We start from the raw sequence: 71,644 nt of genomic DNA, 5'->3' as shown, positions 1-71,644 counted from the left end.
AGCCTGAACTCCAGCAGGGAGAAAGATGGGAGGATCTGCACCAGCCTCTCGAAGAAACTGCAGGACAGTACCCATCCTATTCTCGTGGTGCAAACTGCCTTAGGAACTATTCCATAGCTGGAGTTGGAAGCTCCATTTCCCAAAACAGATGAAGAAGATACAGTTGACCACTGACTTCAGCTACACATTAGTAAACTCAACTGGCTGAAGTAGAATCCTAATAACAGATAAAGTTTGAACCAAGTCATAAAGAGTCCAGTAGGTGCCATTTTAACTCCATCCCCAGCATGAGGGATAGCTAGGTTAACCAAAAATTACAGGGAAGTAAGGACTGGCTTCATTCCACAAAGACTAGATTGCAGCCCAAGCCCAGGCTCCAGCCCCACCTCTGGCATGGAAGAAGCTGAAGGACATGCACCAGCCTCTCTGGGTAACTGCAGATACTTTTGGTCAGCACAGACTGACACTAGGACACCTGCGGCCCCATCTGCTCACCCCAATTGGATAGGAGAGGAGCTGGGTTTCCTCAGCCTCTCAGGGTAACTGCAGGCACTTTTGGCCTCCAAAAATTCAACTGTTGGGCATCTGTGGTTCCACCTGTACCCCAATACAACAAGAAAGGGACTGTGTTTCCCCAGCTTCTCTGGGTAATTGCAGGTGCTTTTGACTCACACAGACTGAATAATCAGAAACTTGTAGCTCTACCACCCCCAAGTAGGATAGGAGGGAAGATGTGTTTTCTCAGCATTTCTGGGGAATAGGAACCACTTTCAGCTTGCATGGACTGAAATATTGGGTGCCTATGGATCCATCCCCACCCCTCAATAAGTTAGGAGGGGGCTGGTGCTTCCTACAACCCTCTGGGCAATGGCCTCCAGATGACATAAAGGAGTTGAGACAACTAATCATAGATGTTTAAGCAAATCTCTTTAATAAATTCAATAAGATAGCTAAAGAGATTACAGATATTAAGAAGACATTGGGACAGCACAAACCAGAATTTGAAAGCATATATAGAAAACAGCATATCTTGTAGCAATGGAAGGCACAATAAAGAAATTAAAAATATATTGGTGGCATGTAATAAAAGATTTGAGGAGGCAGAAGAAAGGATAGTGAGCTTGAAGACATAGCCTCCAAAAGCAAACATACAAAAGAACAGATGAAGAAAAGAATGGAGATGGCAGACTTGACCCAGTGGTTAGGGTGTCCGTCTACCACATGGGAGGTCCATGGTTCAAACCCCAGACCTCCTTGGCCCTTGTGGAGCTGGCCCATGCGCAGTGCTGAAGGGCACAAGGAGTGCCCTGCAACGCAGGGGTGTCCCCCACATAGGGGAGCCCCACGCACAAGGAGTGTGCCCCATAAGGAGAGCCACCCAGCATGAAAGAAAGTGCAGCCTGCCTAAGAATGGCGCCACCCACACGGAGAGCTGACACAGCAAGATGACACAACAAGAAAAGAGACACAGATTCCCACGCCACTGACAACAACAGAAGCGGACAAAGAAAGAAAACACAGCAAACAGACACAGAGAACAGACAAACCGGGGTAGGGGGGGAGGGGAAATAAATAAATCTTTAAAAAAGAAAAAAATAAAAGAATGGAAACAATTGAACAGGGTTTCAGGGAATTAAATGATAGCAAGAGATGTGCAAACATATATGTCATGGGAGTCCCAAAAGGAAAAGAAAAGGGAAAGGGGACAGAAGGAATATTTGAAGAAATAATGGTAGAGATTTTCCCAACCCTATTAAAGGACATAGACATCAGTGTCCAAGAAGCACAACATTCTCCCATCCGAATAAATCTGAATAGACCAGCTTGGAGGCACATACAAATCAGAATGTCAAATGCCAAAGACAGAGATAATTCTGAGAACAACAAGAGACAATAAATGCATAACATATAAGGGATACCCAATAAGATTAAGTGCTGATTTCACATAAGAAACCATGGAGGCAAGAAGGCAGTAGTATGATATATTTAAGATACTGCAAGAGAAAAACTTCCAGTCAAGAAACGTGTATCTGGCAAGTTTGAGTTTCAAAAATAAGGGCAAATTTTGGGAAGCAGCTCTGGCTCAACTGATAGAGCATCCACTTACCATATGGAGGGTCCAGAGTTTGATACCCAGGGCCTCCTGACCCATGTAGCAAGCTGGCCCACTCACAGTGCTGCCATGCACAAGGAGTGCCATGCCACACAGGGGTGTTCCCTGCATAGGGGTGCCCCACACACAAGGATTGTCCCCCACAAGGAGAACTGCCCCATGCTAAAAAAGTGCAGCCCACCCAGGATTGGCACCACACACACAGAGAGCTGATGCAGCAAGATGACACACACAAAAAAGGGACATAGTTTCCCAGGACCACTGACAAGAATGCAAGCAGACACAGAATAACACACAGCAAATGGACACAGAGAGCAGACAATCGGGGGGATGGGAGAGAAATAAATAAAAGAAATCTTTTTTTAAAAATGAGGGCAAGTTTAGAATACTCAGAGAAAAACAGAAACTGAGAGTTTGTAACCAAGAGACCAGCTTTGTGGGACTTACTAAAGGGAGTGCTACATCCTGAAAAGAAAAGACTGGAGAGGCTTGGAAGTCTAGAATTGAAGATTATATCAATAAAAGTAACTAAAAGTGTAAAAGAGTGGTGAAAATAAAATATGACAGATAAAACCCAAAGGTCAAAATAGGTGAAATAAGAACTGCCTTTATAGTAATAATATTGAATGTTAATGGATTAAACTCCCCAATCAAAAGATGAAGACTGGTGGGATGGATAAGAAAATATGAGCCATCTGTATGCTTTCTACAAGAAACTCACTCTAGACCAAGGATACCAATAGATTGAAAGCGAAAGTTTGAAGAAAGATATTCCACTCATGCAGGAACCAAAAATCACTGAAGTTGGTATACTTAGATCAGATGAAATAGACTTTACAAGCAAAACTGTTATTGGAGACAAGGAAGGACAGCATATACGAATAAAAGGGGCAATTCCCCAGGAAGAAATAACAATCATAAATGTATATGAACCTAACCAGGATGACCCAAGCTACATGAGGCAAACACTGGATAAATGAAGGGAGAAATAGATATCTATAATAATATTTATTGATTTCAATACACCACTGTCACCACTGGATAGAACAACTGGCCAGAAGATCAATAAAGAAACAGAGAGCTTGAATAATATGATAAATGGACTAAACCTAAAAGACATATACAGAACACTGCACCCAAAAAAAAAAAAAAAAAAAAAAAGCAGGATATACATTCTTTTCAAGTGCTCATGGGTCTTTCTCCAGGATAGATCATGTGTTGGGTCACAAAGTAGATCTCAAACTCAACAAGATCAAAATTATACAATACATATTCTCTGATCATAATGGAATAAAGTTGGAAATCAGCAAGACGCAGAAAAAAGGAAAATTCACAAACATATGGAGATTAAAGAATGCACTCTTAATCAGTGGGTCAAAGAAGAAATTCCAAGAGAAATAAAAAATATCTCAAAAAGAGTGAAAATGAGAGCACAACATATTAAAATCTACATGATAAAGAGAAGGCAGTGTTGAGAGGGAAGTGTATAGCCCTCAATGCTTACATTAAAAGAGAAGAGGGAAACGGACTTTGGCCCAGTGGTTAGGGCGTCCGTCTACCACATGGGAGGTCCGCGGTTCAAGCCCCGGGCCTCCTTGACCCGTGTGGAGCTGGCCCATGCACAGTGCTGATGCGCGCAAGGAGTGCCGTGCTACACAGGGGTGTCCCGCGCATAGGGGAGCCCCACGCGCAAGGAGTGCACCCATAAGGAGAGCCGCCCAGCGCGAATGAGGGAGCAGCCTGCCGAGGAATGGCGCCGCCCACACTTCCTGTGCCACTGACGACAACAGAAGCGGACAAAGAAACAAGACGCAGCAAAAAGACACAGAAAACAGACAACCGGGGGAGGGGAGGGGAATTAAATAAATAAAAATAAATCTTAAAAATAAATAAATAAATAAAAGAGAAGAAAGAGCTAAAATCAATGACCTAACTAAACAGCTGCAGGAAATTGGGGGGAAAAAAAAGGCAAAATATTCCCAAGCAAAAAGGAATGAAATAACAAAGATCAGAGCAGAAATAAATGAAATTGAGAACAAAAAACAATAGAAAGAATTAACAAAAACAACAGTTGGTTCTTTGAGAAGAATAACAAAACTGACAATGCCTTAGCTAGACTGACAAAAAAAGAAAGGAGATGCAAATAAATGAAATAAAAATTTTAAATGGGGACATTATTATTGACCCCACAGAAATAAAAGACATCATAAGAGGATGCTATGAACAATACTGTATGCCAACAAACTACACAATGTAGAGGAAATTGAAAAATTCCTGGAAGGTATGAACAACCTACACTAACCCTAGAAGAAATACAAAACCACAACAAATCATTCACAAGTAAATCGATTGAAACAGTCATCAAACAACTTCCCGAAATGAAAAGCCCAGGACCAGATGGTTTCATAAGTGAGTTCTACTCAGCATCTAAGAATATTTAATATCAATCTTACTCAAGATATTCCAAAAACTTGAACAAGAAGGAACACTACAAAACTCATTTTATGGAGCCAATATCACCCTAATACCAAAGAGAAGTAAAGATATTATGAAAAAAGAAAATTGCAGACCAATTTCCCTAATGAATACAGATGCAAGTCAACAAAATACTCGCTAATTGAATCCAACAACACACGAAAAGAATTATTCATCACAATCACGTGAGTTTTATACTAGCCATGGAAGGGTGGTCCAACACACAAGAAAATCAATCAGCATAATACACCACATTAATAAATCAGGGGAAAAAATCACATGACCATATTGATTGATGCAGATAAGTCATTTGACAAAACACAGCATCCTTCCTTGATCAAAATGCTACAAAAGATAGGAATTGAAGGAAATTTTCTCAGCATGATAACGGTCATATATGAAATTCCCACAGCTAACATTGTACTCAATGGTGCAAGACTGAATGCTTACCTGTTGAAATCATGTACAAGACAAGGATGTCCACTGTCTCCACCATTGTTCAATACAATGCTAGAAGTTCTAGCTAGAGCAATCAGGCAAGAAAAGGAAATAAAATTCATCCAAATCAAAAAGGAAGGAGTAAAACTTTTGCTATTTTCAGATGATATGATCTTATATCCAAAAAGACCCAAAAAATCTACAACAAAACTGCTAGAACTAACAAACTTTTCAGTAGAGTGTAAGGATACAAGATCGATATGAAAAATTCAGCGGTGTTTCTATACACTAGTAATGTGCAATCTGAGAAGGAAGTCAGGGAAAAAATTCCATTTACAATAACGTGTAAAAGAATCAAAATTTAGGAATAAATTTAACCAAGGATGCAAAGCACTTGTATTCAGAAAACTACAATGCATTGCTACAATAAAAATTTTTTTTAAAAGACCTACATTATTGGAAGAACATTTCATGCTTATGCATCAGAAGACTAAATATTTTTAAGATGTCAATTTTACCCAAATTGATATACAGATTGAATGCAATCCCAATAAAAATTCCACCAGCATTTTTTAAACAAATGGAAAATACAATTATTAAATTTATCTGGAAGGTCAAGGGGCCTCAAATAGCCAGAAACATCTTAAAAAGTAAAAGTGAAGTTGGAGTACTCTCACTTCTGGACTGTAAGTCATATTACCTAGCAACAGTGGTAAAAACAGAATAGTACTGGCATAAAGATAAGTACATGGACCAATGGAACCAAACTGATGGTTCAGAAACAGACCCTCACATCTTTGGACAGGTGATTTTTGACATGCCTGTCAAACCCACCCAGCTAGGTCAGAACATCAAGTCAACAAATGGTAGGGAGAGCTGGATAGCCACATGCAAAAGAAAGAAAGAGGATGCCTATCTCACACCTTATACAAAAAGTAACTCAGAATGGATCAAAGACCTATATATATATATTTTTTTTTTTTAAGTTCCTGGAAAAAAAAAGTAAGAAAACATCTTCAAGCCTTAGTGGTAGGTGGTGCATTTTAAAACCTTACCCCGAAAGCAGGAGCAACCAAAGAAAATTTGGATAAATGGAATCTCCTCAAACGTAAACACTTTTGTGATTCAAAGAACTGTGTCAAGAAGGTGAATAGGCAGCCCAGTCAATGGAATAAAATATTTGGAAAACCACATATTCAAAAAAGTCTTTATTTCCATTCTCTATAGAGAGATCACACACCTCAACAATAAAAGAGCAAGCAGTCCCATTTAAAAATGGGCAAAAGATTTAAATGGACATTTCTCCAAAGACAAAATAAAATGGCCAAAAAGCACATGAAAAGATGTTCCATATCACTATCTATTACGTAAATGCAAATCAAAATGAGACTGAGGAATCATCTCATACTTCAGAGAATGGCCATTATGGAAAAAAGACAACAGAAAACAATGAGTGTTGGAGAGGATGTGGAGAATAGGAGCACCTCCTTCACTTTTGGTGAAATTGTAAAATGGTGTCACCTCTGTGGAAGACAGACGGTGGCTCCTTGGAAGCTAAACATAGAACTGCCATATGATCCAGCAATTCCTCTACTAGGAATATACCCAGAAAAATTGAAAACAGTGACACAACCAGACATATGCACACTGATGTTCACAGAGGCATTATTCACAATTTCCAAAAGATGGAAACAACCCAAATGTCCATCAACCAGTGAATGGATAAACAAAACATGGTATATACTTATGATGGTAGTATGCTGCAGTAAGAAGAAACAAAACTGGCACACATATTATAACATGGATGAATCTTGAAGACATTTTGCTAAGTGAAGTAAGCCACACACAAAAAGACAAATATTGCACAGTCTCATTAATATTAACTAAATACGAAGAATAAACACATGGAAGTAAAACCTAGAGTAGAGGTTATTGGGAGATAAGGGGAGGGCTGAAAAGGACTATCAATGATTAATGTATGTAGAAGTTTTATTTAACTTGAATGTAATAGTGTGGAATGGATAGAATTGATAGTAACACATTATAGTGAATAGCAACTGGTGTATAAATGGGATTGTGGCTGAAAAGAGTAGTCTATGGATGTAAATGTCAACTGAAAGAAAACTAGAGAATAATCTAGTGACTGAAAAACATAGTGAACCCAGAGGTGGATGAGAATTGCAGTTGATGGTACAGATACAAGAATATTCTTCTGTAAGCTAGAGAGGATGTACATCACTATTGCAGGGTGGTGGGAATACGGAGAAGCATGGGGAAAATACAGCTGGTGTGACCTATGGACTGTGGTTAACAGCAATACTGTAATATTCATGCATCTATGCCAAAGATGTGCTGTAATGATTCGGGGTAGGTATGGAAAAAGTGTGCCAAATGTATGCTATGGACCATGGTTGAAGGTAATAGTCTGAAGATATTATCTCATAATCTGTAAAAAATATTCCACCAAGGTGTGATGTGTTGGTGAAGGGATGTTGTATGTGAATTTTACATGCATGCATGATTGTTTTGTAAGATCACAATTTCCATAATAAAAACATATTTTAAAATTAGTAATAATAGGGTGGGTAGGGGAAAAATACACCAAATGTAAGATATGGACTATAGTTAGTAGCAACTAACTATATATATTGTTCTGATTATATTCTTTCATAATTTGTAACAAATGTTCCACAACAATGCAAGGTCCTGTTGGTGGGGTGATGTATGGAAGTCTTTTTGAGATTACGCATGTTTGTTTTGTAAGTTCACAACTTTTACTATACACATATTGTTTATGTATGTTCATGTATGAATGGTATACTTCAATAAAATTTTTAAAAAATAAAATTGTGCACTTTCATTTATTAACTAAGCAACTAAAACAGTTTTATTAGTAACAAAATCGTTAGTTTTTCTGCTTTTTCCACAGTTGAAATAATTCCCTGTGATTTATACATCAAATCCAATTGCAAGACAGTAATGACAGTTAATGGTTCATTTTAGGTTACTTTTTACCACTATGCAATTTGTAACATGAAAACCCCATATCTGATTCCTAGGCACAAGCAGACTGTTCCTAGGCACAAGCAGACTGACAAAGTTGAGGTAAGCACAGAATAGAACAGAAGAGAACATTTTACATACCTACTTAGCTTAGGTAAGACCTGACTTCAGCATCACCTTCATGCAAAGCTTCCAGGGTCCAACAGAGGCAGAAACATCATGCGAGACCCTCCAGCCTCGTTTCTCCTGGGCAGCTGCTCCATATGGAGCTAAGGGGTACAGAAAAGCCCAGGCCCCGATGAGACATGAATAGGGGCTGGTGACCTTCTGCAAGGGGTCAAGCCCTGCAAGACGTTTTTGCTGGAAGGTTTAGAGTGTTGCAAGGGAATAGGGAGCTAAGAATAGCAAGAACCTTTTAAATCATGGACCAGAAGTGGGGGAGAGGGTTAGTAAACAGCCAAGATCTTGACCCCCCCATTCACTCCCCTTATTAGGGCAAAATCAAGGCTAGACAGGTCTGGAGTGGCAGGCTAGGACAGAATAAGTGGCTCCCATGTTAATTAAGAAATTAAGAAATCTTACCTTGCCATGTCAAGTGTCATCTGAGGCTCTTCCTTTTGAAGTTTCATGCACGGCTTCAGGCCCCTTCCATCCTCCCCTCAGGCAAGACCCCTGCAGTCCAGGTGGTGAAGGAGCATGGCACCAGATTCCCTTAGATGTGGAGCCTGGGTTCAGATGGCCTTGAGGTGACAGTGGCTTTAATGGTGACAGTTAAAAGGTAAGCCTGTCCCAGACCCTGTCCCAATTCCTGAGAAGAAGTCTGCTGGAATGCTGGAAAAGCTGCCCATTATCCTAGGGGAGGAGAAGTGCATCCATCAGTCTTGGAGGCATTCACTGCTAGGCTGATTGAATGGGTGGCTTGCTGAGCCAGCATCCTGAAGATCAGGAGCCCTACTCACTGTCCCCATGTTTTGTGAATCAGGAGCCTTATGTCTCTGGGAGTCCCCAGAGCCTTAGAGGTCTTGGGAGATGTCTGGGTCTGGTTCCCAAACTAAAGCCTCCAAGCCAGCCTTTCCCACTAGGAAAGGGACTGGCTAGGGCCTTTCTTTTGGCCTACCCTTGCAGAAGTCTTAAAAAGTGGCCATGAGAGGGAGATCATTTTATGTCCACTGCCAGGGACATAAAATGTTGCAGTTAGACGGGACATTAAGAGGCACATTAAAAAGCAGAGACTGGGAAGCAGATGTGGCTCAACAGATAGAGTGTCCACCTACCATATAGGAGGTCCAAGGGCTCAACACCAGGGCCTCCTGGATTGTGAGCTGGCCCATGTGCTGTGCTGCTGCATGCAAGGAGTGCCAACCCACTCAGGGATGCCCCCTCGTAAGGGTGCCCCCCTGCACAAGGAGTGGCCTCTGTGCAAGGAGAGCCACCCCACATGTGGCTCAAGAGTGGTGCCACACACATGGAGAGCTGACACAGCAAGATGATGCAACAAAAAGAGACACAGATCCCCAGTGCCACCTGATGAGAATACAAGCGGACACAGAAGAACACACAGCAAATAGACACAGAGAGCAGATGGGGGGGGGTGGTGGAATAAATAAATAAATCTTAAAAAAGAAAAAAAGGAAGCAGAGACTGATCTCAGGCTTACAGATAAAAGCCTCAGGAGCCCCAGAGTTATAATTAGCAGGCATCCCAGGGCCTCCCAGGGGCTGAGTAAGGAACAAACCTCAGAGCATGGCTCAGGGTGAGAGTCTTGGGGGCCTCACTAATAAAACAAGAGAAGGCACAGACAGGTTTTAATTTAAAACTCACTAGTCGTCAGCCTCTTCATCTCCTGGCTGGCTCGCCAAATATGTTAGCAAAATACTCTGGGTTCTGGACTTCTAGTTTCTTCTCTATACTGCATACAGGAATTTAAAGACATGCCATAGGGTAGAGAAGGGAGTAAAGAGTTCATTGACACAAGAAAAGAGATAAGCACACAACCCAAGACATGGGTTGTGACCATGCTACAGGGTGAGACGTGCATGTGGGGCCCCACGTCAGGCCTTTTTAAAAACCTTTCCTCTTCCCCCTCCCTAACGTTGGGGAGAGGACTGTGGCAGTTTGATATTATTTATGAATTCCAAAAATAGATATTGGATTATGTTTGTAAACCGGTCTGTTCCTCCAGGCATATTAGATTATATTGGATTCAGAGGTTTCGCTTACTTGATTAAATAATGATTAAGGCTTTGATTGGGCCACATCAGTAGGACATTTTATCCCTCCCCCCTAGGTGGGTGGGGACTCACAGAGAAAACAACAAGGCGCAGGAGTTAGTTGGAGTTTTCTTCCTGGAGCCCAGCAAGTAAACACACAGAGAAGCAGATACAGCAGAGGCCCCAGAAAGAGAGATGAGCCATTCATCTGACAGTTTACTGCTGACCTTGTGGAGAGAGCAGAGCAGCTGAGCCTGGAGAAAAACAAGCCCAAGGAAGAGAGGAAGCCAGGAAGCCTGAACTCTTGCAGACGTCAGCAGCCATCTTGTTCCAACACATGGCAACAGACTTTGATGAGGGAGGTAACTTATGCTTTAAGGCCTGGTATCTGTAAGCTCCTATCCCAAATAAAATACCCTTTATAAAAACTAACCAATTTCTGGTATTTGGCATCAGCACCCCTTTGGGGGACTAACACGGGGCCCTACTTGTTTGCTGTTCTGATTGGTTGCCCTTGATACCCACCATTTAGCACTCAGGGTTCCAATGAGTTTGACTGAAGTTATCTGGGCCTTCTCCCTGACCCAGAAAGAGTTCCAAATAGGATCTCATGGCCAGGGTCTAGGTGGGGTCTTTCAGGCTTCCTAGAAGGTGGTTTCTGGGTGGGATGTCACAGCCATGCAAAATGCTGCCATGTTTTATGCTTGGCTGTGAAAGGACATTTTCCTTTGTCTTCCCTTGTTCCCTACACTAACCTGCCTCAGAAGGATGGAACTACCCTATGAGCTATAGAGACTGGATACAGGCTGTCAAGGGGTACAGAGGCAGGGAGGAGAGGAACGTGATCCAGAAAGGACAGAATCTAGAGCACAGTACTGAGGGCAGGTGCTGGGGTATTAGAATAATAGTCCAGACAGTAGGTTATAGATGTTTAGATAGTCTATTGAATTAGAAGAAACCATACTCTTACACTTTAGCTCACATGCTCCTAAAAACAGAGCAGTGTTAGTGGAAATTATTCTCCTTTTATTCATGAGTGTAAAACGAACTGCCAAAGTCACCCAAATGTTAAAAGATGTACACAGAGTTGAACAAAAGATTTTTAAAATTCACATTCCCCCATTCTGTTTCCTGGTGTCCTCTTTTATCTCTAGGAGAAGGTGTTGGCCCTCCATCCTCATTGCCTCCTTCTATCCAGTTTCAAGTTCAAAACAGACCTAGGAATGAAAGGGGACACATGGAGACCACAGGGTGGCAGGACTGAGTGCCCCTTTCTCCCATCGGTACAATGAAAGGGGAACACAGGGCAGGCTGGTGGTGGTAGAACCCAGGAAGGCATGGGGGTGTGGGGAATGAGAGCTTGATGAGACCCCATATTCAGAAGGCCATCCTAAGTCTGGCTCTGCGTGGTTGGGGAATTCACAGCCACCAAGGATACCACCCGGTCAGCCCACAGGCAGCCCAGAGACTGCAGTCCAGTGGAGAAGCACCAGGAGTAGAAGGAGAGGCTCTCAGTAGTGGTGAATCCTGGTCTGGGGGCTGGCTAGCCTCTGTCCAAATCACCTGGATTTGCCCTATCATGGTAGAAGCCAAAAGGTGGAAACCATCAACCTGTTGGGCCCCTGTAGGCACCTAGACAGGTCCTGCTCTCCTGGTCCTGCTCTCCTGGTCCTTGGGGACGTTTTCTACAGCAGCTGCTGTAGTGTGGAGCACAGATGCATGGGCCACAGGTTGTCTACACGACAGAAAATTAAGTCACACTGACTCTACAAGGCTGGATCTTCAAGAGAAAAACAGAGCTACAGAAAGAAAACAAGAGCAAAACCATTCAGCACCCAAAACAGACCCTGTAAACGAACAAAAAGCCCCAGAATGTCAGAGTGTGGGATTCCCACTCACTATGCCTGAATTCAGGAGGTGGGAACCAAATAATTGGGAATGTGGACATGTGCCTTGACTATGGGACACGCTGAAGTCCAGCTGCCTGGTTTGAATCCTGGACTCTCCCTTCCTCACTGTCTGACCTCGGGGTGCTGGTTGATCACTCCCAGCTGCCTGTCTGCCTGGGGTGTTGTCCCAGGGCAGGCCCCACAGGCTGGATGAAAGCCCCGAGGTGCGGCACTGAGCCTGCTGAGTTTTGTGCTCCATACCTACAAGTTGGAGATGAGCCACAGAGGGAACCACGGTGGTTGTTCTATGATCTGGGGTGTGTGGGCAGGAGAGAAGCCCTCCCAACCCAGCCTGCAGCACAGAACGGGATGTGCACCCCACCGGCTCTCCTCAACCAGATGGGCCCTTCCTTCCTTCCTGAGGTTAGGTGGGAGCTGAGTCCCTCAGGAATATTCTGTTGACTGACTCAGTACTCCTACTCCAGGGCTATTTGGAGACTTATGTGCTCAAAACACCTGGCAGATGAGTTCAGACACGTTCAGAGAGATATGGCCTGTATCACATGCTGTTTTTGGTATTGGATGATGGTTGCGGTTAACAGTACAAACACAAGACTGCTCCTCTATTACAAGGTGTTGAGAATATGGAGACAGGTGAAAATATACAACTAATGCCAGTATAGGTAAAGTTAACAGTAATATTGTAATGTTTTTACAGCAATGGCAAAAAGGTGCTGTAGCAATGCTAAGGTCAACAATGAAGAGGTATAAGGGGATATGGGGTTTTTCTTTTTGGAGTAAGGAAAACATTCTGAACTGGATTGAGCTGATGACAGCACAACTCCGTGATGAAACTGAGAGCCACTGAGGGTACACATTGGATGGATTGTACAAGGCAGGGAATCATATAACACAGTGAACCCTATGGTAAATGATATACTATGGTTAACAGTACAAATATGAGAATGTTCTCTCATAAATTAAAACAAATATAGAATACTAGTAGACACTGTTAATAATAGGATTGTTTGTGGGGAAAATACACCAAATATAAGCTATGAATGATCAATAACTAATATTATGATGATGTTCTTTCATCAATTGTAACAAATATGTCATAACAATATCAAGCTGTTGGTGTGGCGATGTATTGGTAGTCTTTGTGGTATGCATGATTGTTTTGTAAACTCACAATATTTCAAATAAATAAATAAAAAATAAATAAATAAATAAAACACCAAAAAAAAAAAAAAAACTGGCAAAAGCTGAAAAATTTTGCTATGTTGACCAGATGGGCAACTGAGAATCAGAGAGTTCAAATAAGGTGAATCAAAACCCCAGCCACGTGACCGGGACATGAGGTCCTGGGTTCAGTCCTGGCTCTCCCACCTGTGGGGCCCCGGGCAGGTCTCCCCACCTTGGGAACCTTGGCTCTTGCTCGTCCAATCAGGTTGTGATTCCTGGCGATGACCTCACCAAGGTGTTGTCAGGGCAACCAGGAATGTTCTCAAGGACACTGCCTGGTGACTGGGCAGTTAGGACGGAGCATGGCTTGGCTCAGGAGGGCTTGGCCCTCCAGGCTCTGTGGAGATGTGGAGGCTGTGGCTTCGACGTCCTGAGGACGGGCAGCTGGAGAAGGTGCCTGTTGGGACGACCGTGGCGGGCAGGCAGGAGCAGGTTTTCCCCAAGCCCTGCCTCCGCGAGAGCTGTGACGTGGACGAGGCCAGTCAGGAGGAACGGATCTCCTCGCTGTGAGCGTCTACCTGGGAGAGCAGCCCCCTGCTCGGCGCCCTAAGCTCAAGTTCAGCCCTTACTTGGGGGGTGGACAGCCAGCCCCCCAGTCACCACCAGCCCCCGCTGGAGGATCTTAAAGGGAGTCCCCAGTCCACTCTGTGTCCTGCAGCCCCTGAAGGAGACTTCACTGATCCCTGGGCAGGGACTCCAGTCCACCGTCCTTAAGTGGGGAGGTCACCACATTCCCACCACAGAGCTGACCATGGCCGTGGGAGAGGAGGACGTGCCTGGGCACCAAGAGCCCACGTGAGGGCATTTGGTGGAAGGTGGGGTACAGACTCAGCTCTGTTCAAGTCATACTCTCTGACCCCATCGTGGCAGCCCTTGTGGGCAGCTAACGGAGCACAGCCATGGTGGTGACTGGCATCGTGTGCAGGCCACAGGCCACCCTCCAGGTGAGGGCTCCTGGGACCCCTTCTCTGGCCATGGGGCATTCTGGCCATGCAGCCACGCAGGTTTTAGACCAGTCTGCTTCAGTTTGTTTTACCCGAGTCCTGAGCACCTGCATGGACATGGGAGGGCTTTAAGGCACCAAGTGTCCTGAATTTATGGGCAAGGGTTTCTGTGGGCTCCATAGGAACATGGACCACATGTGGGAGAGGGTCCTATCCTCCTCTGTCTCACAGGACAAGTGGCCAAAAGCTGCTGCTGATCTCAGTTTAGGGCACAAGGTCTTGGAGTTGACATTGCTCCTAATGGCTGATCCAGAGGTAACCTGCTTGGCAAGGAGGCCACATGACTGCCTCCTCCAAAGTAATTTTAGGAAAGCTCAGGATTTTCAACCATGCACTGCTGATCCCTTCAAAATGAGCTTCATGTGCAGTGGATTCCAAACTAAGAGCTCGGTGGCCTCAGGATCAATGTCCAGAGTGTGTGAGGACCCCATGCATGGTCTCTTGCTGCCATAAAAGGTGATAATTAATTTTCTGAGAGAGCACTTGGGGGTAAATGATTCCCATATAGGATGGTAACTCTACACTCCTGGGGAGGGGGTAGCTCCAGGGGGAGGAAGTCATCATGGTTCTCAGGACTTGGGGTACACTTGATCAGGTCTTGGGGGGCCGGCAGCAGGGCCTGAGGTCAGGCTCACAGGTGATATCCCAGGGGCGTCCTGTGAACTGCTTCTTGACAACATCCACCTGGACTGGGACACCTGCCCTTTCCCAAAAGTCTCATTGTGGTGGGACGTCTCCTACATCTGAGGATGCTGGGTCCCTCCAGGAGATCCTGTCTGTCATCTGAGTGGCACAGCTGACCCCTTGGCTCTTCAGGCCCAGAACAGGGACCCAGCAGAAGTTTCCTGGGTGCAGGGGCAGGCCAGCTGCCCTGTGGTCTTACCCTGGGCTCCTTCCTAAAAACTCCTCCTCCTCCCTTCCAGGTCTTGTGACCAGATCCTGGAGATGATAAACTGCAGCCTCAGGGCAGACCCCACATCGTGGAGCTCTTGCACAGGTAAAGGGGTTCGACCTGCCTCCAGGTGGGTCCCTGGACCCAGGCCAGACCCTGCAGGAGCTCCCTTCATGGGCAGGCTGAGGACCCCTGGACACAGGCAGGGTCCTTGTGTCACCCCCATGCCAGAACAGGCCTGTCCCCTACATGAGATGCATGGAAGAAGTTTTATATTTCATTCAAACTTTACTACAAATTCAATAAAAAATAACAGAGAAAACTCAGCTCAAGGACATATGGGGGAAGTGGATTTGGTTCAACTGATAGAGCATCCGCCTACCATATAGGAGGCCCAGGGTTTCAACCCCGGGCCTCCTTGACCCGTGTGGAGCTGGCCATGCGCAGTGCTGATGCACACAAGGAGTGCCCTGCCACACAGGGGTGTCCCCCGTGTACGGGAGCCCCACGCGCAAGGTGTGCACCCCACAAGGAGAGCCACCCCGCGCCATAAAAGTGCAGCCTGCCCAGGAGTGGGGCCACACACAGAGAGAGCTGATGCAGCAAGATGACTCAACAAAAAGACACCCAGATTCCCAGTGCCACTGACAAGAATGTAAGCGGACAAAGAAGAACACACAGAGAATGGACACAGAGAGCAGACAACTGGGGGCAGGGGGGGGGGGGCGGAGAGGAGAAAAATAAATAAAATAAATTTTTAAAAAAACTTATGGAAGGATTACTCCTAAAAAGTTCAGTCCAGGCACTTCAGTCTTTTCAAATTCCAACAACAAACTCAATTGTTCCTCCAGTGTTCCAAAAAATACACAGATGAGCACAGATTAGTTAACCAACCTAGTCAAGACCTCCTTCTTAATGAAAAAAAAATGGAGAGGAAAAAATGCTTAATCATATTATATCTCATAAACCCAAACATATGCTCTTTTTTATCTTTAACAATAACACAGTACCTTTTTTGCTTTTGCTACAAAAACATTACAATATTATTGTTAACTATAGTCCATAAATTACATTAGATATATTTTCCCATGTTACACCACATCTTAACATCTCATAGAACATTCCTGTATTTATATAATTACCCACAGTCCTCGTGCACCATGGGAGTCACTCTGCGCACTCCCCGCGGCACCCCCAGGTGGGCTGCACCTAACACTGACCTCCGCGCCCTCCTCGTCTCAGCCACACTCATCCCTCAATCACGGTGTCCGCTGCCCTCACTGGAACGTGTCACATCACGACCTGGGGTGGGAGACCAGGGTCCCTAACTACATTCCCCACAGGGTTGTCCTGAGGGCTGGGGTCGCGCACAGGGGGTTGGGGACGGGTGAGAAGACTGATGCACCGTGGGGCTGTGTGTCCTGGGCTGCCCTCATGGGTGATTGTCCTCTTGGCTGCTCTGGATTCACAGCGGGTGCAGGACGGGGAACGGGGCCCAGGCTGGGTGTGGGGCACTCACTCTCCACAGGGGGCTCAGCATCACGTCCCGCATCGTCCCCAGGCCCATGGGTGGAGGGCATCTCTGGTTCTCAGTGGTCCTGTGAGGACCCTGGGCTGACAGCCATTCAATGAGGCAGGACAGCTGTCACCTGGTGAGGCCTCTCCTGCCCGCGCCCTGCAGTAGCCCTTCCCCTCCTCAGGTCTGCTGGACGCGTGTGGAGCTGCCTTCTCCCCCCACCACAGGCTGGCCCTGCTGGGGATCACCTGCTGCAGGGAGAAGCGGTGCCAGCACGTCTGGGGGCGCTTCCCGGGGGCGCTGCAGGTGCAGTATGGAATCAGATCCCTGTGATCTGGGATCACAGGTGCCCACCCCTGATTAAGGATTGAGTGATTGACCCTGGAATGTGCCATTTCCAACTTCCAGGACCAAATCGCGGTTGTCACCTGACCCAGGAAACTTAGCTCATCTTCCTTGGATGCACGTGCTGGGTGGGGGGTGGATGGGCGGCAGGCTGAGAGCCTCTGACTGAGCTGGGACCACACTTACCCCGTGACCATCTCTGGGACTGGGTCACTGTCCTCATCTCACTCTGTCCTCGAGGTGGTGGCAGGTGACTAAGACCCTCCGTCTCCTTGCCTGACTCCTAATCCTGACCACAGGAGACACCCCTCGATGGGCCGGCCCATGGCATCCTGGGGGACACAGGCATCCAGGGAGCCCCACCAGGAGCCCCTGCGTGGACCGGAACAAGCTTCACCAGGAGCCCAGCTTCCTGGAGGTTCCCTCCCTGGGGCCCCTGTGGGTCCACACTGCACGCCTGGTGCTGAGGGTGAAGGCAAGGGGGTCCTGACCTCAGGGGGCCTGGGGGATGACCTGGGGGTGGGGACACTGGGGCCCACCCCACCTGGAGGCACTGAGGGGAAGGGCTGGTGACAGGCAACAGGCCAGGGCCTGGGCTTGGAGGAAATGTGTCCCCTGGATGTCCTCCTCCTCCTGCCCTGCAAGGTCCCTCTGTGCACTGCGGGCAGGACTGAGCTGTCCCGTGTCTCCTCCCTCCTCTGACTCATCTCAGAAGAGAGCAGCACCACCTGGGGCTGCTGGATGGAGGGGCTGCTCACCGCGGACACTCCTGCTAGAAGGGACTCATTGTAGCTGGGGGCTCTGGGCTGCTTTGTAAGGTTCCTCACCTGGGTCAGCCCTGGTGGGTAACCATTTCATATTACAAATTTCCTTTTGTTTTATATAAAGAAGGGCAGATTATACTTGTCTAACAGTATACAGGCAACAATTTCATTAGTAGACATTAAAAATTAGTTTAATACTCAACAACCAGCAAGATGGCAGCAGAGTAAGGAACTCCTAGAGTCACCTCCTGCAGTTAGTAAACACCCAGAGCTCTCTGGAGCTGCTGAAGCATCTGTTTGGGGGCTTCAGGAGGCCAACAACAGGGCCTCCTGCAACATTCCTGAAGGAATGGAAGGAGGAGACTGCCCATCTGCAGAGAAGACTCATGAGGAGAGTGCTCCACGCCCCAGAGGCCGGTGCCCATCCTCCACTAGAGGCACAAGCTTCCTCAGGAGCTGTTCCGCAGTTGGAATTGAAAGCTCCAGGGAAGTGGATTTGGCTCAACTGATAGAGCGTCCCCCTACCTCACGGGAGGTCCAGGGTTGAAACACAGGGCCTCCTGACTGTGTGGTGAGCTGGCCCACATGCAGTGCTGAAGTGTGCAAGGAGTGCTGTGCCATGCAGGGGTGTTCCCTGCATAGGGGAGTCCCACATGCAGGGAGTGCACCCCGTAAGGAGAGCCACCCCTCCAACACACACACACAAAGCGCACCCTGCCCAGGAGTGGCATCGCACACACAGAGAGCTGACGCAACTTCTGGCACTTCTGGCAGGAAGGAGGCTGGCGGGCTCTGCACCAGCCTATCCAGGTAACTGCAAGTACCTTTGGCTGGCACAAACCGAATAATCAGAAGTCTACCCAGGGCAACTGCAGTCATCTTGGACCTGCAGAGCATAGCTAGCTGCCCACACCTGCAGCTCCATCCCTGACCCAGGCAGGGGAGAAAGGGGCATGAAGCTTCATCAGTCTGTCTGGGCAACTATAGTCTAGGCCTGCATGACTTGGTTTATTTCACACAACTCTGACTCTGTCCCTACCTCTGGCAAAGGAGAAAGTTGGGAGAAGCTTCATTGTTCCCTGGGGCAAAGAGGGCAGCTTGAGCCTCCACAGTTTATAGCACCAATTACATCCTTGGCTCCTACTACACAACCAGCAAGGGAGAAAAGGCAGGAAGCCCTAAACTAAAGAGAAAAACTGCACCCAGAATAAATACTCTAGTAAGCCAGATACCAAGACACCAACAAAAAAGTACAATCACACCAAAAAACAGGAAGATATGGCCCAATTAAAGGAACAAGTTAAGTGTCCAGATGACATAAAGGAGTTGAGATAACTAATTATAGATGTTCAAACAAATCTTAATAAATTCAATGAGATGGCTAAAGAGATTAAGTATATTAAGAAGACACTGGATAAGCACAAAGAAGAATTTGAAAGCATACATAGAAAAATAGTAGATCTTATGGGAATGAAAAGTGCCTTAATGAAAGTTAAAAAAACCATTGGATTCATATAATAGCAGATTTGAGGAGGCATAAGAAAAGACTGATGAGCTTGAAGAAATAAATGGCCTCTGAAAGTGAACATACAAAGGAACAGATGAAGAAAAGAATGGAAAAAATTGAACAAGGTCTCAGGGAACTAAACAACAGCAGGACAGGTGCAAATATACATGTCATGGGTGTCCCAGAAGGAGAAGAGAAGGGAAAAGGGACAGAAGGAATATTTGAAGAAATGGTAGAAAATTTCCCAACCCTGTTGAAGGACATAGATACCCATGTCCAAGAAGCACGATGTACTCCCATCCAAAAAAGTCTGAATAGACCAACTCTGAGACACATACTAATCAGAATGTCAAATGCCAAAGGCAAAGAGACAATTCTGAGAACAGCAAGAGAAAAACAATGCATAACATATAAGGGGGAAGGGGACTTGGCCCAGTGGTTGGGGCGTCCGTCTCACATGGGAGGTCCGCAGTTCAAACCCCGGGCCTCCTTGACCCGTGTGGAGCTGGCCCATGTGCAGTGCTGATGCGCGCAAGGAGTGCCCTGCCACGCAGGGGTGTCCCCGTGTAGGGGAGCCCCACACGCAAGGAGTGCGCCCATAAGGAGAGCCGCCCAGCGCAAAAGAAAGTGCAGCCTGCCCAGGAGTGGCGCCGCACACATGGAGAGCTGACACAGCAAGATGATGTGCCCCTGACAACAACAGAAACACAGATTCCTGTGCCCCTGACAACAACAGAAGCGGACTAAGAAGACGACGCAGCAAATAGACACAGAAAACAGACAACTGAGGGGGGAGAAGGGGAGAGAAATAAATATATTTTTAAAATTTAAAAAAAAAACTCAGGTCAAAGCCTGGAGGAGGAGGACCAGGACCCCCCGCCCCAGCTCCCCCTTTCCTGGACGCCTCCCCGAAGGCCCTGGGGCAGCCCCGGCTCCTGGGGGCCGTCACCCACCTCTGGCCCCTGGGCCTGGGCCTGGCTAAGCCTCCTCTGAGCCTCAGCAGAGCTCAGAGGCACCTGCTGCTCCGGGCCTGCCTCCGGCTCCCCTCTCCCAGCCAGGGGAGATTTCACATCTGCAGGGGCCAGTTCCAGCGGGAAGGGGTGACCTCCATCCGGGCACCGCCGCAGGTGGGTCGTGTGTCACCGCAAGCACCACTGGCCCCGAGCGGCTCCGGGCTGCTCACTCCCAGGACAGAGGCCAGCAGCCCGCGCCTGCCGCGCCCCTGCCAGCCCGGCCCTTTAGGTCTCCTCTGAGCCTTCCCTCCTCCAGCACCACAGAGCCCAGTGCTCCAGGCTGAGGCGGCTCGTGCCCTCCCTGGCACTGCGTCCTGCGCCCCGTGCTTCGGAGCTTCTGCTTTGGGCACCTCCTTTTCCTGCTGAGCACCTGGCGGGGGCGTGAGGAAGGGTCCGGTGTCACCACCTTTGCATATTGTGCCCAGAGAGCAGGGGTCAGCCGCACCCTGGTCAAGGGGGCAGTGGAGGAGAGGTAAGAGGGAAGCCCCACTTGGGGGTAAAACCCAAGACGTCAGGCCCAGGCTCTGCCCCTCACGCTGGTGACCTTGGCCAAGTCCCCGCCTCTCTCTGTGCCTCCATGTCTTCATCCTTCAATGGACGAAGGCTCCCACCTGAGACGTGGAGGAGAAGGCGCTCAGGGAGCCAGTCTTCCTTCTGAGAGGCCTCCCCCCAGCCCAGCCCGTGCCTGCACCTCCCTGCTCTGCAGAGCCCTCTGGGAGGTCCTTAGCCTGGGGCTTGGTGCGCTGGGCTCAGGCCCTTTTGTTTCTCTCTCGCCTTAGGCTGCCATCACCTTTCAAGTGAAGAAGTCTCATCTTCCTTTCCGCAATATTATTCCACGTGGAAGAGAATCAGTGAAAGGTTAAAATCACATTTTTACAGAAAAACTCTGCAGTGTTATTAATTACTAAAATGGTACATTTTATTCCCAGCTCTTTTTTTTAGTGCTGGGTGGAGAGATTTTATTAATATTTTCTTATTTTGTCTACTAGCCTTTTTGAGTGGTAGGGGTGGGAGTTGGGGTTGGGAATTTTTAAAAAAATATTTTCTCTATTTTGTTTTGGGAATTAGAAAATATTAAATTTTATACCTTACAGATTTTGCAGTCCATTATTTAGAATCCCTTTATTATCTTTCAAAATTCTTGTTAATTTGCACCATAAAGATTATTTATATAACTTGTTAATTCATTTTTGGTTCCTATGTTTGTTTCCATTTTTTAACTTGTCTTTGGAAAATGATTGAAAGTATTTTCAAAGAGGAATACAAATTTTTACATTATAGGTAACTAGAAATGCAATCACAAGGTAAATATGCAGTGTAGCGTTCATGAATAAGGATGTTACAGCAAACGCTCAAGTATTTTATTCCCAGATCACCTGTTTTTAACATGATTGAGATTTGCTTTATTGTGTGTGTGTGTAGGGTTTCTCTCACTCTCTCTCTCTGGATATATACACACGCGGATACAATCACACACACAACCACAGACATACCCAGACATACACTCACTCACGATCATTTTTCCTTGAACTATTGAAGGTTAGGTTCCATGCACGATGGCATTTGCCCCTAGACCCCTCAGTGTTTTTTTTACTAAGAACTAAGATATCCTCTTACGGAAGGACATGACAATTATCAACCTTCATACATTTAGCTTGAAACAGTGGTTTTATTTAGTCTATTCCCCATTATAGTTTTGTGAAATGACTCAAAATGTACTTTTTTCCCCTATAGGGCACTACTTTGATCCCTAAACACCTTTTACTTACTTTGCTCTGAAATATTTCCACAGCTTTTCTAAGAATACCCATTGCTCTCCTCAGTTGCACAAAGGACATTGCAAATTGTGTAGTTGCTCATAATTAGATTTAGATTATTCATTTTACAGTCAAAAGCCTCCCTGGGGAATCCTGAGTCTGTGTCAGCTTTTCACATTTGGAGGCACAATGATGTCCATCTGTCCCTCCCTGGAAATTTTAATTTTGATCAACCAGTGTGGCTTTTATCCCAATTTTACAAGAGATAATTAGTGTCCCTCCCCCACCCCATTAATCTAGTCAGGAGTGTGGAGGAGGCACTTTAAGACCTTACAAATATCTTCATCCTCCATGACGTTCCCCAGCGATCCACACTCATGGGTGATTCTTACCTTATCCATCTTTACTACAATGATGGGAAAACTGACAATTTTCCAACACCAGCAATCCCTCCACATCGACCAGTTGGATTATTATGTTCTCCTTTAAGCAGGAGTCATCCTACATCTCCTATTTATTGTTATTAGCAACTATTTGTAAACTCGGTTCTAGCTGTGGCTCTTAGGCCCCCTTTTGTGCCGGCTGCTGGCTGTGAAATGCCCAATAGGTTTTTATCAAGTTTTTTACTTTCTACCTGAAGAACATGTTCCAGGGTTATGATGTGCCTATGTATTCGGACTTGGATTCAGCCACCCGAGAGTCCCAATCACAATAAATGGGGAATGAGCTTAGAGACCATGGTCTGGTTGCTAGGAGTGCTTATTGCTACTGGGGCATCTTGCCTGCTTTAACTTACTTTGACAGGCAGAGATATGAAATACATGCATGTATATATGCACACACATACAGATATTCATATACACAGTCATACATGTGTTCGTATAAACATGGGTATATGTGTATATGCTTTTGTGTGTGAATATTGTATATATGTTATGTACATCTGTCTACTTTGGACATCATGAGTTTACAACAATACTTCTGTGGTTTTGCACCCTCAGAGTTCTTCCTTGAAAATATTACATATACTATATTTATATTACATATAAAATATTACATATTTTAATATGTGTTCTCCCAGTGAGATGTCTGCCTCCCAACAACATCAGCTTATCCATTTGCTCAATCCTGCAATGATCTAAGATGGTTTCAGCCATTGTTCATGCATATCAATACATAAAACAAACCCAACAAAACACGTTAAGATTTGTGGTGCCACAGACTGGAACTCTCCACCCCAGCGTTGCTCCCAGGCTGCCAAGGTCCAACAACACACTTCACAGGAAGTACGACAATCCACTTAAGGAGCCTCATCCTGGATGGCCCAGTCCCCAGCCCAGGGCTGCAGAGCGCCCCCTGCTCTTCCCGTGCAGGCTCAGTGTCACTGTACCATCTACACCTGCGGGGCCTCAACCTGGCGCGAGGGCTGCAGGTGCTGGGCACTGGGCCTGGATCCTCCCAGGCAAGTGCCAGGACATGACTCCCACTTAAGCCAACTTTGCACTGGTTGCATTTGCTACTACATGATTTCAAAACAGGTTTTTCTCCACCCCCACTTCAATCCTCCCTAGAGATCACATAGATCCTCTTTCTAATGACAAAAAGTGGGGAGGGGCTTGGGCAGCTGCAATGGCAGCCCATTGGGATCCAGGGGAATCTGGGCCAGGTGGGTCCATGAGGCCCAGGCTGTGGGTGCATGGGGCCATCTGACTGCATCTCCCAGCTGTTCTCTGGCACCCCTTTTCTGAACTGGTGCTGCTCTTACTAGCTGTCTTAGGTTCTCCATCCCCCCAGCTCCACAGGCCTTAGGTGGCACTAAACCTGTTGGCCAGCCAAGATGTCTACAACCTCCAGGTCAAGAGTATGGATTACTCTTCTTTAGGGATACCTGTAAGCCCCTGATGTCCTTGACTTTGAGAGAAAGAGTGGGAAAGTCAAAGGAGTCTGAGAGTCTCTGCCTAATTGGCTTAGGAGGAATCTCAGGGGTTCTCTCTCACTTGGCAGAGAGCCACGTGTGCTTTGTTGGATGCCTTTGGGAGGGGTAGCTCCATGGGAAGGGTGTGGACCCTCCTTTAGGCCCATCATCCCTCTTAATTCCTAGGAAGGTCTGGAGCCAGCAGATATGTCCATTCTGAGTGAATTCCTCCCTGATCCATGATAGGAATTGTGTTTTACTCCTGGGTAGCATGTTTCTGGATGTTCAGACCTCCCGAGGACATTCTGGTACAAACCTACAATGGCCAGAAGCAATGAGGAGACGGGGATACCTGCAGATTATTGGGCCTTTGTGGATGTGGCCTGGAGTCTCGGCCAGCTGGGGATGGAAGCTGCAGTTTCCCACAGCAAAAGGGGAGAAAACAGGGAGAGAGGCGCTTGACTCTGGTTCCAAACACAAGGAGAGAGGCTTTGCGAGGACTGCCTGGAGACATCTATACAGGTCCTCTGGGATTGGAGACTTGTGGTCTGATGTCTAACTCTTTTTAAGAAACCTATGGGGCAAGAGCTGGCCTGGTTAGTGGTTGATGAATGAGTACAAAAAGATGTGCCTGAACTGAGTGGCCTGCACAATCACAATTTGTTGGGGAACGTATGACCCGTATATGTTCCGTGTGCGTGGAAACCTCTTCATTCCTGTCTAGTAGGTCAGCATTAATCCTATGTACTGACAGATACTGCAGGATCTGCCCAGCCTTAAAACCTGGAGGGTGTGTCAGTTCTGGGCTCCTAATGGGCACATTGCACCATGGTCACTGGCTCTCCCACGGTTAGGTTCTCAGCCTTTACAAGAACCCACCGTCATTTCAGTAACTGATTTCCATACAGTGCATACATCTCTGAAGAGCATGAGACCTAATTCAAAGCCCTGTGGTCTGTGCTCCGATGCTCACGTGGGGCTCCCCTTGGCTTCTCATGATGTTTGGTTCAGTCCAGAAACCTAAAGGACCGTAAAGTCTCCTGAGTTAAATGGTCCTTGCCTGGGGTGCCAGTCCTTGCCTGGACCGCTGCCCAGTCCTTTCCTGCTCTGTGCCCACGCAATGCTGACAGTCTTCCGTGCCACACAGCAGATGGGTTGGAGGCTTTCCCCCAAGTTAGAATATGCTGCTTTCAGAACCCAAATAACCTAAGTGACATTGTGCTTCCTTCATGTGAGGAGGGAGGTAGAGGATGCAATAATCCATTCTTTTCTTTTGAGGAATCCCTGACATGCCCCAGACCACTGGACTCACAATCATTTTACTTCTGGGTGGGGCACTTGAGGCTTTGATGACTTTATCTTCCCCCTCTGGAATGAATACATTTTATCAAAATACGTCTCTTGCTCACCATATCTTGTTTATTGGGCAGATGAGCACATCTGTCAGATCAACGATTAATATGGACTGGAGGCTGTCTTAGACTGTGATAGCAAAGAATTGGAGTGACCCCTTAGTTCATCTTATGGCAGTCCACGGCCATCCACCAGAATCCATCTGGGTTTTCAGGAGCCAGACTTGAATTAATGGGGATAAGGCGAGGACCACTCTACTGCACCCTGTAGACCACTAAGGAAGGCTTTCATCTGTCTTGACCTTTGGGAATAACACTCTCCTTTATTTGCTTGGCCAAGCTGGGTATGGAGGCAGTTTCAGAGTCTTCCACTGTGCCCTGCCCATTGTGACAGCTATTATCTTAAGGTCAAGGAACCAATTTGTATTGCCAACTACAAATGTATCACATTGTTTTAAAATTCATCTGTTGAGGGACACTTGGCTTTTTCCCATCTTTTGGCCATAGTGAATAATGCTCTTAATTTACATTTCCATGCAAATATATGTCAAAGTCCTTGTATACAATTATTTTGAGTATACAGGGCAGTTTGGCATTGCTGTGTCATACGGGAATTCTATCTTTACTTTCACAGATTTATCAGACTTCCCATAGCACTTATATCAATTTACATTCTGACCAGGGGGACAAGTGGGTTGCATTGACACTATACTTTTCAACTCTTGTTAGTTTAAAAAAAATTTTTTTAAGTTTTAAAAATTTCTCTTCCCTCCCCCGTTGTCTGCTCTCTGTGTCCATTCACTGTGTGTTCTTCCACGTCCACTTGCATTATCTGGCGGCACTAGGAAACTGCATCTCTTTTTTGTTGCATCATCTTGCTGCATCAGCTCTCCCCGTGTGTGGTGCCACTCCTGGGTGGACTGCGCTTTTCTCATGCGGGGTGTCTCCCCTTACAGGATGCACTTCTTGCACATGGGGCACCCTTATGTGGGGGCGCCCCAGCGTGGCATGGCACTCCTTGTGCATGGGCCAGCTCACCACATGAGGTGGGAGGCTCTGGGGATCAGACCCTGGACCCTCCATATAGTAGACAGATGCTCTATCAATTGAGCCACGTCCACTTCCCAAGTTTTAAAAATTTTAAGTGATAGGTATTTTGGGGTGTAAAGTGGCATCCAATTTTGGTTTTAATTTACGTTTAGTTAATGTTGACAATCATTTCATGTGTTATCGTTTGTATATATTCCTTGGTGAAATGTATATTCAAATTCTTTGCCTGTTATTCAATTGTACTATTTATATTTTTGTTGTTGAACTGTATGAGTCATTTATACACTCTGATTATTAAATTCTTATCTGATACATGACTTACAACTATTTTATTCCATTTTGAATTGTTTTTTTCACTTTGTTCCTCACACATTACTGAGGAGGGTGTAATATGGTATAGCTCTCAAAATGGGTATGGTCATTTCTTTGAAAAATAAATTTTTAAAAAGACCTGGTAACAAGCATAAAAGACAGCAGTTAGCTCTTCTGGATATCATCCCAACAAATCAACCCTTAAGTTCATAAAAAATTCTGCACAAGCAGGATTATAGTAGCTTTATTACTAATAGCCAAAGAAGGAGAGACACAAATGTTTTACCTGTAGGTGACTGGATAAACAAACTCAGGAACAACAAACTATGGAAAACTAGTGAGCAATAGAGAAAAACAAAAACTTGATACACAAAACAACATGGATGATTCTGGAGAATTATGGTGAGTGATAAAAACCTATTCCTCATGGTTATGTAATGTACGGATCAATGTACAATTTATGAATTTAAGAAATGATCAAATGACAGAAAAGGAGAACATAGTAGACTAAGGCTGCTGGTGGTTAAAATGGGCTTAGGGAAAGAGAAACAATTGTGGCTATAAAGGGACAACAAGAGGCCTCCTTGAATGATGGAAATATTCTGTCTTTACTAACAAACTCAATATCCTGGTTTGGATATTGTAGTCTAGTCTTGCAAATGGTGATTTTGTGGGAAACTTAGATAGGAGTATACAGGTCTGTGGTATGTTTTACAAATGCTTACAAAATACAATGTCTAATGAAAAGGGACACAACCCAAATATCTAATAGTGAAAAAATGACAATTTTACACTATATCCTGAGTAATGTGTGTTCTTGTGGCCAGGTCTAAAAAGTTCTAAAGGAAATTCAGAAAAAAGCATCAGGGTGGTGTGAGCGAGTAGAGATTGTTTTTCTTTTTATTCTACTTTTTATATTATAACCAAGGAAAGTGTAATGAGTTTTCAGTAATATGCTTAGCTTTTCCTGATTGCAATTTAACAAAAATTAAAATCTAAAATACAAAACAGGAATTAACTGGTAATCTACTACACCACCGATGGGAATGTAAAATGATACCAGCACTTGGGATAACTCTGGGTGGTTTCTTAAGACTTAACTGATGTAGGCTATGAGCAGGGGAGCTGTTCATATATTCGTAGATAACCTGAGTGGTGTGTTTTCTGTGCGAAGCATTTGGGACAGTGAGAATGGCAGCCCTGCCCTTGGTAACTATGACAACAACTCCAGTCCTGGAGAAACAATTTAGCAATGCAAACTATAAAATTGCAGACAAATGTGCTAAAGGCTTATCTAGAATGTATGAAGTCCATGCTAAAAGCTAACATAGGATGTGGAAGATATATGCTAATTCAATCCTATTGAGCACTGAAACAAAAGAACCATTTCGCCCTTCCTCTCTGTATAAAAGGAACTCAAAAATCTTGTTCGGGCTCGGGTTTGAAACAGAAAGTTCCCAAGTCCGATTGGCCATCAATAAATCATTTTTTACTTCTCAATATCATTCCTGAGTTCTGGTCTTTCTATACGCAAATAATTGAACCTCTCTTGACTTCTACTACATAATCACACATCTCTCATATGACCAAGTCATTCCACACCAAGGTATTTACCTGGAAAATGATATCATCTATCCAGACAAATGCTTTTTCAGGAATTTTCCTAACAATTCTGTGACACAAAAAACAGAAACAGGGAGCTGTCTCTAGCACAGGAACGTTTTAACAAATTGTGGCCCATCTATGCAATGCCAGCAGGCTGAACTGCTGCCACAGGAACAACACAGATAAATCACTAATGATGTAGAGTAAATCAGTCAACAAGAAAAATACCAACTGTAAAGTTACATCCATTAGAAAAGGGTCTCAAAATGCAAACTAATTAAGAATGAGGGAGAGCAGGTGGTTAGGGAAGGGGAGGTGGGAGAGAAACTGATTCCGCCAGGCCCTGGAAACACCTCGGGTATATGTGCTCCATGGAGACACCTGGGGTGTATGTGCTCACTGTCACAACCGAGGGGATTGGGACCTAGGGGTAAACCTCAACACTCATCCCTGGCACGCCGGCGAGGTGCGCCCTCCACTGGACGTCAGTTACACCTCAACAGAGCTGTTTAAATGGCCACACAGACCCGCCCACCACGGCTGCTCACCACTGTTCTGAGCACTTGGGGTCTATTGGAGGAACATCACGGACAATTCAATTGAGTAACTCAATAAACAATATGAAGAGAGAAAAAAGTAAAGGAGAGAGGTTTTCAGAAGCAGCAGAGCCTTCCCTCCCCTCTGCTCCCGAGCTCAGCCCTGGACTGAGTCAGAAGGGAGGGGAGACGGTGGGGCCTCAGCCAGGACCGGGGCCTGCAACTCTTAAAGCTGTAGGTTGTCTCCACAGCTGGGTGCAACTGGGGGGATTCTGTGAACTCACTTTGCTGCTTAAACCTAACCATTATAAAGAATCATCATTTACAGTCTGCCACAGAAAAAATGACACCCAGTCTTAGGGTATCACTGGTGTCTCTGCTCACAGGAGGCTGAGAAAACACCTGACATTTTACATTTCCTCCCCTTTCTGTGTCAGGCTGAACTTTGCCCCTGACCCTGCTTAAGCAGGAGACAAGTGACCCACCTTCCAGCAGGCACAGCAGGAGTGGGGGGTGGGCTCCACCACTGAGGAGGGGGAGGATGGTGGAGGAGGGCACTGGGCTCCCCTGGGTCTGAGCTACCTTCAGAGGCATCTAGTGCGCTGGGCCTGCCTCAGCTTCCCTCATGCAACACCTGCAGATTCAGCATCCTGAGGGGACAGTCCCACAGGCCTGGGGTCACATCCACCCAGCACCCCCAGGAGGGCTGTGCTTGACAGGCGGTAGTCCTGACCCAGGACAGCTCTGGGAGTCTCACGTCATTGGAGAGAAATGAGGTCAAGCAGGAGAGGAGCTGGGACAAGAGCAGCCCTAACTCTGGGGGAAGCACGAGGCAGCACTGCTCCACGGGCTCGGGGCTGGATGGTTTCCATCATTACCCCTCAGCATTGGGACGAGGAACCTGGACACCCCCAAACGGCTACGTAGTCTGGCCTCTCCAGGGCATCTTTCCTTTATTAGTTCATTTTCAAAGGATTTGGGGCCATTGGGGACGAGAACTCACTCTCTCCTGGCACTGCATTTGGCAGTATGACCTTATCAGGTTTCTCTTTACACTTTCTCCCTAGAGAAATGGTCACCTGGTCAGAGGTATTCCAGGACCCCCATGTTTTTATATGATGAGCTGGAGGTAGAACCTGAGAATTCAGGTCCAGTCTGTGTCCCTCTCTGGGGACTTTTCTCAGTGCCATCATCTCTCCTCAGCTCCATCTGCTCATTGCTAAAAAGGACTAACACTCCCTACTATCACACATACAATACAATAGGTTCCTGGGCCCACCTTTCTATGCCTTCAGGGCCCAGCTGCCTTCTGGGAGCTGTCCGTGTGCCCTGGGCCCTGCCAACTGAGCTCAGGCTGCTGCTCTCTCCCTAGACTTCCACAAGGTTTCACTGTAGAAGTCCCTACTCCGGTTTGCAAATCCTATGCCAGAAGGCAACTCAACCATGAAGGGATCAACCAAACTGTCATGGAGAAACACTGCCCTGTCCTCAGCTACCAAGCCTTCTGTCCCAGCCTCGATTCACTGTGTGACATCCCAGCTGAGCAGATGGTCGTCATCCCTGAGGGAAGACCAACAGCTTGAAGAGTTTCAATTCACCTCCTAGAAAAGCCCTGCACTATTCTATTGGAATCCTTTCTCTGCCAAGCCTTCTACAGTGTTCATCCTAATTGCAATAGGGGTAAATTTCAACTAAATGTATGATATAGAGGGTCAATCTTAAAGTACACAAATTTATCTATGTACACACAATCATTTGCCAGCACAGGAATGTAGAGTTTTCCCTCCATAAAGGATCAGCCCCTGGAGGCAACGCGCCCATAGCACAACTCCATGTCCATGAAGGAGAAGTCTTGCACAACCTCGAATGCCTGTTCCATCCTTGGAAATCCTTCTTCCTTGATCACAGCTCCAGTAAGGCCTATCCCCACCACCTGGTCTCCAGGGAAAAAAGGGGAGCAGGCTGCAAGAGTTACAAAGAGCAACATGCTTCTGGAAGGAGCACAGTGATCCCTCTCAGAAGATGCACGATGGGATGGCCCCACATTCCTTACACACCTGCCCTCACAGGCGCCCCCCAAGGGCCCTCACCAGCAGGCCTGGGGAAGCTCGTCTTTTATCCCCAACAAGGTTGGTCATTATCTGACAAGAGCACGTTGTGAGCCCTAAGTAGCTACGTCATACAGACTCCTAGTAAAAACAATTAACACTATAAAAATAAATCTACCCAAGTGAACCTGAGCGCAGGGAGAGATGGGTAAATAATGACGGGTGGATCAAATCCAACAACTAAGGAGCTTTCCAGGACACTGTGTCCCCTGACACTCTACCCTCCATCTAACCTAGTGCGGCAGTTACAAACTAGAGTCATCCTGCACGGGACCCCATTTCCGCATTCCATGCAGTGTAGACGCTGCCTCTGCTTCTCCCAGTCTGTCTTCATCCCGCTGTGGCTCAGCATCAATACGTCCCTTCACACACAACACCGGCAGGCAGAGAACACGCAGCGCTGAGCTGAGCCCGGCCATGTGGTCCATCCTCAGAGCAAGGGTCTTGTGCTGATGTCAGGAACACAGCAGCCTGAGAGTGGAAAGGCCGGTGGCCCAGTGTGAGGGCTGGTGGCAGTGCCTAACAGTGACAAGTGCAAAGGGCTTTATGGTTTGCTACTTAAACCCTGAAGGCTGTGGGGGAAGGTACTGGAGTGGGGCTAGCAGACACATATTCCTACAAAGTATGCAAAGGTAAGTCATAAACAAAAGAGAAAGCAGAAAACTACCTAATCTGGGCTGCCAAAGGGAACAGCTCAAGGGAAGTTTCACTAGGAAATGAAATTTCAATGAGGCCTCTGAGGAGCATCAGAAGCACAACCACCCTCCCAGGAGAAGAAGAAGACTCCAGGAGGGAGGAGCCCAAGGTGGCTGGAAGGCTGTGGGAACTCCCAGGAGAGCAGCGGGTGGTACTGAGTAAACCCAGCAGGCAGAGGCCTCATGAGCCATATGAAGGTCATGACCAGGTCCTGTTCTGGAGAAAACGCTGAGGTAGCTCTATGGTTGAGGGACTCATCCCGCGTGTCCCGTGGGCTTACCTACCTGCCTTATTTTCTTCAGGGAGACTCCTCCTCCTCCTCACAATGGAGAAATTCAGCTCAGGATGAACCAAGAACTGGGGGAAAACAAACAACGTCATCAACCGCTATGGCTGAAAGGACGTCTAAGAGTCCAGACTTTATAAATCCCCTCCGCAGGACAAATGTGCACACGACGGTGATAGAGCAGAGAATGAAAGACTCTCTTCTACCTGGGAACCAGGAAACCACCCAAACACTCCTTTCAGGAAAAAAGAAAGAACATGGCATCTGGTTGGGGGTTACACTTCAAGTTTCCTGGGGTTAGACATTTACAAGATGTTTATTCATTGGCTGGATGGGATGGGAGTCTGATTTTTTCATTCTTTTCACTCCCTCCTCTCTCCTTGGCCCCAAGTCTCTAGCACCTCTCTGAAAACTCTGATAAAGTGAAGTTAGTTTGTTCTAGGATGGGCACAAATAGATGGCAACAACTACGTCTGGTTGGACATGGAATTTCTTCAAAGAGAAAGGAAGGGTCAACCCCATGCCCTGAATGTCTGACACCTGTTTGGAGGCCCCAGGACCTGCTGCCCTCAGAGCCTGGGTGGGTACAGGACACTTGGGAGGTTTTGGGGGTTTTTTTAGTTATCTTTTTTTTAAAAAGATACATAAATCACACAAAATATTACATTAAAAAATATGAGGTTCCTATATACCAAACTCCCTATACCCCCCACTCCTCCCACATCAACAACTTCTTTCATTAGTGCAGTACATTCATTGCATTTGATGAGTACATTTTGGAGCACTGCTACACAGGATGGATTATAGTTTATGCTGTAGTTTACACTCTCTCCCAGTCTATTCACTGGGTTATGGCAGGACAAATAATGTCCTGCATTTGTGCCTGCAGTGTCATTGAGGACAACTCCAAGTCCCGAAAATGCCCCAATATCAAACCTCTTTTTTCCTCTCCCTGTCTTCAGCAACTCCTGTGGCCACTGTCTTCACATCAATGGTATAATTTCTTCCATTGCTAGATTCATCAATAGTTCTATATAAGGACAAGTTCACAGCAGGGGGACTGACAGATATTTTCAGTTACGAGGGAAGCCCCCACTTTCCTTTCAATGTTCAGTTGATCCTCTCAGGCTGCTTCAGAAAGGAAACAAATGACAGCACCATCCACCTCTCCTGTGCCCAAGGCACAGGAAGCTACTGACCCAATAAAGCCCCTTTGCCTTGAAGTCCTGCCCAGGTCGACTCCTCCTTTATGTTCTTGTAATTGGTCTATTTTGAAAGGCTTTTCTGGAAGTCATCTCTCAGGACACAGCCCTGAGAAGCCCTGAGAAAAAGAAAAGCCACCCCTGACATCTGAAAGCTGGCCTGGTCCTATCAGCTGTACTCCTGGGACACCTGAACCAGATCACAAACCATCAACCCCAGGCCAGGTCAGAGTAAAACCATGGGGGAGGGAGAAAGAAAGGGGCAGAAGAAACACACACAAAAAAAAAGGTGTAGGGGGATTCACCACTTATAATCAAGACTGATTGTAGATAAAACCTATTATTCAGTCCATAGATTTCACCAAACATGCCCCTGTCCCGGCTAGTGATAAGTGACTGCTGGTTCTTTGCCAAGTAGGCATTTAGCCTTGCTCCAGGCTTCCTGCTTCTCGATAAAATGTAACATTCCCACTCACTGAATCACCCAGGTTCCTGGATCATTCAATCCAGAGCATAACCCTCCTCTTAAAACACTCCCTCAAACCACCTACAGTCCCAAGTCCTATGGGAGAAACCTTTTCTAATATCATCTTCCTGAGATTACCCCACTGTTTCCACTGGTGTGTTTTCTCCAACTGCAATGACTAATGCATACAACTTACTCTCAGTCTCTCAAGTACAGGTGTATCTTTTTTTCCTTTCTTTTTTGCAGGGTGTGGGGGGCGGGGGGAAGTGGAAAGGGGAAGTTTGGCTGAAGTATATTGACTGTGTCCTTAATAATGGAGAAACAGAGTGTGAAAACTGAGACAAAAGGGTAATTTTGCTTGGGAAATTCAGGAATGGCATCAATAAGCACACAAACCTATGAGCAGGAACTAAGAGATGAAGAGGTGCCTTGGCCAGGTTAACAGGTGTGTTGCTGGCTGAAGTAAAGGTCTGTGACAGACTCCAGGTTTTGAGAAAGCTTGCTGCATAGCGTGGGCCATGAGCAACAGCCCAGGTTGGAATGACAACCCTGTTAGAGCAAGGGAAAAAGAGAAAGAACAGAGCCTGGTGAGTACCACACACAGGAGCTTCCTCCGCCTCCTCAAACCAACCAGTCCTCTCAAAACTGCGATTGCTCTTCTGGGTGGAAATGTCTTCATTTGTGTGGACTGCCCCCAGCTCTACCAACTAGTTCCACCAATGAGACAAGGAAAACACCCTTGACTGTTAATATCCAGGTTAGAACGGATATTCTAACCTGGTGCTGGGTGCACCAGGTGCAGGGGAGGCACTGAACTTTCAAGGGACAAGTGATTCAGCCGGGTGACCATTTCCAGGGAGGACATCCTGCTGGCGGGAGGGCGCTAATCACTGCCAACTTCATGACCTAAAAGGCCCCTGGGGCTGCGGGGAGAGGAGGGAAGGAGGCGAGGGGCTCAGGACCCAGACCCCACCCCGGCTTTCTGAGCAGCAGCTCTATATACCCATGTTTTCTTTTGGAAATGCTCTACCTCAGAAATATTAAGAAGAAAAGTATATTAAGGGGAAAAGTTGAAAACCATTGCTTCCCAGCAGAGCCTGGAGGGGGCGAGCGGAGCGGACGCCAACGGGCCAACCAGGGTCCTTAACGCGCATCTGCAGGGCCCGGGGCCGAGGAAGGGGCAGCGGACGGAGAACGGGACCGGACCCCACGCGGCTTAGCGACCAGACTCCGGGAGAAGGACCCTTCCCGGCCTCCAGCGCCACCCCGGGCGCTCACTGAGCTCCAGCCTCACTGCAGCTCTGGGTTACGCCAAGTGCGCCCCCCCCGACAACGGTTAACTCCGCGTCGTGTCGCCGCCTCCGGGAGCCGCGCGCCTGACACCTTTCCAACGGCCCTCCTCACGCGCAGGCCCACGCGCCGCTCCCATCTGACCAATCAGCGCTCAGTTCTCCTGCCAGGGAAAACAATCAATCGATCCTGCTCGTCCTTCAAGACCAAAGAAGCAGAGGATCGCCGCACTCGATTGGTAAAGTCCGGACGTGGGGATCGCCTGGTCTAAGCTCGGTGCCCGCTGGCTGCAGCTTGGGTCGCTCAAAGTTGAGTTCCCTGTCGTGGAAGGAGCTGTCGAGAATACACTTTCTTTGTCTGGTGTTTCCCCTCGGTTTAATGTGCTTCCTGTAAATCCCTCCACTGCGTCTGATGTCGCATCTTTCAAAGAAATGGGTGCGGTGATTGGACTCTGAGGCTCCTCACACATCGTGGCCTCGGAACTAGGATGTGTTCTCATCCTGGGCCTGGTCATCCAAGTCATCCTGAATTGAGCAGCCTCCCAATCCAGAAAAACCTTGAACACCACTAGTGAATGCACAGGAAAGAAGCCACAACATGTAAGTTTGGGAAAGCCAAAGGAAAACTCAGTCATGCGAACTTTCTTAGAATTGTGGTTCTGTTTTACCAGAAGAGTTTGCAACTTTAAATCCTGCTTTGAAACCTGCAAGGACAGACCTACCCACAGAGGCACAGAGCCTATATACACGTTGTCAGGGGCTACAGAGGCAGAGAAGAAAGCAAGGTGATCAAAAAGGACAGAAACTAGGGCAGAGACTGGGGTCAGTTTTCATTATTAAAATTACAAAATCCAAACGGTAGGGTATAGGTGTTTGAATAGTCGATTACATTGTAGGACACTTTAGTTCATTTACGCCTTACAACATACCAGTGTTAATGAGAAGTAAAGTGAGCTGCCGAAGTCACACAGCTATTACAAGTTGAATGAAAGATTTTAGAAAAGATTTTTAAAATCCACAAATTCTCACATTCTGTTCCCCCAGACAGAGGTGCTGTGTCTGGAGGCCTGTTTCCTCATTATTCCTTCTACCCAGTTCCCATACCAGAACAGACCCAGGAATGAAAGATCCCTCAGGGGACCCATGGAGACCACAGGGCCGAGGGCTCCTGTCTCCCACCAGTACAATGGAAGGGGTCAAGACACAGGGCAGGCAGGAGGTAGAACCCATAAAGCCACAGGAGGAGGAGGACAGAGGGCTCGATGAAACCTTGACTTCCAGAAGGGACTCTGCTGAAGAGGCTTCAGGTCCCCGGTGGGCACCACCAAGTCAACACATAGGGCAACGAAAGGACTGCAGTCCAGTGGACAAGCATTAGGAAGCGGGTGGAGAGGTTCTCAGGAGTGACCGTTGTGTCCTCTGCCCAGGACCCATGGCTTTGCCCTAATGTGGGTCAGGCCCAAAGGCAGGAACCATCAACATGCGTGTGGGTTCCTGGAGGGGCCTAGGCAGAATGGGGGGGGCAGGTCCTCCTCCCCCGTTCCTAGGGCCCTTTTCCACAGCACCTGCTGACCATTTCTGGTAAAGCATAGATGCACAGGCCACAGACTGTCTACTTAACAGAAAACTAGGTCACATTTCCTCTACAAGGCAGGGCCTTCAAGATACAAAGAATGCTGGAGAAAGGAAACGAAGTCAACTCTTTCAGCACCCATGCCAGACACCTGGAACTAACAAAAGGCCCACATGGTGTTCTCAGGCATTCTGTCCGATTTCAGGCAGAGGGGACCAAATAACTGAGAATGGGGACATCTGAACTCTGGACACCCTGGTTTGAAGCCTGGCCTCTCCCTTGCTTCATGGTGAGACCTTGGGGTGCTGATTGACTTTTCCCAGCTTCCGTGGCCAGGGTCTTGTCCCAGCACATGCCCCATAGGATGGTTGAAAGGCCTGAGGTGAAGCATGGAGCTTGCTGGGCTCTGGGATCTGCATGTACATGTAGGAGGTGAGCCACAGAGGGGAAGCAAAACGATCCTTCTACTGCTATGGGTAAGTGGGCAGGAAAGAATCCCTCCTAGTGTAGACTCCAGCATAGAACAAGAACTTATATTGTACTGTAGACCACAAAGATGGAAAAGGTTATTGCATATATCTGGTAACATGGGACTCCCAAGGGATCAAAGGACAAAGTGAGGACCTACTCCCACTGCTAGAGGGGGTCATTGGGGTGCAACAAGTGTGAGAATCTCTGTGTCTAACATCTGTCCATTTGTCTAGTTCTTTCCCACAGTCACCCTTGGGCCAGATCAGTTTCTTGGTTCCTTCAGTGCCCCAAGCTCTCTCCTGTCTCTGAAACTTATGTGGGTTCCACCTGCCCAGAATCCTGTCCACCCTCTGTCCCCAATCCTGTTCTGACTCCCACTCTCCTGTTGCTGGATTTCCCCTAGGTTTTTGGCTATGTTACATAAAAGAATTTAAGGGCATGCCAGTTTAGTTAGGTCAGTTGTTTATTTATTTATTTATTTAGGCAAAGGATTTTTCCAGTAGTTTGTTAAGGAAATGAAAGAAGAGCATAGAAATGGGAGAAAATAGGTTCCTAGGTATACTTGCAGGCTGGTCCAGGCAGAGAAGGGAAAAAGTGCCGATTTAACTTTTGCACTTGCTTTTTAAACCATTAATTGTTCCTCCCACTTGCTAATGTTTGGGGAAGAAGGTCCCAGTTGTTTGCTGTTTTGATTGATTACTACACCCATCAGTTGCCCTGGAAGGGCCAATGATAAGGCCCCTTGAGAATATCCAGGGCTTTTCCTTGATCCCACATGATCAAGGAAAATTCTCCCGGGGGCTCCAGGTGGAATTCCATGGCCACGACTTTCCCAGGGGTGGTTTTCTGCCAGGTCCCAGGTTCGTCTTCTCATTCCCTAAACTAGCCAGCTTCACTCCCACCATCTCTCCTGTTTCTCCATCTCCTCCTTGTCTTCAGCGCCCCCAGAAGGAGCCCTCAGGTCACCTGTGTGTCCTCTGGACTCAGTCGCAGGTGGGGCCCCATGTCCCTTAGACCCTGAGCTCTCAGGGACCAGACCCGGGGTTTCTGGGAGCCCCTGGCCCAGGCCCAGCACACAGGAGGGGCTTACTCATTATAGCTGGGTCTGCGTGAGGGCAAGACTTCAGAGGTTCTCACCATAAACATTGCTCTGCTGTGGGGGGAAGGGGGGACGGGACAGACCAGAGAGATAGGACAGGTCACATGGAGGCCACAGGTCAGGAGGGCCCCTGGGGAGCAGGTGAGGAGTAGGACAGGGAGCGCAGGAGCATACCTGGGCCCCATCAGTGACACCCTTGGGAATCATCCATTGGGGGCATCCAAGGATAACTGGTGATCCTGGTCTTGTAGGCCCATCTTAGCGACTGGGGTCCCAACAATGTTCACTTCCAGCCCAGACACTGCCCAGTAGAGAAAGACTGTGGGCTCCACCATCCTGTCCTTAGGGAAGCATCTCTGCCAAGGAGTAGAAAGACCCCTGCTCCCTCTGGACCAGTCTCTAATTTCCACTGCCCCCTGGAGCAGCTTCTGCCCTATGCTCTGGGCTCAGGGCACTCAGGAAACCAATTAATTGAGAGGGTGGGCTGGAGGCTCTAAGAATGTGTGGTTGATAAAACCAGTTTTCTTCTCCAGAATGTCCATCAACCTCTCAGAGGCTCAGGTTACTCATCTATAAATTGGCAAATGCCCCCGGCTTGCAGGGATATTGTGAAATAAAGAAGGGTGCCTTAAGGCACCTGCCATTGTTGCCTTCAGGAGAAGGCAGGAGTGCCTTCTGGAGCAATTCAGTTCCAAGGCTCCCAGCTGCACACAGCCAAGTGGCTTCGTATTCACTTTTATAAACTGATTCATTTAAATAATGCCTTTGGGGAAGCACATTTGGCTCAACTGATAGAACATCCGCCTACCACATAGGAGGTCCAGGGTTCAAACCCAGGGTCTCCTGACCTGTGTGGTGAGCTGGCCCATGCACAGTGCAGATGTGTGCGAAGAGTACCGTGCCACACAGGGGTGTCCCCCGCATAGGGGAGCCCCATACACAAGGAGTGCGCCCTGCAAGGAGAACCACCCTGCACGAAAAAAGCGCAGCCTGCCCAGGAGTGGCACTGCACACACAGAGAGCTGACACAGCAAGATGACACACACGAAAAAAAGAGACACAGCTTCCCAGTGCCACTGACAAGAATGCAAGCAGACACAGAAGAACACACAGCGAATGGACACAGAGAGCAGACAATGTTGGGGGGGGGGCGGAGGGAGAGAAAAATTTAAAAAATAAATCTTAAAAACGTAAGTAAGTAATACCTTTGTGGGTTCCATTGAAGGAGAATACAGGGTAAAATTTTGTTTTCCTTTTTGCTCCAAGGCCTGGCAGTTGAAGATCAGCAACCCATTACCCCAGCTCCCCTTTGGCCCTGGAGCAGCCCAGGCTCCTTGGAGGGGATGTCATCCACTCCTGGCCACTGGGCCTGGACCTACCCAAGCCACTCCTGAGACTGAGAGGCTTTCAGGCCTGCCTTCAGCTCCCCCTGTAAAGCCCAGAAGATTTAGCATCTAGATGGGACAATTCTACCAGGATGGAACCACATCCATCCAAGGCTGGTCTCAGGTAGGTGGAGTGTCATGGGATGGAGGTCCTGCCTAAAGACCCCTTGTACTCCCAATAGAGGCCAGCAGACCAAGCCTAGGGGTCCCCTGCAAGGAGCAGGACTGGAGCTGGGACAAGAGTGGCCCTTACCCTACAGGAAAGCAGGAGCCTCCACAGACTCCAGCAGAGAGGACTTGGACTGTTTCCATCATAACAGCTGGAATTTTTCAGGGGCCCTTGATGGTTGTGCCCCCGCAAGCTAAACCCTTTAGTGTCTCCTCTGAGCCTTCCTTTCCTTCACCCCTTTAAAGGCCAGTGTTTCATACACGAGGATGGCTCATTCCCTCCCATGGCACTACACCCTCCACCTACTGGGACTTCCTCCTTTGGTCACCTCGTTTTCCAGCTGAGCAACTGGTGAGCCCATGAGGAAGGGTCTGAGGCCATTGCGTTTGTATATTGTGGGCACCCTGGAAGAAGTGCCAGCCAGCACCTTCCCGGCATCCATGTCCCACCAAGCTTTGTAGCTCACCCAGTAAGCCAGGCTTGGAAAAAGTGGGCAGTGGAAGAAAGGTCAAAGGGTTCTTGGGGGCAGAACCCAAGATTCAAGATGGAGGTTCAGCCCATTCTTGCTGGTGAGCCCTCATTAAGTCACGACATCTCTCTGAGTCTATCTTCATCTCCAGAGGAGAACACCTCTCGTTACCAGTCTTCCCTGAGAGACAATCGCCCCACAGCCCAATGAGGGGACGGCTGTGGTATGTATCCACACCTCCCTGGTTTCCAGCTGCCCTCTGGGAGGAGTCCTTGGTTCTGGGGCTGGGCTAAGGCTGCCTCTCTCTCCCTAGGCCTCCATCTGATTCCACTGAAGGAAGTTGCCACCCATGTATGTGCACATAATTCCTGAAGACAAGAGTTACAGTGTGAAGGAATTGAATGAGATTCTATTGGAAAAACCCTGTCATGTTTTATCTTAAACTTTCTATTCATTTTTTTGGTAGAGGTGGGGGGTGTGACTTTTATTATAATTTTTTTGTAGTGTTTTCGTGAACTAAGGGGCTCATTAAAATTTTTCCTATGTAGACTTGTGCTCTCTCTTCCTTAAATATTCTTTAATGTTTTTTTCCCAGAATTATCTAATTTCCCCATAAGTTATTGGCACATATCTTGTTAATGCATTTTTTGCTTTCATTATTTAAATTTATTCTTTGGATATACTATTGAAATTATTTCCCAGGAGATGTTAAAGAATGAATAAACTTGAGGTATCTAAGAATACATTAACAAGATATTTTGCAGTGTAAAACTTGCAAGAATAGGGAAACGGACTTTGGCCCAGTGGTTAGGGCGTCCGTCTACCATACGGGAGGTCCGCGGTTCAAACCCCGGGCCTCCTTGACCCGTGTGGAGCTGGCCATGCGCAGCGCTGATGCGCGCAAGGAGTGCCTTGCCATGCAAGGGTGTGCCCCGCGTGGGGGAGCCCCACGCGCAAGGAGTGCGCCCCGTAAGGAGAGCCGCCCAGCGTGAAAAGAAAGAGCAGCCTGCCCAGGAATGGCGCCGCCCACACTTCCCGTGCCGCTGACGACAACAGAAGCGGACAAAGAAACAAGACACAGCAAACAGACACCAAGAACAGACAACCAGGGGAGAGGGGGAAATTAAATAAATAAATAAATCTTTAAAAAAAAAAAAAAAAAAAACTTGCAAGAATAAGAACAGCATAATGAACACTGATATCCTGTTTACCCAGAGTCACCAGTTGCTCATATTTTTCTCCATTTACTTTATTTTTGTGCATTCTTAATCAATCAGCCAATCAATGACATACTTTCTCTTTCTCTCTCCATCTTTCCTCAGGATGTAGATACAGCCTCACTTACATAAAACATGTGTACATAAAGATAATGTTTTATCTTTGAATGATTTTCGATTAAAAGACAATATTTCATTGACATTTGCCTGTAAATATTTTGAGGGCATTTCCGAAGTACTGAGATAGTCTCTTACAAATCCACAGTATTCCATTCAAACTCCAGAACTGGAATATTGAATCTTCAAGCAATTCTACTGTTCCTATTGTAATTTTTCAAATGACTCAAAAGGTCAGTTTTATTTCCCCCATTTTAGATATAGATATATATATATATAGCCTACAGTCCACTATTTCATTTAATTACCAGGTATCTTTTCCTGCCTTTAATCTGGAATATTTCCACAGACTTTCTATGTAGTACAATATTGGCATCTTGTGAAAATACAGATTCCCCACCCTACCCATAGTTTAAAAGAAAATTCCAAAGGTCAGCTATATCTGATAGTTTCTCATGATGTAATTCAGGTTATTATCCTCTCCGTTGAAATACTACATAGATAATCTTGCATCCTTTTCAGAATCTCACATTTGAAGGCACACACTATCCATTGCCCTCACTGGTAATGGTAATTTTGATCAAACCATAAAGGACTTATCCAATATCTAATAAGTTGTGTCCCTCCTTACAACTAATAGGCAGTCTATGCAGGAAACACTTTAACACCATGAAAATAGCCTGCTTCTCGACAAATTGCCCCACTAACTTGCAGTCTTGCCTGACCCACCTATACTAAGGTATATGGTGATTTTCCAACCCTAGCACTCCCCGTAAAACTGGGTAAAAACAGTATCTCATTGATCCTCTGAAAAGACCTGTAAGATTAGGATGTATGGGGAATATTTTTCTCTTCATTTTAAAATTTGGATTCTGGGGGCCTAGAGCATAGAGTGCTCTGAGCTGTATGCAAGAATTCCAGTCACCCTAAGTCCTCCATGCGGAGAAGCCACATACAAGAACTTTGGTCAGGACCAAGCTGAGCTCATCCTTAAGCCGCCAGTCCAAGCACCAGACGTGTGAGTAAAGAAACCATCTTGGAAGTGGACCCTCCCATCCCCCACCATCAAATCAGTCCCACTAAGGGCCCAGGAATTATGAAGCTGAGAAGACCCACCCCACTGTTCCTTCTCCCACAGAATCCATGAGCATCAGAAAATGGTTGTTCTTTAAGACCACTTGTTTAAGGTGATTTGTTCACAGAGCAGTATGTATATAACAGGAACACCTGGGATATGGTTTTCTATCTCTTTATTTCCAATTATTTCACGTATTTTTTGTTTTGTTTCTCTTATAAATAACATGTTGCAGGAGCAGAGGTGGCTCAAGTGGCTGAGCACCTGCTTCCCACATGGGAGGTCCCAGGTTTGGTTCCTGGTGCCTCCTGAAAACAAAGACAAAACAACAAGCAAACAAATGAGAAAACTAACTCAGGGCACCTGATGTGGCTCAATGATTGAGCACCAGCTTCCCACATACGAGGTCCCAGGTTCACTCAGTAGCCCCAGTAAAAAAATAAATAAATAACATATTGCTGGATATTGTCCCTTTTCCCCAATATGAGAATCAATGACTCAGATTCTTGAGGTGGGACTTAGAACTTTAATAGTGAAATTTTATTTACAGTAAAATCCAGAAAAGACTTCAGGTCTTTTTGCCTTTAGACCCACATCTTCCCTGCCCACCCTCCCTCTAGGAACTCTAGCACCCTGTTTTCTCTGGGTAATTGATGAGGGGCTTTGTGGCAGTTTGAAATTATTTTATGAAGCCCAAAAAGAGAAATAATACGTTTTAAACTAATCCCTTCCTGTGGGTGTGAAACCCATTTGACTGGATTACTTCAGTGGGGTATGATTCACGTTGAGTCTCCGCTCTCCTGCTAGCTCTGATATAAAGGGAGACACAGAGACTCAGGCAGACAGAAAAAAAAGGAAGCCAGCATATTCGCTCCTGCAATGTGAGAGAGAGTGTTGCTTAAGCACAAAGCCTCCAAGAGGCCTGGGCCGAGGAGCAGCTGAAGAGGAGACCAGCCCTGCTCTGGGCCTGATAGCTTACAGCCGAACTTGGGAAGAGTGGAACAGCAGCGACTGATATAGGAGGCCCAGAAAGAGATAAGCCCCATGCCCGCCTACAGCTGAGCCCAAAAGAGGGTAAATTCTCCGCAGAGGCTGGCGGCCATCTTGCCTCACCACGTGGCCACAACGCCAGGATCAACAGTAGCCGACTTAGGTGAGAAAGCACCTCTTATGGTGCCTTGAGTTGGACTTTTCGTGGCCTTGGAATTGTGAGCTTTTACCCCAAATCAATACCCTTTATTAAAGCCATCCCATTTCTCCATTTCTGATACTTTGCCCCAATACCCTTTTGGCAAACTAAACTGCTTCAGTTCCCATCTCTGCCCCTACCCCAACATCTGGTACCTCCCCGACCTCCAAGTTGTCTATCAGACCTGTCTCCATCCAGGGAAACTTTAAAGTTCCCTTCACTACCTTTGCAGGCTGACAAGAAGGTCTGGGTGATGGTTGGAAGAGGTTGCCATGGAGACAGGTGCAAGGAAAGATGCTCCGAGGGCGGGGGCCGGAGCGCGGTCTCCTATTGGGTCTGCGGGCGCGCAGCGTTCGGGGCGGGCTCTCCAGAGGCGCGTGCGCAGTGACGCCGAGGCGAGGTCGCGGCCAAATTGAGGCGCGGTCGGTTCCGGGCCCGGCTTTCCAGGACCGGGCTGGGACCGGCTCTTCCTGACCCGGGCACGTTGTGCTTTCGGGGACAGGGAGGGGACGAAACCCAGAGGTCCCTCTGCAGGGGAGGTACTGATCCCGCCGCTTAGGCGCCCGCGACCCGCCGCCATTGTTGGCTCGTGGCCCTCGGGCAGCTCGGGCTGCGCGTCCGCCGGGTCCGGAGACAGGTAAGGATGCCCCGGGCCCCGGGCAGGAGTGGTCCGCGGGGGCAGGGCCGAGCCCCTAGCGGCCCACGCGCGGACGCCCGGGACCACGGCCTGCGAGGAAGGAGAAGACGGACCGGGGGCTGCTGAGGGGCGACCTAGTGCCAGCGCGGCGCGTCGGGGGTCTCCGACTTCCCCGCTGCCCTCGCCGCCCACCCGAAGAGGAGTAAGAGAGGCCCGGCTGGAAGAGGGAGGGCGAGGGGAGGCGGGCGGCGCCTCCGGGTGCGAGAGTCTGTTTGGTGACTCCCCTGTGGTGGAGGAGGGCGCAGAGCTGGAGCCCGTGGACTGGGGAGGTCGGTTCTCCTCTAGGTCCTGCCAGTTTTGAGGTTTCCTTTGGGAATCCTGGTTTCCGATTTACCTTCAAGGAATTGCCTTCTGTAGAGGCAGTTAAAGTACTTCGGGTCGCACCAACCTCTTGGAACTTCGCAAGGCTTTCCATTCCAACCGGCTGGTTTTAAAGGCCCCCAGCTTGGGAAAAGGAGGAATAAGCTGGCATTCACATGCAGAACAGGTAAAACGGCTCCCTCTTTGTTCCTGAGGGTTCCTGGAGGAACCTTGAGCACTTTCTAAGGAAGAAATTCTCCTCCCAGTTTGTTCCAAGTAACAGTAGATTTACTACTCTTTTGTTACTGAGAGCCACTTCAGTCATGACATCAACTGTAACGTCAAGACTTAAAACACGGAAACCCTTCTGTGAAAATGTTTAAATCTGTTTCAACAAGTCGGAAGTTTAATCTGGCATTTTGCTCGTGGTTCTTTAAGATTTAGTTTCTGTCAACACTTTTTTATGGCAAACCCTCTCCCTCTCCCCAAGCAGATAGCAGTTGTTTTACAGGTCTGAGGATATAAGGGAGAGAGACCAAGGTAGAGAGTGTGTGTGTGTTTATCTGTGGCCCCTGGGGTGTCTGTTTCTGATTGTATATGTATAGCAGAGTACCTGAAATTACTGACCTTCCAGTGCATTCTTGTGTTTCAGGATCTCTTCATCATCCATGCAAGTTCTGGCTCAGAATTTGTAAACTAAGATTGCTAACTCCACCTTGACACCATTCAGCTCCAGGCTGCAGCAGCCCTTGATATAATGTCTTTGTGTCTCTAGCATGAGACTTCAAGCAGTTGGTTCACCACGGGAGAGAGAAAGGATATTGCCTGATTGACTCTCCTGCCTGTGGCAATGTTAGCCCCAAGCAAGAGGATGAAGAGTTCTTTGCGCTCCCAAATCCTTCTAATGTGGAAGCCAGAGAAGGCCCAAAGTGGACTCCGCAACGTTGAGAAACAGCTGCTTGCTTCAAGACTGTCACGTGACACTGAAACCTGCCGACAGAATTTTCGGAACTTTCCATACCCAGAGGTGTCTGGTCCTCGAAAGGCATTGAGTCAACTCCGAGAGCTCTGCGTTAAGTGGCTGAGACCAGAGATTCACTCAAAGGAACAGATCCTGGAGCTGCTGGTGCTAGAGCAATTCCTGACTATCCTGCCTGGGGAGGTTAGGACATGGGTAAAGTCCCAGTACCCACAGAACAGCGAGGAAGTGGTGACCCTGGTGGAGGATTTGACTCAGATTCTAGAAGAGGAAGGTGAGAATTGTAGAGCACAGAAGGGGAGGAATCCCTCGGTGCTTAGAGAGAACCACTGGCGCAAATGAGAGCAGAGTTCCTTTAAAGAAATTTGGGCAGAGGAAGGTCTGTGAGAACAGGACTTTAACTCGAGCCCCACCCAGCCTGGTATACTTCTAGATTGCTCGAGACCAAACACACATTGTCTAAACCCAGAGGAGATGGGCCATAAAAGAATGACCAGTCCTATGTGAGCCCTGAGAAAGTTTATCTGCAGAGGTTTGCACCATTCTGTCCAGAAATCATTTCCTTTGTGAATTGGATCCAGAAATAATAGGCTTCCAAAAAGGTAGAAAAGGATCCAGAGAACCTTTCCTTAGTAAGTAGAAAGACAACTCACAAAATTTACATCACAAAAAGATTTAGTAGAAGATTGTGAATTTGGTCCATATACTGCAAAGTCCCAGAGCAGACTTGTTCTTCAAGCCTGCCTTGACATCTTAAGACAAGTCATACCTCTTAAGTTTTTTAATGTAACATTTTGTGTGATCTATTTATCTTTAAAAAAAAAAAAAGACAATTAAAAAAATGAATAACAACAACAACAAAAAAGGCAAGTCATTGGTCCTTCTCCCTGGTTCTTTGAGGTGGGTTTGCTGTTTGGGGACTCCTTCTGATCTCTCACCCTAAGAAAGAGTTAGGCATCTGGTGAAGAATTCCTCAGCTGAAGAAACATAGGCTGCTCATGCAGGACTCATCTTCATTACAGTCTCTTTCCCTTCCCCAGCACCTCCTCAGAACTCGACCTTTTCTCAAGAGACCCCAGAGGAAGACAAAGCCACTGCCTTCCGGACAGGATGGCTAAATGACTTGGCGACCAAAGTGAGTTTGAGTTTATTGCCTGACTTTAAAATGCTTTCTTAGTGTGTGAGGACATTTGCCTTCCAGGCTCTGAAACTTCTGTGCCCTCTATAGGACCTAAGACTCAGTAGTTTCTCTCCTAAGTCACTTTGGCACATTAAGGTAATATGCTCTATAGGAAATGGGCCCCCATTGCCTTTCCTTAATCTTTCCTTTCCTCATCTTGACTGTATTTAAGGCAGTGGTATTGCCTGGAGGTCAAGGGATTGACCTTCACGGTCAAGTGGACCTAGGTTTGGTTCCTGACTCTGCTGGAATTTTTGCTTTGGAGCAAGATACTTAAACACTGTTAGCCTGAGTTCTCCATGTAAGACTTGTGCTTAGTCTGGATTATAATAAGCCATCTGTAAACAATAGTTGGTAATATTTTTTCCTCACAAACAAATAATTCAAGACCATGTACTCTGGTGTTATTTTTAATCATGAAGTTGTGTTATTTTAAGGGACAGCAACTTGGGCCACCTTAAGAGAAAGATATACTGTAAAAATATACAGGATCTGAAATTTGGAAAGCCTTTGGTAAAGTTATCATTTATAGGTGGTGTTTTGTTTTGCCAGGCCGCTCTGACAAATACCACACTGTGGGTTGGCTTAAACAATGGGAATTTATTGACTCATGGTTTGGAGGTGAGAAAAGGCCCAAAATCAAGATAGCAGCAAGGTGGGCTTTCTCCTGGATTCCGGAGTGTTCTGGCTGACTGCTGGCGATCTGAGGGGTTCCTTGGCTTATACCTCTGCCTCCGTCACGTGGCAAAGATCTCTCCTTGCTGCTTCTGTGTCTTCTGGGTTCTCTTTATAAGAAGGCCTCCAGTGTGTGGATTAAGTCACTTCAGTTGGCCACACCTTAACTAAAAATAATATCTTCAAAGGATCCTATTTACAATGGGTTCACACCCACAGGGACATGAATTAAAAACGTGTGTTTGGTGGGGGGACCATAATTCAACCTTCCACATCTGGGAAACCTAAGAAAATCAAGGGAATAGCTGCAAGAAACAATGATAGAAAAATGGTTAGGTGACTACTAGGGAAAATGACATACAAAAATTAATCACTTATTGCTTATATTAATCACTTATAAATCAAATGGAATTTTTTATTTCCTTTTATCTTCTACTCACAGTATCACTCCAAAAAAACTTTCCGTATCTAGAACTAAACGTAATGTACATTTGTAGTACCTTGCATCCTGTCATTTTTATAGGACACGAGGGAAGCCTTGAATATTGTAAAGATGTCCATTCTCCCTGAATTACAAACTTTATACAATTTCAAGATCCCAGTACAAGGGAGGCCAATGTGGCTCAGTGGTTGAGTGCTGGCTTCCCATGTACAAGGTCATGAGTTCAATCCTTGGCCCTCGGTCCCTCAAAAATAAAATAAAAAAATTTTAAAAAATGGGGTGCAGCGATGCCCAGAGATGTTACCAGGTGCAGTGGATGTGTCATGATGACAGGAGAGAGTGTTGCTGTGGGGGGAGTGGGAGGTGGGGGCAGTGGGGTTGAATGGGACCTCATGTTTTTTAATGTAGTATTTTTTTTTAACGAATTAAATTAAAAAAATTAAAAAAAAAAAAGATCCCAGTACAATTTTTTAAGAACCTGACAAAATTTATTTAAAAAATTAAAACTGAGTAAGAATATACATTTTAAGATTTTTATTTTTTTTAATTTATTCCCCCCGCCCAGTTATCTGCTCTCTGTGTCCGTTTGCTGCATGTTCTTTTTTTTTAAAGATTTATTTATTTATTTCCCCTCCCCCCCCCACCCCCCCCACCCCGGTTGTCTGTTCTCTGTTTGCTGCGTCTTCTTTGTCTGTTTCTGTTGTTGTGAGTGGCACAGGAATCTGTGTTTCTTTTCGTTGCATCCTCTTGTGTCAGCTCTCCGTGTGTGCGGCACCATTCCTGGGCAGGCTGCACTTTCTTTCGCGCTGGGCGGCTCTCCTTACGGGGCGCACTCCTTGCGCGTGGGGCTCCCTTATGCGGGGACACCCTTGTGTGGCAGGGCATTCTTTGCACGCATCAGCACTGTGGATGGGCCAGCTCCACACAGGTCAAGGAGGCCCGGGGTTTGAACCACGGACCTCCCATGTGGTAGGTGGACACCCTAACCACTGGGCCAAGTCCGCTTCCCTGCATGTTCTTCTGTGACCACTTCTATCCTTATCAGCAGCACCAGGAATCTGTCTTTCTTTTTGTTGTGTCATCTTGTTGTGTCAGCTCTCCGTGTGTGCAGCGCCATTCTTGGGCAGGCTGCACTTTCTTTCGTGCTGGGTGGCTCTCCTTACGGGGCACACTTCTTGCGTATGGGACTCCCATACACGGGGGACATCCCTGCGTGGCACAGCACTCTTCGTGCTCATCAGCACTGCGCATGGGCCAGCTCCACACAGGTCAAGGAGGCCCAGGGTTTGAACCGCGGACCTCCCATGTGGTAGGCAGACGCCCTATCCATTGGGCCAAGTCTGCTTCCCTATATATATTTTTTAACAAAACAAAGAAGAGCAAGGACAGATTGTGGAATGTACCTTAAAATGCTGCAGTTCAACAGGGTGATTAATGGTCCCAGTTTTATTTAAAAACAAAAGCAAACAAAAAAATGTCCATCTGGCATTATATAGCATGCACAGATTTCTTAAAATTTCAAATTAGAATCAATTTAACTTATGCCAAATAGCCATAAGTATAGAAAAAAAAGAGAAAAGCAAAACCCTTTGATTCCTTGTGTCATCTATGTTTAAAATTCATTCTTTAGGACAGAGCCACAAATACATGCATTAGTGTCCATTGAAAATGATAATTTCAGCTTGATCTTAAAATTTGCCTTTAGGGTCCCTTGTCACTGAGAGGTGTCGAGGCCTTTTGGGCATGCTTCAGGACCCTCCAAATGTTCGGTGAGGGTTTTGACTACATAACCTTTAGGATCCTTATGAGATTCACGCACATCCCATGTGACCACTGCCTCCCTTCCCGCTAGTTCTTGAACTGAGTCGTTATCTTTGGTGTTTTAGGAATCAATGACATTCACAGATGTGGCTGTGGACATCTCCAAGGAGGACTGGGAGCTAATGCGTCCCGTGCAGAAGGAATTATACAAGACTGTGACATTACAGAACTACTGGAACATGGTTTCTCTGGGTAAGGAGAGTCTACCCCATGCCTCCCTGCATCATGCCCACCACAGCCTCCCCTTCCCCCAGTTGAGAATGGCCAGGCCTTGGAACTACAGAGCAGGGTGGGTACCTTGCTGAGCATGGGATCAAGAGATGAATATTCTCTTCTCATTCGGGCACGATAATGGTGAGGTTCTATCACCATTTCCCAAATGAAAGGCTTCTGAATGAAAGATCAATGAAAGATCATTGAAAACTGTAATGCACAGCCTTATGGTGCTGGCACCCAACACCGTGACACCCAGCCTTGCCCATTCTCTGCTGCGCTGAGTGAAGGAGTCTTCCCACGTGGTCTCCATACATACAGCCTCTTGAGTGTCAGGAAGTGTTTATCTGTGCATGGCCTTGACCTTTGTTTATCTGTAGAGATCCACAAGTAAGGCTTAGATGATAAACTCTTAGAAACCGTTTATCTCCAAGATAAACTTCATTATATCTTTTCTGAACAGGACTTACAGTTTACAGACCAAGTGTGATTCCCATATTGGAAGAACCATGGATGGTGATAAAGGAAATTTTAGAAGGCCCTAGTCCAGGTGAGTGAAGAACTGGCACGTGAGATTCTTTACACTTAAGAAAGTATATCCTTAGTGTAGTGAAGTATTTTTTTAAACTCCACAGACACCTTGGCCTATTGAGAACACTGAACTGATTGGCATTGCTTCTTTAGAGAGGTCATCTTCTCAGGAAGAGACTTGCCAAACATTATTTTATACCTTTGCTTTGTATATCTTTACCATTTCTTCCTTCTACATGACTGTGGAACTTTGTGGGGGGCTCTTGTGCCATTTTTTCCTGCCCATACATTTCAAATGAGCGTGAATACTATAGATAATCTGAAGTTCAAACTTTGTTAACTTCACTTTGAGTCTCTTATTCTTTTCACTGAGAAGCCCCTGTAGCCCCACCTCCACTCTCCTAACTCCTTCCCCTTCTTTTATTTTCTCATTATTTAATTATTTAAACAGATAATATATTCACAAGATTAAAATTTTTTAAACTATATTAAGTGTACACACAAGTTTCCCACCTGTGTGCCACTTTCACCCAGTTCCTACATCTCCCCAACATGCAGCCATTATTATTAGTTTCTAGTTTTTCCTTTCAGGGTTTTGGTTTTTGTTGTTTTGTTTTTTTTGTTTGTTTTTCATACAGAGCCAACATTAAAATACACTCTTTTCTGCTTTTTAAATATAAACAATGGCATGCTGTTGTATACCTTGTTTTATTCTTTTTTATCTAGTTCTCATTGTACTTTTTTTTTTAATAGGGATGAACACTTCCTGACACTCAAGATAACATGACATTTCCTACTTTCAAGTACACAAGTCAGTGGCATCAATTACATTCGCATTGTTGTGCCACCATCACCACCATCCATTACCAAGACTTTTTCATCCCCCAAACAGCAACTCTGTACACATTAAGCATTAACTCCGCAGCCCCTATTTACCTTGCTTTTCTTCACTTAAAAGTATATTTTGAAGAGTATCCCAAATCAATTTATAAAGAGATTCCTCGTTCTTTTTTTTTCCCAATTATGCCTCCATTTACTGTGTGTTTCATAGTTTATTGAACCTGTTCCCTGTTGATGGACCTTCCTTTTGCTTTTTCCCATTCCTTTCTTCCCTCTATGGGAAATGCATTTTGAAAGATTTCAAATCTACAGAAAAGGTACAGGCACAGTACATCGAACACCTGTGAGCTTTTCACCTGGAATCACCATTTATCATCATGTGTCCACTTTTGCTCTGTCCCTTCCTGTATGCACGCGCACACAGTTTTTTCGGGCTGAACCATTGGAAAGTTAGCTGCTTTATGACATCTCACCCCTAAGTATTTCTGCTTATACCTTCTAAGAAAATGAACCTTTGCTTGTATGAGGGTGCCAGTATCACCCTCAAAACATTTTAGATTTATACAATAAGGCTCTCTAATATACAGTCAAATATTCAGATTTCCCCAGTCGCCCCCACGTACACCTCTTTTTCTCCCCAGTCCAGGATGCAGTCAGGAGTCGTATGTTCCACATGGGTACCTGTGTCTTTAGTCCCAATTGCTCTAACAATGCTCCCAGTGCCCACCCCCCACCCCCTTCTTTAATCTTTGATGCTCTTGCCATTATTTTAAGGTTCCAGGCCAGTTTTTTTTTAGAATGTCCCAAAATCTAGCGTTTCCTGATTTTTTCCTCATAATTTTTCCCTTGAATATCCAAGGTGATGTGTGATTTCTGTGACATTTTCACAAGAGGTACAAAGAGTCAGTTTGTCTTATCATTGACAACGTTCAGCTTATGGTTAAGGTGGTATTCATGCTGGATCTTTCTATTTTAAAGGTTTAAAGGTGCCCTTTTTTTTTTTTTCGATAATTCATAAATCTGTGGGGTAATACTTTGAGGTCATATGACTAAGCCATTCCCTGCTGACCTTTCACTGAAGGATTTTAGCATGCACTGATGATCCTTGCCTCAGCCTGTTTCTACCTTGCCAATTGCAGATTTTCTAATCCAGTCATCTCTTTTGAGTGATTAACTAGCCACCTTCTGTAAAGAATAGCTCTCCCACCTCCCATCCCATTTTTATATGAATTTATCACTATGGACTAATAGAATTTTTTTAATTCAAAGTGTCTTAATCCATTAACTCAGTATTCCCTTTTGTGCTCAATTATCTAAAATATGAGCAATGGAAGCCCTCCAAGCCAGGTGTGTTGTCCTTTTGGCATGTCCCCATTAATATTAGAGCATTTCCTTGCTTTCTGGCATGACAGGATGTTCTTTAGGTTCAACTTGTGCCTGCCCAAGACTTGGAATTTCTCTCAGGAGGCCTGGTTTATTTTAATGGGGACTAGTACATAGAGACCAAGATCTGGACAGTTAGTGTGCAATGGGCATCGTTGCTTCTAGGTCAGTTTAGTGGATACGGAGAGGAAATAAATTGTCATGGATGCATATGTAGCATATGTCCCATTATATATATATATGTTACCTATATTTATTTTACTCATGAGTTCATACTGATAGCTCATTCAAATACAACACCAAAAGGGTTTTTCCTCACCTTGCATTTTGTATCATCTTTCCTATATAGAGAGAAATCTTGTTCCCAACATCAGTGTATATACTATTTGCTCTGTCCTATAGTACACACAAAGATAGTTTCAGAATCACTACATCAGTACCACCACCAATAACAAACTGTCCAGGTAAAGTTCACAGTTTCTTTGCAGTCTTTTTTGTTCTTAAATTTTATCCCACTAAAGGTATACAGAATATTTGGTTCAAAAGTTACTTGAGATCTTTTCTTTCCTCATAGCTATGTCCAGTTTGATATACAGTTAGGTTCCCTTCATTCTACTTGTGTTTAAACTGGGTTTGTTTTTTTTTTTACTCTTTTTTTATTTAATTTTACATTTTTGAGTATGTAAAAACATTAACATGGCTCACAAGTCAAAAGTATATAGAAAGGGAGCAGCCAGAAGCTGGAAGTAAAAAAGAACCCTGAAGAGAACCTAGAAGAGGTTGCCGTGTGCACTGCCATGGGCCAAGGATTGCTGGCAGCCAGGCCCAGAGCACTGCAGTCTTCTGGAAGAAAGCGGTGCCTTGCTGATGCCTTGATTTTGGACTTTTCCTAGCCTTGAATTGTGAGCCAGTAAATTTCTGTGCTTTAAGCCAACTTACTGCATGGTATTTGTTTTAGCAGCCAGGAAACTAAAACAAATGGATTGCTGTATAAAGGGATTTATAGATGAATGTGTATGTAATGAAAATATGTAGAATATAGATACATGGCATATGGTTATTTACTAGATGATTCACAACATTTCTTTGAAAATTTTCATAATTTCATTAAAATTTTCAAATTATCAACTCACACAAAAACTATGTAGAAAGGTATACACACCCATCCATTCCCTGTAGGTAACCATTTGTTTCTGGTTCATCCTTTCTCTGCTTCTGTTTGCAAAAATAAATCATAAGTATATTCTTATATCTCCTTCTTTTGTATGCAGAAAATAGTACACTAGGTATACTCTTTTGCATCTTGCTTTCCTCTTCCTTTTTCAGTTTCTTATATATTTTTCTTAATCTTTTTATTTTATTTTTTAATTATCTTTTTTTAGAGTTAATAGATCATACAAAAAATGTTTTTTATTTCAGGCTTTAATTTCTTGTGTGTCTACCAACACTGATGCCAAAAAAACAGCATTAACTGGGAATTAAACAATTATAGCAGAATATGATGCTATCTAAAAGTGAATTACTTCACTTTTTTAGGAAAATTAGCTGTAAAATCTGGTCTTCAGGTATTTTAGGGGCTATCCTACTTGGGAAGCTAGTTCTTATCCCAAATTTTTGGCCTTTTTCCCTTCATTGGCAGGATGGTGCAAAATACACACTGATTGCACTCTAAATTCTTTGGGAAATGAGTTCAATACACTCTAAACATTGAGAAAACATGCTCACTATAATGGAAATAAGACTAGTCTCAGGTCAGATAGTCTTCAGAGAGGTATTTCCCATCTGGAACCATTTTAATGTAATTTCTGAGCGTGAGGTTTTTGTTTTTTTTTTAAGATCATACAGGTTACATGAATTAGGGCCATAAATCCGCATGAAGGGGCAGTTTATAGTCCTGAACTTGGGGAGGGAGGGTGAGATTTCTTTCTGTCCAAAAAGTACGATGGTTGAAAATGGCATGCTCCTTTCTTCCTTCTGTGGGGTAAGGTGAGGTTAGTTTGATTTCTAGCCTGTCCTTCCTTACGCAGAGTATAATCCTCTGTTCAAGGGCCTCCTGTCATTCTCCCCTGTGGTCGGGCCCAGCCTTTGTCCTCTGACACTGAGCCCTGTGGGCATCAAAGCAGAAGTTTAAGGTCATCACCAATATCGAGGAGCAATCTTGGGAAGCTGACTTCACCTCCTGCTCACATCCTGACTTGCTCTTACTTTATTTTTGACCTCTGAGGAGTCTCTTTACGTTTTTTCCAGCTCAGAGATATATTTAATAAATTGTACCTTTGTTTAAAATAGCTTATCCACCATCCTTCACAAAATTGAAACCCATAAGTAAAAGAGTAGTTTGGATTTCAGTGGCCATTCCTGTCTCAGAACTTCTGTAGTGCTTTGTGTTTATGCAGGACCTAGCCATGCTTTCAGGCGAAACTCAAACCATCCCTCCCTGAAGCCTTCCTTGATCACCTGCGTTAACACTGATCTCCTCTATCAGAAATATGATACCACTCTTTGGCCCTATTGCCAAAAATTTAAGTCCTGCTTAAATTTTTTAGAGGAAAGAGGCTCAGAATTAACAGAATCCTTAGTCATGGGTGAGTTATTAAAAACTAATTTCAGTTAGTAATGATCTCAATTTCTGAATTTCCAAATAAACCAATTGGTTTAAAATATGTGCTTATAATAGTAATCTATTTACAGTCATCATTCAGACTAGTTACTTAAAGCTTGTTAATTAAAACTTTGGTACTTCCTTTTCAGGTATATGGTACCTTAGACTGATTCTGATTATGTAGAAGTTAAACTCAGCTTCTGGAACTGTCTCAGCTTTTTTGTTTATTTATTTATACTTTCCTATATAGTTCATTCACATTCTCATTTTCTTCTTTTGGGGAGGGAGGTAACAAATCCTGCTTTGAGAAAGTTGTTTCAAAATTTTCTTGTTCTATAAAAGTAATATAACCATACTTATAGTAATAACAGTAATATAGTCAATTTATTAAAAATTAGGAAACAAATAATCCCAATATTAGCATATTGGTAAGTTTTCCAGTTCTTCTAATGTGTTCAGTGATGGTACTGCTTTTTTTTCCCTCCATTTAATATGACTCCTAAACATTTTCTTGTGTCAGCAGCAAGATTAGAAGAGGGAGTGATGGGAGGCAGCCTGCCTGATTTATGAGCCCATTGAATCTGTCCATGAAGCCATCCCAAGTTCACCCACACAGTCTGGTCTGCCAGTGGGTTTTTTTTTATTATTTTTCTCCCCACCACCGCGCCCCGCCCCCCGCCCCAGTTGTCTGTTCTCTGTGTCCATTCGCTGTGTGTTCTTCTGTGTCCACTTCTGTTCTTGTCAGTGGCACCGGGAATCTGTGTCTCTTTGTTGCATCATCTTGCTGCATCAGCTCTCCATGTGTACCACGCCATTCCTGGGCAGGCTGAACTTTCTTTCGCACTGGGCAGCTCTCCTTACGGGGTGCAATCCTTGTGCATGGGGCTCCCCTACACACCTGTGTGGCATAGCATTCCTTGCGCGCATCAGCACTGGGCATGGGCCAGCTCCACACAGGTCAGGGAGTCCCTGGGTTTGAACCGTGACCCTCCCATGTGGTAGGCGGACACTCTATCCATTGAGCCAAGTCCACTTCCCTGCTTGTTTTCATTTCTCTTAGCTCTTTCACCTGAAAGCTATTTTATTTACATGAATAGTGAGGACCCTCTCCTCTTTCAATTTAGTCTCTCTCCTGTTTTTCTCCCCTCACCTGCTCCTTTCCCAAGCTTGAAGGGCCATGTTTTGAGGTTGTCAGAGCCATCAAGTTTTTTAGGTATTTTGTTCATGTTCATTATTTTGTTTCTGCTTTGGCAGTTTCTTTTCTCCAAATAGAAGAAGACTTGTTATATTCTTTTTATTTCAGAATGGGAAACTGTAGCCCAAGGGCGTCATCCAGTAGAGAATATTTCTGAACTCAGAAAGAATGGCACCCGGACCATCAAACTGGAAGATTCATATGACTATGATGACAGATTAGAGCGACACGCAACAGACACCTTCAGGAAAATTCCCACTAATGAACACAATTTCAGTTTGAAATCAGACCTTTCACAAGAAGATGATGCTACTGAAGAGTATCTTAGTAACTATGGTATATATAGAAATAATTTTGAAAAGCATTCAAACCTAATTGTACAGTTTGGTTCCCAATCAGATAATAAAACTTCTATATATAATGAAGGCAGGACAACCTTCAATCATGTCTCATATGGTATTGTACATAGGAAAATACATCCTGGAGAGAAGCCTTACAAATGTAATATGTGTGGGAAAAAATTTAGGAAAAATTCATCCCTCGTGAAACACCAAAGTACCCATGCCAAAGAGAAATCTTACGAATGTGAAGAATGTGGGAAAGAGTTTAGGCACATCTCATCCCTCATAGCACATCAGAGAATGCACACCGGAGAAAAACCGTACGAATGCCACCAGTGTGGAAAAGCCTTCAGCCAGCGGGCACACCTCACTATACATCAGAGAATTCACACTGGTGAGAAGCCCTATAAATGTGATGACTGCGGGAAAGACTTCAGCCAGCGAGCACACCTGACTATCCATCAAAGGACACATACCGGAGAGAAACCATACAGATGCCTGGAATGTGGTAAAACCTTCAGCCACAGTTCATCACTCATCAATCATCAAAGAGTTCATACTGGGGAAAAACCTTACATATGCAACGAATGTGGGAAAACTTTCAGTCAGAGTACACACCTTCTTCAACATCAGAAAATACATACTGGAAAGAAACCATATAAATGCAATGAGTGCTGGAAAGTGTTCAGTCAGAGTACTTACCTCATACGACATCAGAGAATCCATTCTGGAGAGAAGTGTTATAAATGTAATGAATGTGGAAAAGCCTTTGCTCATTCCTCAACTCTTATTCAACATCAAACTACTCACACTGGAGAGAAATCCTATATATGCAATGTATGTGGGAAAGCCTTCAGCCAGAGTGCAAACCTCACTCAGCATCACAGAACACATACTGGAGAGAAGCCCTACAAATGCAGCGTGTGTGGGAAAGCATTCAGCCAGAGTGTGCACCTTACTCAGCATCAGAGGATTCATAATGGAGAAAAGCCCTTTAAATGTAATATATGTGGGAAAGCTTATAGACAGGGTGCCAATCTTACTCAACATCAAAGAATTCATACTGGAGAGAAACCCTATAAATGTAATGAATGTGGGAAGGCTTTTATTTATTCCTCCTCCCTTAATCAGCATCAGAGAACTCATACTGGAGAGAGACCCTATAAATGTAATGAATGTGATAAAGATTTTAGCCAGAGAACATGCCTTATTCAACACCAGAGAATTCACACAGGAGAGAAGCCCTATGCATGTCGTATATGTGGTAAAACCTTCACCCAGAGCACAAACCTCATTCAGCATCAGCGTGTTCATACAGGTGCAAAACATCGTAATTAATGAATACGGGAGACTCCATTTAGGTGTTACAACATAATCATTTTATTTTGTCCTCTGTGTGTGTTAAATACTATTCTTATTCAAAGAAAGAAAAAATGCAATATACATTAAGTCTCACTAAGCAAAAGTATCAGAATTAGTAATATAGCCATACCCTATTTATGTTTAATGTGAAAACTTCATTCACATCTTAACCTTTATTTTATATCAGTTTAATTTGTTCAGGAAAAACCCTATGAGAGTATTCAGAAAACCTGTAATTCATCATTTCTCACTGTATTTCAAGTACTTCTTAACGAGGCCTTCTGAATGTAACTTGAGAAAGCTTCCATCAAATAGAGATTTCACCCTAGAGAGTAATCCTGGGATTATAAAAAAAAAAAGAAAAAGCTGTTTTCAGGCCTTTATTTTGTCCCAGCTTTGACGCCTTAAAAGATGTAGAGAATCCCCTTTCCTTTTTCCAGTTACGCCATGTGGAGCCAGTAGGTTAAAAAAAAAAATTGTTGAAGTTACCCTGGAGGTTCTGTGTGACCACTATTTAATTATATTTTCCCTCCCAAATAGTGAAACATAAAAGAAAGAGAAGTTCAATGAAAGATCATTTGTTAGAATAGAGAAACTAATGTTGTGTATATAACCCTTAGCCATGTACAGGTTTAGTTACACAGGTAAAAATTCAACAACCCCACCTTAAGTTAATCTTTAAGACATATTTTAAGTTTCACTCGGTTTTCTTACCCAAAGTCATTCTAAAGGAAGAAAGTCGGTATACAATTCCCATTTTTTTCCCACCTGACTAAAGTCATAACTTAAGATTCCCCAGTGACTTTTACTGGAGAAAGTTGAAATGCACGTTTCTTGAGTGCTTTGGGCCCAAACTTCCTCACTGAATCCTTTCAAGACTTATTAGGGTGTTGAAAATCCCAGTCAATTTAAGCAACAGCTTTCTAAAGTAAGGAAAGATAACAAAGGACGTGATTTTTAACTTTGGCACAGAATAAGTAAGAAACCTAAAATGGATGGCCAAATGCCACCCATCTCCCAAAGCAGGGAAGTAATGAAAGCAGCTATATACAGAATATTAGAAAAAGTAAGTAAGTAATGGGAAGTAGATTTGACTTCACTGCTGAAAGTAAGTTGGGTAACATTAAGGTGAAGACTTAAAAGAGTGAGGAAAGAGGATGCATAGGTAACTCTTAGAACATTAAAGGTAAGTGGACTGGTTTACCCAAGGAAATGAGAGCAACTAAATTTAAAAAGCAAAATTCAACCTGCTGTTTAGAAGAAACTGTAAGGGAAATGGCTGGCTTTTAGTAGATAATCAGAAGTCTGTTAATGTCCTTGATATGTATAAGTAAAATAGAGATGACTCTAAGATATCAGGGGGAAAAATTTCATTGGAAAATTCATTGATGCAGTAAATGAATATTAAACAATAACTGAGTTTGTGGGTCTTAACAGAAAAGAAAAACTGGCAGAAATGCAAATAGAGAAAAATACCATCATATTTAATCTTCACCACATTCCATTTTCAGGCTATCGGGCCATATTCTGAGAGCTGGGGTTTTATCTTATTCATATTTGCTGCTCCAGTGTCTTGCCACATAGTGGGTGACCAAAGTGTTGGTTGAATTAACGAATAAATGAGACAAATTAGAGTTGACTGATAAGGTAGAATGGACTTGACGTGGAGTGAAATTGGTAGAACTAAAAAATAATTTATGTGTACATTTATACAAACATATACTGGGTTAGAGGAACTGCTTCAAAACTCATGAAAAATCCAGATCCTCAAATCTTGACAATGGGGATATTCCTTTAAAAAAAAATGATGGGATGACTTTGCATAAGGAAGTTTTCCTGGTGCTGTAAATGTCAGTTTAAGCATTTACTGAGCATGGAGTTTCGTTTGCTGTTGTACTGTTGCTGTAAGCATCCTACAGGCGTGCTGGAGGAAGGACCTAGGTGCTGGCATGTTGAAGGCCTTATTGTTGAGCACTGTCTTCAGGAAATCGTGGCCTTCCTTTGTCCTTACATTACTTAAACTTGGTTTCGTGGTATCATCCTTCCCAAAGTGCACATTGCCTCCAAGTTGCACAATACTCAACACTTCTGCCGCAGTTACATTGAAAATAACATTTGTGTTTGAGATGTATTTTTTTTAATGCCACTTCATACCTTACACAACAATATTTTCTCTTGGAATGAGTGTGTGGAGTATACATTCCGTAGCCCTTTCCCTGCTTTAATTTTTGTATTTCCTGCCTTTGTGTGTTTTATGTAAATAATGCGTTTACAATGTCTTCCACTGACACACCAAGGCAATTGGTGCCCTTATAAAATAATAGAGTAATAGCGGAGAATCAGATATTTGTGTTTTTCCCATTTTTACAGTTTTCATCCATGTGCAGTGCAACTTTTTTAGCAAATAGTGTTCTTTTTGCACTTTTGCACAATTCCATATTTTTTATTCTAGTACCATATATAACCTAACAATTCCCCTTTTGAACACATTCAACTTTTTATTATGAAAATTTTTAAATATACTGGAGAGTTAATAAAACGAACAGTATACCCACCACTAGACTTAAAAATTAACATCTTGCCATATTTTTTACAATTTGAACAATTTGGAAGTAACTATATAGACATGACATTTCAACCCTAAAAAGCATGTATCTCATAAAAATAAGGACAGTCTTATGTAAGCACAATATCATTACATAACTCAAATACACAAAACCCACCATAATTCCCTAATATCTAATACCTAGTCTAAATTTCCCCTGTTGGTGCAGTCAGGTTTCATACATTACATTTGATTGTTATGTCTATTTCATCTACCTACAACAGTCCCCTGCCTTTTTCCAAGACCTTTTAAAAATTTCTTTTTAGATAAGTTGGTTGTCCTGTAGAATGTTTCACATTCAGGATTTAACTGATTGTTGCCATGTGGTTTGTTTATTTTTTTTCCTGTATTCCCTGTAGTTTCTATAAATTATAAGTTAGGTCCAAAGGTTTCACTGGGTTCAGGTTAAATATTTTAACGTTAACACCTTTTAGAAGTATTTCATGTTGCAGCACATCAAAAGTCCTAACATCAGGTTGACCCAACAATGCCAGTGATGGGAAAGTTGATCATTCAGTTAAGGTGGTGACCACCGAATCTTTCCAACTTAAGGCCATGTGCTTCCTGCTGTAGTTAAGTAATCTGGACAACACTGGCAGCGTATGAAGAGCCTGTTACCAACACTCTTTCACCTGGTGTTTTAGTATCTGGTAATGACCCTTACCTAAATCAGTTATTTCTGGTGATTTGGTCATCCTTTCATTCTTCCTACATACACTGACTAGCATTCTGTAAGGAAGATCTTTCCTCTTCAACTGGGAATGAAGTATAAGCAGGGTAAGGCACAATTCTTTTCCTTTAATTACCAGTTTTCACAGCATATGGTGGTGTCACCTGTGATGATGACAAATGATTCTGTTTGTTCTGATCTATTATCTTTGTTACTGATGCTCAAATTGTCCCAAGTTTGGCCTGTTGGAACCCTTCAGGGAGCCCTTTCGTCCTTTTGACTCTCCGCCTTTGGTCTTTTAGCACTTAATTGCCTTCTGACACAGAATATATCAGGCTCGCCTTGCACTTTCAATACACCAGTCATGGGATGAGTCATTTCTCCAAGGATCTCTGCTTCCTCCTCTTTTTTTTTTTTTTTTTAACCTTCTTTTTAATAGGTAGCTATTTAGAAACCGAGATCTGGGCACTGGGCATGCTCATTGCTATTGGAGAGTAGCATTTGAGTCTTTCCAACCATTCAATTTAGTTTTTGTAAAGACATCCCTTTGCCCTCATTTCATCAGTTCATAATCTCTTTAGCTAAGTGGGAAAAACTGTTGTGGGAACAAACATCTGAGTTGTTAAGCATACAAGTTAATTGGAAAGGACCGTAATGTTATTTGTAGTAGAAAGCAGCAAGCTTGACAGCAAGAAATATGCCAAGGCCAGAAAATTTAACAGAGGGAATCGAGAATGTCAGTTAATCTGGCAAGTGGGTTAAATAGAGGTCAGTTAAGAGGACAACTAAATGTACCTGCTATGTAGTGCTTTAACAGTAACTCTTACGTGTTCATGATAACTTGTGTGTATATCATACTCCTTTCCCATCACAGTCCTTAAGGCAGGTTTACTCATAAGGTCTATATTTGAATCCCGGGGATTTGTTTCATGCAAATCCAAGGACTCATTGTTCTTGCTAAACCTTTCTTTGGGCTGTTATGTTTTGTTCTTTGACTGTCTTCTGGTATCAATTCACATGCATGTGCCTGTAAATGTACCCTTTGTCCTCTATTCCTGTTATCCTCATGGCTCTATATGTTGCCATAATTATTACCCGTTGGAACATTATAACCATTAAAAATGGCCAGCATGTGCACTAGAGTGATGCGTATAAATATGTGTGTCAGCTCATAAGCAACATTGGGTCCTTCGTTCTGGTTGCGGAAAGTGATGTCCATGATGATGTGTCTTGTCTGAGGTCACATAGTTGTAGAGTGACAGAGTAAGGACTGGACCCCAAGTCTCCAGCACATAGTTCTGTGAAATAACGTTAACCAAAAATTCAGAACACGAACAGTATGTACCTATAGTTTCATAAAATTATGTGCATTGATGAGACCAGAAGAACACTGAAAGAAGACCTTTGTTTTCAGTCTCCCATATAGTTCTTTAAATCCACATTTTAAGGTGAAAATAGCCCCAGTCTGGGTGCATCTCCCACCAAGTTCAGGCTGCCATCCAGCTGATTCTTCTGAGTTTCAGAACCATATAATCAGCAACTAATTCTTTTCATCTAAACAGTTGTTTTCACCCCAAAACCTGTTCTTTATTAATTCACCATAACCTTGACAGGGAAGCTAGAAGCCACCGTTCTCCTTCACCATTAGTCACTTTAGATCTACTCTCCCTTCTTCACCCCCTCTGCTATTGCCTCGCTACAGGCTTTTAATCGGCTCTTGTGTAGACTTGCATAGCCAGGTAAATGGTCACCCTGCCCCCACCCCCTCCCCCATCTCTACTGCCAAGTCATCTGAAAACGATCTAACAAGGCCCACCATATACATCTGCAGACTGGATAGTGCATAACAATGCAAAGTGGTCCATGGCACTTTTTGCTCAAAACCCTTCAGTATCTTCTCATTGTTTACAGTGGTAAACACTACATATTAGAATGACTAGATGCTGACTTACTCAGTACAAATGGATCTGGACAACCATATGCCTTCAGCTTCCCCAGGTGTTCCTAATGGAAAAGGCAAGAACTACAGGGGAAAGCCCGCCTTCAGTGTGACATCAGCATTGCATCTCCTTGGCCACTTATCCCACCAGGCCCTCCTGACCCCTCTACTTCACTCATGAAGATCAATAACACCCAACTCCTTCGAGTTCTTGAATCGCTCATGGCTGTTTCAGGCCTCTGTGACTGCATGTGCCCTGGAATGCACCCTCTCCTGCCATAGCTCCTCTCCCCCTAATTCAAAGAGATGACTTTTTCTCTAAGTTGGATCTCCTTTTCTAATAACATATATATAACACTGCATTTAATAATTTGCCTCTATGTCTGTTCACCCTGTCTGATTTTGAAATATCTAAGAGACAGGCTCTTACTCATCTCTGTAGATGACAAGAAGGCCCACTACCATCTCACCAACACTGCACTGGAGGTTTTAGCCAATGAAAAAGGAAAAAATATTTTAAAGGATTAGAGAAGTATTTGTGAATGGAGTGATATGATGCTGTGGATTTGCTTCAAAATAGTCCAGTAAGTGGGAAGTGAGAGTTGGGATATAGATGAAACAGAACTGGCCCCAAGTTGATAATTGTCAAAGTTAGATGATGCATATATGGAGATTCATTGCAGTCTTTTATTTTGTGTATGTTTGAAATTGACTATAGCAAAAAAATTGAAATATCTACATTTGTATGTATTGAAAATGAAGACGCCAGATAAGATAGTGAAAATATTAGAACCAAGAAGACTTTAATATGAAAACCAGATGGAAAACCAACAAACAAAAATCAGTTAATTATATTACACACACCTAGGGTAACAGTCAATTAGAAAATGTAACCAAAAAAAGAAGTCTCACAAAAACAACCACAAATGCTGGCAATAACCTAACAGCAAATTTGTAATTAAGCCCTATATGAAGAAAACCATAAACTTAAAGGGAGAAACAGTATTTTCTTGGTAAGGAAAACCCAATATAGTAAGATGTCAATTCTCTCTTCCCTTGAACTGATTTGATTTAAATTAATGTTTAAACCCAATGTAATCCCAGTTGAAATCCTAAACAGAGCTTGTTGTGGAAAGTCACAACCTGAATCTTAAATTCATATGAAGAAAAAGGATAAGCATAGTGAAACACCAAACTGGTCCTTTGAGAAGATCAGTAAAGTTGTTAAAATTAGAGAAGGCATAAATTGCAGATAGCAGCAAGGAAAGAGGGGCCATCACTGTAGATCCCACTAACTTTATCCTAAAAACATATAAAATAAATAGACTGGTTCTTTGAAATAGAACGTTTCAGACTTGGGGACAGCAAACAAAGTTGAGGGCAGGAATTTGAAGTGGAGTGGAAATTGGGGTGAGGTGAAAGTTCACACACTGAGCCATATGTCCCTCAGCCCCCAACTCCTGCCGTGCCCTCTGATGCCAGCAGCCAGACATACACACGGGCCCCTCCCTCCACCACCACCACCCATCCCTGACAGAAGACTAGACTATTCTTTCCTCAAGAGACTGAAAGCCCCAGAGCAAAGACCTCCACGTACTGACAATTGGGAGTCTCATATCAAGACTAATGGGCATATAGTGAAGCCCACAAATACCAACCCCCCACCAGTCACACCCTAAGTACACACAGCCAAGTACCAGCAGACACTGATGGAAAGCTGCCACACGAATGAGATCAAAAACACATACGTACTTAGACATCGAGACAGTAAAAAAGGATCACAGAATACCAAGAAAAAAAAATTTAACTTTATAATTATCCTCAGAAAGATGAGAAAAGATATTGTATCCATAAAGAAAAAAAAGGAAAGGAAAATCATCAGAGCAAGAAATAATTTTTGGAAATAAAACATTTAAAAAAATTAATTCAATAGAAGTTGAAAATAAAGTCAAGAATACTTCTAAGGAAGTAGAATAAAAAAGACAGAAAGTGGAAAACAGAGAAAAGATTAGAAAATTAAGTCAATCCAGAAGGTGTAGTATTTGACTAATAGTTGCAAAAAGAAAAAAACTTATGAAAGAAATATAAGAAAAATTTCCATAACTGAAGGCTATTAATTGTTTGAAATCTTCTACTAATAAAATGAGTAAGAAAGAGAGGCACAGTAAGAAAAAAAGAATAGCTTAGCAAATGCTCAGAGAGGGCCAGACTGAAAATAAGGAAGCAAATCCATCTGTGGAAAACTCAGTGTTATACTTGGTGATAAGGCAGGAGTGAGAAACACAAGTTTCTAGAAACCTAAGTTTCTGGATCCTAAAATAAACAATTTAGGGTTGAGTTGTTTTAAGTACAAAGACTAGACTGTCACTGATATGGCCAAGACTGTGTGCTAAAATGAAGAAAATGGAGAATAAAGTAGCCACTGTTTGTGACTAAATTTAATCCTGCCAGTGATGTTTTTTGTTTACCTTAGTAATACACTTTGGCATATAATTGTTTTTCCCATAACCTCAGTACTTACTGTTACTGACTTACATACTGTTCAATATGATACGAGGTGGAAAAAAATTTTAAAAGCCACGTTTTTCAACCATTACTTATTCTTTACTTCTGATAATAAAAATCCATTTGATTCTGACATTTTGAATTACCTACGACTTTCCAGGAAACTAATCATCAAGTAAATTAAGAAACTGATAAACCTTGTTCACGTTCCTCTTGTTAGGTTGTTCATTACCCTGGGGTGTAATATTCATGTATTCCTTCACTCATGTAGTCAACAAATGGCTATTAAGCAGCTACTAAGTGCTGGGAATACAGTAGTGAACAAAACAGACAAAAATCCCTGTTCTTCCCCATTTCGGTAGAGGAGATGACATTAAATTTTTTTTTAAATTTTTTAATTGTACAGTAATGTTAGCAATAAGATATTCAGGAAGGGCAGGAAAAGATTATGTCAAGAGGTGTAATTTTTTATAGTGTGGCCAGGGATGGCCTTATATGAAAATACCTGAAGATGAAGGAGAGTAGAGTGCAGGGGGTGGAGGGAGGAGTCCAGGGAGGGGAAGCAGCAGGTGCAGAGGCCCCAGGGCTAGAGCGGGCCTGGCATGTGGGAGGAAGAGCAAGGACTCCAGTGGGGCTGAGGCAAAGGGAGAGAGGGGGAAAGAGTGGGGGCAAGTTCAGAGGGGCAAATCGTGGAGGGTTTATAGATCCTGTAAGGACCGTGGTTTTTCTTTGAATGGTGTTTTAGTTTGTTAAAGGCTGCCAGCAATATCCCATAAATGGGTTGGCTTTTACAATGGGGATTTATTAACTTTAACAACTTACAGTCCAAATCAAGGCATCCTCAGAAGAAGCACTTTCCCGGAGCTGCAGCTGTGGGCGATCAGAACGTGGTGCAGTCTGCTTGCCTCTCCCCTCTCTTCCAGGCCTTGTGGCTTTCAGCTTCTGGCTAACGCTGCTTCCTCTCAGCTTCTGTGTTCTATTGATTTCAGCTTCTGGCTCCCAGGGACTTCTCTCTCAGGTTCTGGGTTCCTCTCTGTCTCTGCAGCTTTTTTCTGTATCTGTAATTTTTATTCCTCTGTTGATAAAGGACTCTGGTAAGAGGATTAAGACCATCTACCCTGGTCACACAATCTAATCAAAGACCCTTAACTGAAGTGATTTAATCAAAAGGTCCCATCTACAATAGGTTAACACACAGAGGAATGGATTGGCTCTAAGGACTTGATTTGCTGGAGTCCACAAAATACTCAAACCACCACAGATGGTTTAAGGTCAAAGAGAGACAGGACTTGACATTATTCTAATGGAGTCACTCCTGCTACCATGTCAAGAATAGCCAGAAGTGGGGCCAGGGCAGAAGCAGGGATTCCTGTAAAGAAGCTATTACAGTAATTCAGATGAGAAATAACAGTGGTGAGAGCAGGAGAGGTAGTGAGAAGTGACCCAAGAGTGGATATGCTTTGAAAATCCAGTCTGTAGAACTTGTTAATGAATTGGAGTGTGAGAGAAAAAGAGGAAACAAAGATGACTCCAAGGTTTACATGACTGTCTTTCCTACAAGGGAGAGACGATGCTGTTTTCGTTTCTGTATTTTCAGTGCCCATGCATTGCCTGGTACATAATAAATAGGCCTTCAATAAATGTTTGATGAATGTATCTTGGCAGGAACTTTTGCACAATAACCAAGACTGTAGTCTCAGAAAAACAGAAAGTATTGCACATCTGTCTAGAACTTTGAAGGATTTGAGATTTCATCTTACAAGCTAATAAACTAGCCTATTAAATTTTCATGGATGCTGGCAGAAGACATGAGACTGCTGAATCAGAGACAAAAGGACTTTGTTACTCATGGAAAAACCAGTAACTGGAACTTCGTATTTGTACCAGTTCCCCTTGTCCCCCCAAGTCCCAAGAAGGCAACCCAGGTGGGCCGAGATGGAATCCTGCACGCATGTTGAGCTGCATTGCAGTAGAGCAAAAACACAGCTCAGGAGAGGACCACTTTTCTAGTGAATGATAAATTAGCATGCTCTTTTTCCCAGAGGAGAGATTGCCTCATGCCTTTGCTTGCTGCAAACACAACCCTGAGAAATGACCTGGGTAAAGAAGAGTTAGGGCCTTGGATCCTTGGCATCCCCGTCACAAACGTGCAGGGCTGCTGGGGCCCAGGGTGGATTGCCTATCCCAAGAGTGCACCTCCCAGCGTAGGAGATGGAAATCTCTCGTCTGCAAAGCTCCCTCTGGGATGGGGGGTTCCCTCTGGGATGGGGGGTGGGGGGGTGGGGAGAGCACTGTCGTATAGGTGGAGAAGACAGAGCAAAATGAAGGTGCCCATTTTTGAGCCTGCAATGTACAGGTCTTTCCTGAACAACACCCTTAGGCCATACCAAAAGAAGATCTATATCGAGGGGGTGAAAAGTAATGATCTCATTCCAGGGTACATTGGTTAAAAACTATACCTGGAGTATTAAATTCATTTTGAGCAGCATATGTTACCCTAAAGTATAAGAGGGGGAAAATTCCCTAAAATTGCAAGCTAAATTGGTCTTTGTCTTCATTACATTACGCTCCACTGGAGGAGGCCCCATATACTAGTAGGACTCGATCACTAAAATGGACATGGTCCAAAGTGCTAGGAAGGCCATCAAGGGCGCTGTCCTTTCTGGAACCAATAGAAAGCAGGAATGATGAGGATTCACTTGAGAAAAGAAAAGTACCTAACAATACAGAGCAGGCACACAATCAGTATTCACTGAATGACTTCATTCACACACTCTACCTAATAAACATGCATTCTGCAAGGCACCAGCCAAACATCTTCTGTCTCAGGGAAGTGCAAGGCATTTAATAACGATAGCTTCCCACTTCCCAGGATAAAGGAAGAGAGGTATCAGCCATACCTTTTTTTCCTTTACCATATTTGTAGAGTACTTCAGAGTTGCAAAGCATTTTTACATACGTTTTCATATTCATTCTCAGTCTGGATATGTTGGACAGCAGAAAGGAAAGGACTGACACAGGTACCGTCTCTCTTCTAGTAACCAGAATACCAATCAAGGATGAAACGTAACTTTAAAAAGAAGGAAATCTGTAGGATGAGGGAAGAAAAAGCATCTATCTTGTGAGAATGAAGATGTTCCAGAAAAGAGAGAAGGCTGAACCTGCCAAGAGCGCAGTGGCCATTTCATCCTCTGCCTCTAGAACTCTCCCTCATGTTCAGAAACTAGCAGGGATGTAAGGCCGGGAAGGGAAAGAAGCCAGAACTCTCAGTCCTACCTTGACAGAAATCCCACAAATCAGTAGGTATTATATACCTACCAATCCCCACAGGAGAGCCTGGAAATGCTCCAACTCTCTCGCAGGATGAGAAAGGCGGGCCAGAGATCTTCTTGTTTTGGCTCCTCCATCCCTGAAGAGCTAGGTGACACAGGTTCTGTTTCTCCACCAAGGTTGGGCAAACCCCAGCTGGACAGGAGGGCCGAGCTAAGAACGATTTTTACATTTTTAAGTGGTTGAAAAAACAAAAAATATTTTGTGGTATGTGGAAATAACTTTAAATTCCAAACGCAGAGTCAATAAAGTCTCGTTAGAACACAGCCACAGGCTTTTGTTTACCTATTCTCTCTCTATGATCACTTCGTGCTTACAAGGGCAGCGAGACCGCAAAGTCTAGAACAGTTACTACCCGCCCCTGGTAGAAAAAGTGGCACTGAGTCTACACGGTGCCCTGGGGTTAGGTCGATCGGCTCATGGGGATGAGAATGTAGGAAATAACGGTCAGTTGGGGGAGTACTGAAGCCTGAAAGAGAACGGGCGTACAAGAGCATGGCCAGAAGTCCAGGTTAAGAGCCGAGGACGGAAACAGCCCCGCGGCCCACGCGGCCGAGAGGGAGCCACGGACGAGCAAGGCCGCCCTCTGCCGACCAACCCTCGCCCGTGCGCCTCTAACGCTCCCTTCACGCGACCTGCAGGGAATAGTATCTGAGCGGGTTCAACGGAGAGGCCTTCCCTTTCTCCAAAGGCTTGCGAAAAGGAACTTGGCCTCAAGTTAGCAACTTTGTTCCTGACTAGCCGTAAACCAGGGACATTCCTTGGCGCGCGCCAACTTCATCCCTTCACTCCCTTCTACACACCGGCCCCGCAGGGAGCGTCTCCCAGGGACTTCTGGGTAACTGGGAGGGGCCAGGCGCGCCAGCGATCCTGGGAAATGTGGTCCTCAGGCGGGTTGGCGCAGGCGCACTCCAGGGCATTGGTGGCTCTGGGGAGGTCAATCTTCTCCGACTGTATGGCGGTGGCCGGGTTGAGGTGGTCCCATGTGATTAAAGCTGACAGTAATTTTCCAGGATAAATTATTTTCAAAATACAAATTAGATTTGTAAACAATCTCTTCATTTTCTTATAAGTTTGTCTCTAATATGTGCAAAATTACATATGCCATTCCACATTGTTTTAGTTTGTTAAAGGCTGCCATGACAATATATGATACCACAAATGGGTTGGCTTTTACACTGGGGATTTATTAACTTAGAAGCTTGCAGTTCTGAGACTGTGAAAGTGTTCTAATCAAGGCATCATCAGATGTTTTCTCCCCGAGCTGCAGCTGCGGGTGATCAGGCACATGGTGGTGGGTGATCAGGAACTGGTGGTGTCTGCCAGTTTCTGCCTTCTCTGGACCTGTTGCTTTTAGCTTCTGGCTTCTCTCTTCTGGGTTCTGTTGACTTTAGCTTCTTGCTTTGGGGCGATCTCTCTGCTCCTGTGGCTTTCTATTTCTGCGGCCTCCTCTCTTTATATTATTCCAATTTATAAAGGACTCCAGTAAGATGATTAAGACCCACCCTTAGGGCGGTGGACTTGGCTCAGTGGTTAGAGCATCCGTCTACCACATGGGAGGTCCACGCTTCAAGTCCCGGGCCTCCTTGACCCGTGTGGAGCTGGCCCACGCGCAGTGCTGATGCGCCGCAAGGAGTGCCCTGCCACGCAGGGGTGTCTCCTGCATGGGGGAGCCCCACGCGCAAGGAGTGCGCCCCATAAGGAGAGCCGCCCAGCGCGAAACAAAGTGCAGCCTGCCCAGGAATGGCGCCGCACACTCGGAGAGCTGACACAAGATGACGCAACAAAAAGAAACACAGATTCCTGAGCCGCTGACAACAACAGAAGCGGACAAAGAAGAAGACGCAGCAAATAGACACAGAGAACAGACAAGCGGGGTGGGGGGGGGGGAAGGAGAGAGAAATGAATTTTTAAAAAAATCTTAAAAAAAAAAAAAAGACCCACCCTGGGTCATGCCCTACTGAAGTGATCTAATCAAAAGGAAGATCCCTTAACTGAATCTAATAAAAAAAATCCCATCAACAAAAGGTTTACACCCCAGGAATAGGTTAGCTTAAGAATCTAATTTTCTGGGGTTCATAAAAGACTCAAACTACCACACACATCCTGAATATTTTGCAAGTTCTTAGAGCAGTTTCTATGATCCTTAGAAGAGAAATACAGAGTATAGGACAGCATGAGTAGAAGGTTTAATGAAAATTCAATATGAATATAATCTGTTTTCTTTTTTTGTTAGAGAATTTGTAGGTTTACAGAACAATCATGCATAAAATAGAGGCTTC

General features: G+C 44.8%; 1 protein-coding gene and 2 long non-coding RNA genes across 8 annotated transcripts; 2 read left to right on the top strand and 1 right to left on the bottom strand.

Annotated features, from left to right (window-relative positions):
- Positions 1 to 27,028: 27,028 nt before the first annotated feature.
- Positions 27,029 to 35,426, bottom strand: LOC101435188 (uncharacterized). The gene is made up of 4 exons (XR_001118544.3): positions 34,730 to 35,426; positions 34,096 to 34,248; positions 32,030 to 32,102; positions 27,029 to 31,520 (listed from the first exon to the last, which is right to left on the bottom strand). It is a non-coding gene; the product is annotated as an uncharacterized lncRNA (long non-coding RNA).
- Positions 35,086 to 40,701, top strand: LOC101434903 (uncharacterized). The gene is made up of 3 exons (XR_001118605.4): positions 35,086 to 37,037; positions 39,398 to 39,640; positions 40,468 to 40,701. It is a non-coding gene; the product is annotated as an uncharacterized lncRNA (long non-coding RNA).
- Positions 40,702 to 44,121: 3,420 nt separating this feature from the next.
- Positions 44,122 to 59,728, top strand: ZNF287 (zinc finger protein 287). 6 transcript variants are annotated; one of them, XM_058283427.2, is made up of 7 exons: positions 44,145 to 44,389; positions 45,402 to 46,002; positions 46,769 to 46,863; positions 49,912 to 50,038; positions 50,523 to 50,609; positions 51,344 to 51,401; positions 56,719 to 58,418. In XM_058283427.2, exons 6-7 carry the CDS (start codon positions 51,374 to 51,376, stop codon positions 58,287 to 58,289), a joined length of 1,599 nt encoding a protein of 532 aa, XP_058139410.2. In that variant the 5' UTR covers positions 44,145 to 44,389; positions 45,402 to 46,002; positions 46,769 to 46,863; positions 49,912 to 50,038; positions 50,523 to 50,609; positions 51,344 to 51,373; the 3' UTR covers positions 58,290 to 58,418. The 6 variants fall into 6 exon arrangements, with proteins under 6 accessions (XP_004446579.1, XP_058139411.1, XP_004446582.1 ...); XM_004446522.3 differs by lacking the exon at positions 51,344 to 51,401 and having other exon boundaries at positions 44,122 to 44,389; positions 56,719 to 59,728; XM_058283428.2 differs by lacking the exon at positions 56,719 to 58,418 and having other exon boundaries at positions 44,122 to 44,389; positions 45,525 to 46,002; positions 51,344 to 54,062.
- The last annotated feature ends 11,916 nt before the right edge of the window (positions 59,729 to 71,644 follow it).

Source organism: Dasypus novemcinctus, chromosome 21 (assembly GCF_030445035.2).
Source record: "Dasypus novemcinctus isolate mDasNov1 chromosome 21, mDasNov1.1.hap2, whole genome shotgun sequence".
In the NCBI taxonomy this organism is placed as follows: domain Eukaryota; kingdom Metazoa; phylum Chordata; class Mammalia; order Cingulata; family Dasypodidae; genus Dasypus; species Dasypus novemcinctus.
The sequence above is the reverse complement of the archived record's forward strand: the minus strand, read 5'-3'. Positions and strand labels throughout refer to the sequence as shown.

What these genes read in the sequence shown, in the direction of transcription:
- ZNF287 (XM_004446522.3), top strand. Translation starts at nt 45,600, where the DNA reads ATGTTAGCCCCAAGCAAGAGGATGAAGAGTTCTTTGCGCTCCCAAATC. An exon ending in TCAGATTCTAGAAGAGGAAG is followed by an intron (nt 46,003 to 46,768) that starts GTGAGAATTGTA and finishes TCCCTTCCCCAG; the next exon opens with CACCTCCTCAGAACTCGACC. An exon ending in TAAATGACTTGGCGACCAAA is followed by an intron (nt 46,864 to 49,911) that starts GTGAGTTTGAGT and finishes TTGGTGTTTTAG; the next exon opens with GAATCAATGACATTCACAGA.